Here is a 72089-nt window from a genome sequence, read left to right as displayed (position 1 = left end):
TTTCTTCTGCATGTGATACCCAAATAATTTCTGCATGCATTGCTTTCTGTTGGCAGAATTGACTCTTCCTTCTATCCCTGGATTGTTTAGTATAATTTCAATAATTTGGCATTTCATTTACAGGTTAGATTTTCGTGGATGAGACAGCATTATAAAACGTGTAAGAAGTATCAGGATGAATATGGTGTTTCTTCTATTATTCCAAACTTACAGATTTCCCAGGATTCAACAGGGAACAGGTAATCTGGGTGTTTTATGTGTAACAGTGCATCTTATTCTCCCTTACCCCCTAAGGAAAGTATTTTTTTTTCCAGGGCACGCCTTCTTTTTGCAATAATTATTGTCCATATTTTAGTGCTTCAGAAAATGACAGTTTTTCCAGGTCCTTTTCTTTACTCTTAGCAAACAGAAGAAAACCTTTCTGCCCGGTCGTTTGGAATGTCTTCTAGGGACTCTCTAAAAAGTGTATAGTATTTGCAGCTTACTTTGATTGCCTTGACAGCTTTTGAGTGGTTTACTTTGTAACAAATTTCATAATATTTAGACCCAGGGAAGTTTCCTTCGCTTTTTATTCCCCAACCCCCCCTTCCTAAGTCTGTTTTAGTAGGTATCCTGTCTCAAAACATTATTGTGCAAGCTTTTGCTTTCTGATTGAATTTATTTTGAACTGATCTCTTCTGAAATGTATAAGGAACTCCAGTATGTTACACACCATACAATACAAATGCCACTTACTGTTTGTTTTTCAGGCAGTAAAGCTAAAGAACTTTTGCTTTCATACCTGCTCACTGATGTGTTTAGTTTGGTTGAGGATTTTTGCTTATTTCTGAAGACCTTTTTTTACATATTAGATTCATAGAACTTTATTATATATATGGCCTGTCCTTTATTTACTTTCTTTTGACATCTGTTTTCTCTTTTTAGCAGTCTGAACTTCTCTGTGTTTGGTTTTCAACCCATCAGTGTATTGAAAGTGGAACTTTAATAAGCTGTTAGCAGAACTAGTTGCAGCGACGTTCCTGGAAAAATTACAGAGAAGATTCTACTGAGTACTATTGAAAGGCTTTTAAAGAATAATGCAGTTATCAGGCACAGTCAACATGGGTTCACAAAGGGAAAGTCCTGTTTAACTGATTGATTTCCTTCTATGATAAGGTCACCTGCCTAGTGGGTGAAGGGAGGGCAGTGGATGAAGTTTTTCTGCATTTTAGTAAGGCTTTTGATACTGTCCCTCATAGCGTCCTTCTGGACAAGCTATCCAACTGCGGGATGTGCAGGTTCGTGGTTCACTGGGTGAAAAACTGACTGAATGGCAGAGCTCAAAGGGTTGTAGTGAATGTGGCTACATCTGCCTGGCGACTGGTCACCAGCCGTCTTCCTCAGGGTTCAGTTCTAGGGCCAGTCCTGTTCAATATATTTATCAATGTTCTGGATGCAGGAGTTGAATGCACCATTAGCAAGTTTGCTGATGATACCAGACTGGGAGGTGCTGATGACTCTCTCAAGGGATGGGTAGCCTTGCAGAGAGATCTAGATAGACTGGAGCTTTGGGCTATGATTAATGAGGTGAAATTTAACAGGTTGAAATGGCAGATTCTGCACCTAGGACAGAGTAATGCCAGACACAAAGTACAAGTTGGGAGAGGGGTGGCTGGAGAGCAGCCCTGCAGGAAGGGATCTGGGGGTGCTAGTCGACAGCCGGCTCAATGTGAGTCAGCAGTGTGCCCGGGCAGCCACGAGGGCAAACTGCATCCTGGGGTGCATCAAACACAGCATAGCCAGCCGGTCAAAAGAGGTGATTGTCCCACTGTATTCAGCCTTGGTGCAACCTCACCCTGAGTACTGTGTCCAGTTCTGGGACCCACAACTGAAGAAGGATGTGAAGGTCCTTGAATGCATCCAGAGTAGGAGGACAACAAAGCTGGTGAAAGGGCTGGAAGGAATGTCCTGTGAAGAGCAGTTGAGGACTTTGGGCTTGTCTAGTTCAGGGAAGAGGAGGCTGAGGGCAGACTTCATTGCTCTCTACAACTTCCTGAGGAGGGGAAGTAGAGAGGGAGGTGCTCATCTCTTCTCCCTGGTACCCAGTGATAGGACACATGGGAATGGTTCAAAGCTGCACCAGGGCAGGTTTAGACTGGACATTAGGAAGCATTTATTTACCAAGAGGGTGGTCAAACACTGGAACAGGCTTTCTAGGGAGATGGTTGATGTCCCAAGCTTGTCAGTGTTTAAGAGGCATTTGGACAATGCCCTTAATAACATGCTTTAACATTTTGTCAGCCCTGGAGCAGTCAGGCAGTTGGACTAGATGATTGGTTTAGGTCTCTTTGAATTGAAATAGTTATTCTATTCTATGTTTCACTGAAGCGTCTGGATATTGTTATATCACTATTTATTGACTATGCCACAGTAGAATACCTGTACTTATAGTACTACAGAAGTATAAAAAATGTACTGTGACCAGATTTGTGACTGTAAATACTCATGTTCTTAGGATGATCAGCATGTCGGAGCAGTTTCTTCTGGCTTAGCTAGAGGTGCACATATGGTCAAATTTACTTTCTAAAATGTTCCTGTCTGTGGGGGTTTACCCCTTACTTTAGGAAAGAGTTTATTTTGTGCACAGTGTAAGAAGATTTATCTTGCTGTAGTTGAAAGTTATAAATTGTTTGTGTAAACACCTGGCAGTTAAATGCCTATTTACCTAGTCCTAAGTCAAAAACCTTAAAAAGTGCTACCTGTCTTACACTCACGTTGTTCATAATGCCTTTTGAGCTGTAATCCCTATTACCACTCTTGTTGACTAAATGTCTGTTGTCTTATATACCACTTTCCTATAAAGTTGTGTAGTATGTCACCATGGTAACTAAACACCGAGACATACCTTCATCCAAATAAAAAAGTTGTGAGAGTTAAGATATATGCCATTTTATGTTTTGCCTTGAAATTCATGGGACTTAATGGATATATATGTATCTTTTTTTCCCTGCTACTGTAAAGCTTCTAAAAAAATTGATAGTAGAGTAAAATAATCACAATTTTCATTGGTGTTTTTTTTTTTTTTTATTCATTTAAAGTAGCAGGAGTGATGCAATATCTGATAATGGCGAGATGGCTAATAATCAAATACTTCAAGGAGAAACAAGGTAGGCTGCTTATTTTTCTATAGTTGCTATTAAAATAGATCCAGATAATCGTAGTGCAAGCTTTTACTAACTTGAAAAAAAACCCCACAAACACCTAGAACAAGTTGTATTAAAAAAATACTCTGTAGTTTCTTCTACGTTTGCATCTATATGTTAGAAATTGGTTTTTTTCCAATACTTTACTGAAGGATTTGAACTAAAAGTTGTTACCACTAAGTAAGAACAGGGTACATTTGCAATTGGAACAAAAGAATTTTCTAAAGTCCAAGTTTCAGAAGAACTCATTTAGGTGCTTTAAATGTGCTTTAAAATGGCAATTTGGAAGTAGCAGTGGGACTCCATTAAATCTGCTATTATGTCAGTGGGGGTCAGGGGTTTTTTGTTGTTATCCAAATGAGGGAAAATAATGACAAGATAACAAATGAATTAAGCTTTCTTTAATACTACATCTAAAACTCTTTTCTGTTTAATACTGCGTATTTCTGTTTACAGTGGACATCCAACCTTCAAATGCCCCCTGTGTCAGGAGGCCAATTTTACCAGACAGCGTTTGCTGGATCACTGTAATAATAGACATCTCTATCAGATAGTTCCAGTAGTAAGTAGAGTTGCTTATGTATGCTTCTTAAGCTACTTTCTTTATAATTACGTGAACAATTTTAAATGTGCAATAGCTAGTCTATATCTGTAAAGATCACCGTAGTCTGAGGAAGACAATACTCTTAATGCAGTGCATTATTTAACTAGAGGAGTGGCTTTCATTTGAAAATATTTCTTGTCCAGCTTCTTGTCAGTTATAAGGCATTTCTCCTTTTTTGAGACTGACGCTTACTCTTCTTCATTTAGTAATTTAGAACTGTTACTATAGAATCCCATTTGTAACCTAACTAGAGTTTCATGTGAAACCTACAGTTACTTGAAAAGTAATCTAAGGTAATTAAAGGGAGTGAAGGAGAAAAATCTATTTGTTTTTCTATTCTTTTCATCTGTATAGGGTGTGTAGTTTTTTATTTTGGCTTAATTGATGGTCTCAATTGTATGAAAATCCTCCCAAACAACAAATAGGATGCAGTAATAATTTTCTTTTCTAAATTTTAAGCAGCAGAAATTGACAAAAGGAGTGCCAGACAGACATGATAATCCCCCACTCTTAAGATAAACAGTTAAGAAATTTGGCAAGGTGAAATGTAATTTTTGAATGTTATGCAGTTGAGGAAAAGAACACTTAGAATTATGATTTTATGTGAACATCTTTACTGTATTGTGGTAGGGGATGAATAATAGACTAGTTATTCCTGTAGAAAGTGTCTTTAATGTATTACCAATAACTTTTTTTTAATTCTTTCTCTTTCCCCTTCCCCTCCAAATTCAGATCTGTCCTATTTGTGTATCTCTTCCTTGGGCAGATAGTAACCAGGTTACTAGAAATCTTGTTAGCCATCTAAATCTAAGACATCGGTTTGACTACGGAGAATTTGTGGTAAGCTTTTTCTTCTTTAATGTGTTGGGGAATAAATGGTAACTTTTTTCTTTAAATAAAAATGCCAAATAAAAAATTTGTACCAAACTTGTTTGTGCTCTGGACATGCTATGTTCCTGCTCTATACAGAACTCAGAAGTAGGCCCGTCTGTTCTTAAGCTTTCTGTTATCAACATGAAGTGCTACCAGGAATAGGTTTTGTCAACAGTTAAGCTCTGCTCCAAACTTGTGACTTAAGTCTTTAGCTTAGTGTTCTCAATCTGAACTATTTGTTCATCCGGAACTGGTTATTACTGCTGCTTCTGGGGGAAATAAAATAGATGCTTCTCTGTTTTATTGACATTTTTGACCTTTTATGTCAGAAATGACTAAATCATAATTCTCAGGACTTAAAGTGCAGCCTGACTAGTGGGTATTGCTGCTACCGCCTCTCTTCCAGTATGTTGTGAGAGAGGCTGCAATGTGAAAAAGAGATGCGTCATTAAATCATTGTTCTTGTTGCCTTCTTTCAGGCACACTTTGAGTAAATGACTTGGGAGTAGATGCAGAACTACATGCACACAGGTTGTCACTGGGTGGATCATAAGTCAAGACAACCAGTTGAATTCTGCATATGGAACCAGAGAGCTGGAGAGTTTATGTTGTAGTTTCTACAGAGTTTGGCAGGCTTTGGGGTACACTGCTTGAGCTTTGTGTGAGACAAGCATAGTATTTGAGGCATAGGCAACCTCACTGGTTAGAGATGGCAAAGGTGATGCATGTTGTTCTTTGTGTTGAGTGGTCTGTGACAAAGGCATGAAGAGCTAGGAGACTGATACAGGGGATTGAATTCTTCAACATCAACACATCTTGCATGTTTGAGGATGTAGAACTGGTGATGGGAATTCTGATTTGGGGAAGCTGCCAGAATCACACTAAAAAGGTGTATTACTCTGGCGTGTGAACAACTTGGAAGATAACTTTTCAAAAGTAGCAGGGTTAACCACCCATCTTTTGTGATACATGTTTGCTTTCTCATTTTAAGCAGTATGTTCGCAACAATCTATGATTGCTGTTGTCTGGGGATCACATTTTGTTTTTATTAATGGAGGATGTTATGGTTGGTTGGAAGCCCTATTATAAGACTTGCGTGACAGAGTCAGCTTTCCTGAGCTGGCTATTCTGTAATGCAATTGTGCCAGGGAGAGAAGATGGACCCTTCTGCTTAATGAGCCTTGTCCCATTCATCTGATTCTTCTCCTGTCTTGTGTATCTCTTGGTATTTGGTTAAATAAAAGATATTGTGCAACATAAACAAGCATCCAGTACACATAAAGATCAAGAGTCTTCCTCTAGGTGCCAATTCTTATGTAGAAATGTGGAAAATTAATGATTAAACTGAGGACTGTGGTACATCTTGAGTATTTGTCCATTTTGATGATGTTTTCATTTTGTTTAGAATCTTCAGCTTGATGAAGAAGCCCAATACCAAAATGCAGTTCAAGAATCCTGTCATGTGAACTTTTAAACTATAGCCCCTCTTCATCTTACTGGTTATCTGAGAGAGAAATTACCTTAATTCTGTTGGTGATCTGAAGTGTATATTAATGAAAATGGTATTCAGTAACCACTTTTCAGGCTTAACTTTTCCATGCTCATAAGGACTTTTCATAAATGATTTTGCTGAAACTCGAACTTCACATCTTTACTGACATCTGTCCCTGTGGAATTAGGGATCTTTTAGGAACTTCTCACTGTTGTCTTGATTTTCTCTAACTTTTACTACTCTGTTAATTACACAATTTATTTTATTAATGTCACATATTTTAATTCACCAAAACCAGTTTTGAAAGTAGTATCTTTAGAAAGACATGCAAAGCTGCTCTGTCGCAGTGTTGAGTTTCTTTAAGTTCAACTGTCATCTGCGAAGATAACTGTGAGATGATAATTTTTTTTTCTCCTCCTGCCCAAGGACAAAGTTTTATTTGATGTAGTGATTTGGTTTTTATCATTACCATGTGAATGAAAACAACAACAGCTTAAGAAATGAAAACATTTGTTTTCTATAGATCAGCAGTGCAGAACAGGTTTTTTTCACCTTTCATTGAGAAAGAATGATGCCATTGCCTAGGAATAGTTACATCTATTTTTCCCGTTTTGGAGCATAAGTGAAATTGGATGCTTCCTTACTAAAGTGATGGGTGAGTTTTCTCTGTGCTCCCACCTCCTAAGGAAGATGGTCCCCCCGTATACTTTCTGAGCAATTCAAGATGACGTGCAAAAAGTGTACTTTTTCAGTACATGACTGTGACCAGCTAGTTTTTCATTTTATTGGAGCTTTTTAAGAGCTTCTGTTGTTGCATTTGGAATTCAAGTTTTGGTCTGTTCTATCTTTCATGGAAGGCTGTGTAACTAGAGAACTAATTGGCTTCAGACCTACCAACACTCAGAAATGAACTTTTTTATTGTGGTAAGACTGTTTAAAACTTGGACATCTCCTGCATCCAAAGGCTTTGAATAAACAGTTGCGAGAAAAACTTGCTCTAATATAGTTACCAACATATTTTAAGAGTTCCTATCCTAGATTTCCACATTCCCAGCAAGACCGTCAATAAAATTGGAGAAAGCAGAGCAATAATACAATTTTGAATTTAAATGCAAAATCCATTTGTAAAATAACTTCAAGGTCTTTTATTTAATACTAATGGGGAGAAGGGGAAGGCAAGCTGCACAGCTTATATTTTGTAGGTTTAAATAGAGACTGTTCTGAATGTATACCTTTTAGGACTGACTCTTCATCCTGTGTTGCCATATACCATTGTCAACTACTGTTCGTAATGGGTATTGTATATGTGGTGGAGAACATCCCCAGTAATTTTCCTAGTCTAGTTGGTGACTTATATGTAACAATATCAGTTGTGCAGCCAAAGTACAATCTGCTTCTTGTGCCCTGGCTCCCATTTGCTCTCCAAATAGAGGTTTTGATTATTATTTGAATACTGGGATATTTCATATTCCAAAACTGGTAAGGTTGAAATGCCTCATTCTGCAATGTAATGGGTTTCCAAAGTGAATCTTAGTTCTAATATGTTGAGTGTTGGAACTAAAACACTATACACTGTAACTTGATATTTCTGTCTTCTGTTTTTTAAGAGTGTAAAACATTACTGAAGGCATAACTGGTTAAAATACAGAGAAAGTTGGCTATTTCAGAAATGTCTAAAGGTTATATCCTTTTTATAACAACTTAACATGTCTTGTATTTTGTTACTGGCTTAATACAGTATTTTGGCAGCCAGCCACACTTTGATCTTGTACTCCAGCTTCTGTGTTTGCCCCCAGTATTCCTGTCTGCCTATTCTTGCTTGTCTGTCAGCTCTAGTGCTTGTGTGACCACATACAGATTTGGAGTGGTTCACTGATCCAACTGAAAAGATTGTTTGGACTTTATACTTCTCTTTTCCTCTATAAAGCCGACTATGAAATAGCACCCTTTGACAGAACAGAATGTCAAGGTAGCCTGATGCTAGAGTTTTAGCTTTTTAAAATAAAAACGCATACCGTGGCAATTTTATTACTGCATACATTTCCTAAGGATTTTAATAGTTATATGTAAGTTTAGTTAACTTTTTTAGATTCAATGAAATATTTATATGATCTGGCAATAAATGCCTACAGCCAATACAGATTCAGAATGCCTCGTGGACACTGGAACTAGCTATTTCTATTACTTGAACATATCTTGAGAATTGCAGATGAAATTACATCTATTTTAAAACTCTGGGAAACAAATTTTTCTATAGCAATAATTAGTTGTCACTTGATGCATAGTTGCTGAGCATTTTAGTCATGTTAAAATGTTGAGAGACTTGAATACACATTTTAAAGCAACAAATGTGTATAAATGCAATATAAAAAAACCTTGCAAAATGTTTATCCTCCTTATTTGCATATGTTAAAATCTGTATTGGCAGGCGCTGCCTTGCTTAAGATTTTATACTTTTAATATAAAGAGATTGCATCCAATACATTCACTAGGTAAGCGTTTAATGAAAATGAAATGATCTATTTAAATATGCTGCTGCTGGTCATGATCTTTCTCACTGAAACTCAGACATGCACAAAAAGCTGTGTATTTGTGATGGGTGATGCTTTTACTCAAAACGTGCAATCTTCACTAGAAGATTGCTGTTTAACAATGTTTTCATGTTCATGTTGCATTGTGTATGGTTTCGATATGGTATATTATGTTTGAATTGTACCTTCTATTTTTTCTCCTATTAAAGTATTTTATTTTCTGTTTGTCTCTTTGTTGCATAATAAAGATGATCAGTCCCCTTGATGCTACTTCTTCCTTTCAGATGCTTTCTAAACTTAAGTACATGGTCAGTTGTATGTCTTCACACTGTAAATTATTATAATGGTGTATATGCTGCTGGAAGTGATGAGTTGTGGCTCATGATCCTCTCATGAGCTGACAAGTTACCTTACATCACATCTCAAGATCTTTCCATGAGCAGTGGCGATGATAGGTTTCTGCCTCCTGTGTTCATATGTTGCTGTCCCATGTGATTCTAATAGAGAAATAACCTAAAGGAGAAAGAATATGTAACACTTGGAGCCAGTAGCAAAACCTTGTTATTTAAAGGTAGGTTTACTAAGAAAAGGTAATGTTTTTCTGAGGAAAGAATTGTCAATAAGTTTGGGCTGGTTGCAGTGCTGCACCAGCGCAGTGGTGTCTAGATGGTTTATCCTTCTGCCCTGTATTTCTGAGCTGAAAAACTCTGGATATTTTCTGTGCCCTTACATTCTAAGGACATACAGATGATAATACAGTTATGAATTGAGTTAGTGTCGTATTTTGAATGCTAGAAATAGAGAAAAATATGTAAATTTACTTTTTATTAGTTTATTGTTCTTTCCCCTTAGAATGTAATTTTCTGAGCTCTAAATGGATTATTGTATCTCGTAAATCTGCTTATAAGCCCTTTGTTAGAGATTCCATTTAATTTTCTTTTACTATAGCAATGCATATTTCATTATTTAGAAAGAATGCAGTCAATGTGTTTACTCCTCATTGGCAGTATGTTGGTTATAGGATACGTGAGCTCTGCAGAACTCTCTGTCCTGCTCCAGTCCTAAGCCAGGGCTTCGTTGCCAGGGAGAGAGAGTGACTTGCACCCAGGTCATCTTCTGACAGGTAGTCAGGGCTAGAAGGTTTTCTGTATTTGGGAAACATTTCTGTTGCCCTCTTTTTAGATGGGGCTTCTGAGTCTGGTGAGATTTGAACACGTGAGTGTCTGTAAGGACTCTGCTATAAAAAAAGTACACCTAGTGTATTTTTTATATCTTTCGTTTTATAGAATCATAGCATTGTCTAGGTTGGAAGCGACCTTTGAAATCATCAAGTTCAACCATTAACCTAACACTGCCAAAACCACCTCTAAACCATGTCCCCTAAGCACTGTGTCTACCTGTCTTTTAAATACCTCCAGGGATGGTGATTCTGCAGCTTCCCTGGGCAGCCTGTTCCAATGTTATGCTGAAACAGACACACTAATTCATGGATGCTCTTAAGAGTTGTGCATGTTGCTATGTCTTGTAAATGCTGTGCCATTTGTGAAATGGCTGCAGAAGCTGGCAACCAAGGTTGTTTTATTCACGGCAAGCAGAGCTACAAGAACATACAACAGAAGCATCTTCAGGGTTCTTTTAGAATTTGAGAAACTAGCAATGAGAGGGTACAAACACTGCCTAGTCTTTTCTCAGTACAGTGTGCATTTAAACTTGCTCTAGATACCAGTTTTCTTTTGTATTCTGTTGTGGGTATGTTTGAAAACATGTAGGAGACAAAATTCAGGGCCTCTACTATGAGAAGGCTTTTCAATAATGTTAAAAATGCCACTTCCCAGTGAATTACCAGGCTCTTGCTAGGGTCAAAGCATGGACTTTTTTTCCCTCATAAGTAAAGTAGGTCTGTACCATTTCTTACTCTCCTTGAACTGTAGGTCTGCTTTGGGAAGGACGAGTTTTCACCTCTTTATTTTCCAGCCTTATTCTATCACACACACACATACACACACACACACACCCCTGTCATATATCTCTGTATAGTGGATATGATCAGGAAAGAGCCAGGAAAGTAAATTTTATGTTTATTCCCCCACCACCCCCCAAGCTGTTATGAAATAAAAAAAATAAAATAAAAGAGGAAAAAGCCATCACTACCAAATGCATTTTGTGGAAAGTATCTAAGTCTATTTTAAATCTTTGCCTTCAATCCTCTGTATACATTTAGGATGTGTTCCTCAGCTCCATGAAGCTGCAGGTCATTTGCCAGGGCTTAGTGACAGAATACTGTTTTTATGAACTTACTTGAGCTTCTGAGCATGCTTAGTTGCTGAAAAAAGTGCTCCTTACTATTACTTTATATTCTTTCTCTACTGTGTTTCTGTCTCTCTTTTTTCTTCTTTTTTTTTTTTCCCTACAGCAATTCCCATAAGTTTCCCCTGTCTGTTTCCCTCCCAGTCCCCTTTCTGTCTTTTAAAGTAATCAGCAACTAAATAGCTACGATTATATTACTTAGCTACTAAGTATTGTCTCATATTCTGTATGTTTTATAAGCTCCTCTGGCTGCACCCTCAATATCTTGGGGCTGATGTGAGCCTCAGGGATAAATAGAGTAATTAAGAAACTTTGCATCAATAATTTGCAGAGTTTGCCTGTCGTGTTTACTTCTGTGGCTTGGAGGAGTTTATATTTCTCAGAATGTGTTTGCAATTTGAAAGAATCTGAATGTCTTACCAGTCAGAGTTTTGGTTTTTGTTGTAGGGGTTTTTTTTTGGGGGGGGAGGAGTTGCTTGTTTGTGTTTTTTGTTGGTTTTTTTTTTTTTTTTTTAATGCTAGAAGCATTAAATTGGTGCGTTTCTTTGAGGGGAGGGTATTTTTTGGATTGGAGAAATCAGGAGGATGTTTAAAATCAAAAACGTCTCAGGCAGACCTGCTCACAGTAATAGGCACTCATTTTCTAGAAATCCTTGCATTAGGTTCTCTGTTTTTGCAGGTATGGACAGAAGACAGTAGGAAGATGGTAACTTTCTCGCCAGGATAATGATTGTGGCAGTGGTGTCACAGAAGGTGTAGTTTATGTGCCACCTCAATTGTGAGACTGTTCAAACTTCAGTAGTTTGGCTTAGGAATTTTTCTTTCATAATTCAAACCACAAGAGGGCACTGAACATTTTTGCGTCATCTCTGAATGAGCATAGTAATTCACTAAGTAGTTGTACTCTGAGATACTTTTAGATATGGGATTTCTATTTGTTACATTTCATAAAATGTAGCATCCTTTATATGTTTTAGAGGTTATGAGACTGACTGGGGTCATTCCAATCTACAGAAACCGTCTTTCTAATTTACTTTAAAACCTCAAACTTACAGATTTACTTGAGAGATTTATCATCTGTGGCAAGTAAGCTGTGTTCCCCTAGAACTCCACTCTGGGAAGAACGGAGTTACCCCAATGCGTGAATGAACGTAACATGTAACATGTTCATGCAAACTCCGTGTACTTGCAAGACCTCTCTTTCCCCAAACGTGTTCTTAAAAGGTCGCCTTCAAAACTAAAGCGTTGTAGTGCGCGTACGAATCACACGGGGGCATCTGAGGACTGTTGGATTCTGTGCTAACGAGCCATAGGGCTATTGCTGATTTTTGACTTTTTGCTTTCTGAAACTGCACCCATGCCAACGTCCTCGCTAATTACATCTCCCAGCTGCTGCGGTGAGCAGGTCTGCCTGGTGCCAAGTACAGGTATGCTTCATTATCCCTTCATATTACTGAAGTCTTTTAAGTTGTTCTTTGGCTGGACGCGCAATAGTTTGGGGTTGCTACAGGTCTCTGGAATGGAGAGAAATCCCCCCAGCTAAGGCTCATGCTCTGTTGTCTCAGAGAGAACTGGGTATCCCTGGAGTATGTTTCTGTAGTTGTGTGATACTCAGTGACCAGCTACAGCCGCTTTAGTAGCTGCCTACCCATCACAATTTGTTTCACACTGTAATCTGATTCATATTTATCATAAAATATGCTTGTGTAAAAACATGTTGGACATGATTCAGATTCCAGTGAAACGGGGAGAGGTGTAATCCTGTATGAGTAATTATTTAATTTGTGAAACACTCTTTTCTCACACAAAAGAAAAGGTAATGGTTAAAGTACATGTCTGAAGTGGCAGTGGGCAGTAAGGGGTGTGATGTTATACACCCTAGCTTCTGCTGTTTGCTTTTTAATTTACCTGTAGCTAAGCACTGGGAAGAAACTTGAGGTCTGCTTCATTTTCTTGATAACTCTTAATTAAAGCAAACGTGTCTTGTTTGCTCCTCTGCAAGAAGATGGAACGCTTGTATTTGATATCTGTTTTAATTTTCACTTTTTTTACATTATATTCCATATGATGCCTGCTAGGTTTGTAAACACTGGAGTTTCCTGGCATGAAATACTTAGGTGTGCAATTCGAAACTTTTTGGATTTGATTGAGGGTCTCTTATCTTGCAGGTTTATCTGACAGCCCTTATCTTCATTGGTGCTTTTGCCTCATCGCCATGGAGATACTAATGTAATGTTATCCCCATTTGGGAGATTAACTTAAAAAGTGAAACTAATTTGTGCAAGGTAATGCAGGAAGTTTGAGACAGGGCAAGGAACAATCTGCTGAGGATAACACATAATTTGAATATCCTCCTACTCTTTAACATTTGGCCTATAAGCACTGCTAAGTGAGGTACATAATGCTCTACAAGCCAGCACTTTTTGAGATTATTTGCTGAATTCATATCACTTGAAGCTGACATTGAAACTCATGATCAAGTCAAGTTACACCCAAATGTCAACAAGCAACCATGAATCACTGTTGTTCACTGAGCAGTACACTGATAACAAAAGTATAAAGTGTCTGTAATGAAATACACAAGATCAACAAACCTATTCAAATATGAAACTACCTACAAAAAAAAGCTAGAAAATCTTTTTCTGTATAGGGCTATTTTTAATTGTTTTTATGGTTCTCTGTAGTTAGCTGACATTGCATTTTGAAATTAAGTTCCTTTGGCTTTTAAAAAGAGCATTCTTCCTCTCCTGTACTTATTTTTTCCAATCTCTCTGCCCCCATTTGTGTCTTTTCCCAGAATACTATCTGCAGACGTAACTTTACGAAGAAGACTGAAGCAGGCGATGTTCCCCATCTGCATTGGGCAATGCCTGAGGGATCTTCCTACTGCAACAAGGCAGTGGGATAATAAGTGGTGTGGTATTATTACCTGTGCTGCAGCAGTGCCCACTGGCCACGGTGCTACTGGGGAGGCACAAAGAGACGGTGCCTGTCCAAGAGAACACGCTGTGCTCCGTGGTGCTCCCCACCTGTCTGGTGCTGGTGAAGTGAACTCAAGCAGGGGATCCAAGCGGTCACTGCAATAGATCTGCAGCAAGCTCTGCATCAAGTTCTGATGTCTTTCCTTTTCGCTGCTTCCACTAGCAGCATGGGAGTATGTAGGACTATGGGGAAAGAACTGTAATTGACTGGCAAAAGCTCAGATTTTGCAGGTGTCTCTTACAGTTACTCAGGGCTCATTAGATAGCTTAGCACCCATAAAAGTTGTGAAACATGTTAAAGGCAAAGAATTGCAAGAAAGTAAAAAGCAATCAACGAGCTAAAGACCTGCTCCTTCTGCTTTGTGTTTAATGTTTTTACTTTTCCTCAAATACAGAGCTTGTAGTTGGGACAGTGATGCACTCTATCTGCAGATCAACATGGTAATGGAAATAACATCCTTGAATTCCACAGGTCCCTAACTGTATCAATAAGGGACACGCATTACTTTTGGCTGTTATATGCCAAGTAATTGTAGCATGAAGACAAGATCTGAGACTGCTGTTGTTTCTGTACATCTAAAAATGCCCACCATCTATTCAAATAACTTGCACTGTCCTTTATTAATTCATCTCCAGCAATACTCAGTTATTTCTTACTGTGGGCCTCAGTCTTAGAAGTATGATATGGCTACAGTGCTTTTCATCTGCAAAGAAAAATGCAAGGAGTCAGGTGGTAAAACCCTTAGGAAAAATAAGGGGTAAGCATATTGCCTGAACTTAGATAGTAAGTCAGGGATAAAGCAAGATGTTTGTCATTGTAGAGAATGTGGTCACAAAAGTAGATAAGGTATGTAGAAACAATCTCCCATGATTAGATAGGAAAAAAAAACTTCCTTAAGACTGCCCGTCTATTTATTACTTTCTCCTCAACATGTATTAAGAAACCATTTAGCTACTTCATGGGTGACGCTGAAATTTATGCCAAGAATTTCTGCCTTAAAAGTCCTGACATTCTGATGTTCATATATTCTTTAATTTTCTATTGCATCTTGGTTTATTATACTGGGTAACTGGTCGAGGTGTCAAAACTCTGAGTTTAATTAATTAAAAAGCAGCATGAAATGGAGGAAAAATGTGTATAGAGACTGTATTTTACAATGCAGGGTTAGCATATAACTTTGATGCCTTCTCTGTTTGGTGTTACTGCATGCTGATTCCAACACCTTCGAGTGTTTTCTTTGAGTAACTCACTTCTTAGCCAGTCCTGAGAGCAGTGCTGGTCTTGACACAAAGGTTCATACAGCCCTTCTTTGTGACAGGAAAGTCATCCTCCTATCTCCTATTGTGAAGAGATTGGTGTGAGGTCTCAGTGCTGGTTGATGCATCTTAAAAGTAGGTATGTGGAAACAGTGAGCAGATTGTCCTGATATTTGCATGTAAAAGCACCAAAGAAGTAGAAAAACAGGCTTTTAGGCTTTCTTCCAACACCAAGTAGTAAGACCAAAAAATGTGCTGTTTCTTTGAGTTCATCATAGTCCACCATCTCAATAAAACACTTGTAAGGTACTGTGATCAAGGTGCAGCTACCATAGCCTTTTAGTGTATTTTTTAAGCAAGTATCATCATCATTATTTGCCCTTACCATGCTTTAGTTCACATCACAGAGCAGTTTTGGAGTGCCCAAATTGAGTTCCTTTGATTTGAAGCTAAACCAGAGTATGTTCTTCAGATCCCCACCTAATGCAATCCAGTTGCTGCCACTGACATTCAGTCCTTGGGATCAAATTGGAGCCAGTCTTAAGTAAAACCCTTTGATATGTGTACAGCATAGATGCTGGGTGCTTACCACCACGTGTTTCAATGTATGGATCTGTTCCAGTTGGTTTGAAGTACTTGTTACTGTGGACATAACCAATCTAACCTAGAGAGGCTCCAAAAAGAGAACTACCATAATCTCCCAGCAGCTGAAGGTGACGGCATGCCGAGTTCAAGGACTGCTGAACTTGCAGAAGAAATCTTGACAAAAGAGCTTTTCAACCTCCCAGATATCACTGACTTGAGAACAGTTGACACCATTGCTATTGGTGGGTAGAGGATTACAATACTTATTGTTACTTTTGTAGAAAAAACCTAATGTTATAAGAACAACAATATCTACAACTGCTGCTTCTCAATGGATCAGCAATGAAATAAGTGTGGATCTGAGCAGCTAGAAACTGCTCTGGTGTCCTCGTTACTTAGGAACAACCTGTTCTTATCAGCTTTCTTATTAGGTGTGATACTTGAAACAGTATGACAAATGTTATTACTTTTGACATAATAATTTTATAGAATCATAGAATCGGTTAGGCTGGAAAAGACCTTTAAGATCATCAAGTCCAACCATCAACCAAGCACTGCCAAGTCCACCACTAAACCATGTCCCTAAGCTCCTCATCTACACGTCTTTTAAATAGCTTCAGGGATGGCAATTCTACCACTTCCCCGGGCAGCCTGTTCCAATTTTGACAACACTTTCAGTGAAGAAATTTTTTCTAATACCCAATCTGAATCTCCCCTAGTGCAACTTGAGGCTGTTTCTTCTTGTCCTATTGCTTGTTACTTGGGAGAAAAGACCAACTCCCACTTCTCTACAATCTCCTTTCAGGTACTTGTAGAGTGATAAGGTCTCCCCTCCCCTTTGTGGCTGCTATGTCCAAGATGGCCTCCAATCATCATATCATCCACAAGTCCTTCTCTGTTCACAAACAACAGGTCCAGTGGGTCACCTTCCCTAGTTGGCTCCCTCAACCGATGTGTCAGGAAGTTATCTTCCACACACTCCAAGAACCTCCTAGACTGTTTCCTCTCAGCTGTATTGTATTCCCAGCAGATATCTGGTAAGTTGAAGTCTCCCACAAGAACAAGGGCTAGTGATGGTGAGACTTCTCTCAGCTTCTTATAGAATATTTTGTCTGCCTCTTCATCTTACCCCAAAGCACTCAACCCTATTGTCACCATCATTAAGCTCTAGACAATCAAAATGCTCCCTATCCCACTGCCTCTCCTTCTTTGCCTGTCTCTTCTGAAGAGTTTATAGCCATCCATTGCAGCACTCCAGTTGTGTAAGTCAGCCCACCATGTTTCTGTGACGACAACTATATCAGTTTTCCTTCTGCACAATGACTTCCAGCTCCTTCTGTTTGTTGCCCATGCTGTGTGCACTGGTGTAGATGAACTTCAGTTTGGGAGTCTGTATTTACAATGCAAAATCTAAATGCAATTTTTATTTTTTGTGGTGTTCTAACCAGGTAGTTGGTCTGGGAAAGGAAAAAGCAAAAGGTTAGTCGAATCTTATCATACAATTACCACAAGTACCTTCAGTTTAACCATAAGAAGAAACTGTGGCAATATCAGCACTCTCTGGCAGCTAGTAAGTGGAACGGAGTACTGAAGTTGGAAGAAACTAAGACTCCAAAGAGTAACAGACAGTGGTGATAGTCCAATGGTACTGATATTTAAAAAAATAAAATTTATGGAATTTTGAAATAATCCAGAAGAAAACCATTATTTGAGTTAGTGACAAATGCAGTGTTTCACATATATCAACAATAGAAATGGCACTGCCTTTTCTAAAAGCAAAATACTGAAGTTATTTTGCTGACAATTTTTTTTTTTATGTGCACACATTTCCCATTTTCACTTTCTGTCAAAAAAACCCCATATTTATTAATATATTAATGTCTTACCTGCCAAGAGTTTTGCTAGCTTTCAGTGGTTCAAAAGGTCTTAGTGCCAGCTTTATTCACTGAGTCAGAAGATGACTGAGGTGGGAAGGCACCTCTGGAGATCGCCTAGTCCAATCCCCCTGCTAGCAGCAGGGTCACCTGCAGCAGGTTGCTCAGGGCTGTGTCTGGTTGGGTTCTGACTGTCTCCAAGGATGGAGACGCCACAACTTCTTTAGGCGGTTTGTTCCGGTGCTTAAAAATCCTTATAATAAAAAAAAAAAAAGGTTTTCTTATATTTAAATGGAATTTCCTGTATTTCGTTGTGTCCATTTCCTCTGTATTTCCATTTTCTTGTGTCCATTTCATCCTGGATTTCACTTTGTGTCCAATACTTCTTCTCATGGCAGTGCTTAAAAATAGCTAAACTATATGTAAGTTATTGTAATATAATAATGATGGACTTTGCTTACTGAACAAGAAAAAGGTAGACAAGTTAATAGTTAATGAAAGGACAAAGGTTTTGATTTATGGTATTTACTGTCTTAAATACCAAATTGGTCTGAAATTCTGTCCATGCATCTGCTGACTGGATAACAACATGGGCTGCTTTTCTGTGTCTGCACTCCTAATTTGGCTTCTTCTTCAGGTGGTCTGGAGTCAGGTAAGAAAACAAAGAATGCATATTCTTTATATGATCGAGTAAGCGATGCAGCTTAAGATGAGTTTGAGAGGAAGAGACTTAAGTATGTCACTTTTGCAAAACAAGAATTCTGTTGTCATCTGCATGGAAGAGAGAGAAAGATTTCTGTTTCCTTGGGGTCTTAGTGCTGCTATTTTTAATAGGCCTGGCTATGCATGGGAAGAGCTTGTCTTGCATTTCCCATCTAAGCAAATGTCCACTACTATTCAAAGTAATGTTACCAGAACAGCAAGCCTGGGGTTAGAACCAAGATAAGTATTAAAATTTATTTTGCCAGTCCATATTTGAATGGAAATATGATTTTTTTGTTTTCTGTAACACAATATATTTGATATTGAAATCTATGCCTTTGTAGCCACTGGATGTGCTTTTTAACGACTCCAATCCAACTGAGCTATTTAATGCCAAAAAGTAACAATTGAGATTTTGCATTTCGTTTATTTTGTAGTCAAATGTAGTATTTTGCTCATCTTGTGATAATTTATTGTAGAGGCCAGGAATTTTGGTGATACACAATATAGTTATTTTGGAGAACAAAACCCAGCAGGTTGTTGAAAGTTCATTTCAGCTCCTCATAGCTTCAGGGTAATCTACAGAGTAGTTATTACTTACTGTGACATTATTTAAGTGGAATAACATTATCTATTTTAAGTTATGCAGCTTAACCGTTTGATTCTATGAATCCAGCTCCAATATCTCTCTGTGGCCATTGCATCCACTTCCTCTCCACGAACACATGCTCATACATTTCTCTAAGTCAAGAACTCAACCTCATGTCCCCAACTTTCCCACAGTCTTCCTCTCTCCCCCACTACCCCAACCCCACACTTCCCTTGTATTTCCACTGCCAGTCATGACTACCTGTTCCTCTGTGTCCAACCTTTTGGAAACACAAGTCTCAGCCTTGTTTAGATTTTTCTACAGGCTTTGGTAAAGCATGTAGTAGGTGTTGCAGGGTGCTGCTAACATCTACAAGCTCTTACACATCGAACTGGCTCCTAATAATCAGGTCCTGTGGAAAGAGGGGCGTCTGATTACCAGGGTTAATTATTTAATTTCTATATGCCTTATAGCCAGGAAGAGCTTCTTTTGTATTTCTGGATGCAGATACTAAAAGTTATATAGTCCGGAGAAAACACTGATAGTTAGGGTGTCTCATCTAAACTGGTTGACTATACTCCTGAACTGAAGTTCATGGTGAGACAGGGAAATTTTTACGGGTTGACTTACTGCATCCTTGAATAGATGTCCAAGCTAGGTGAGGTGGATCATCTTCTAGAGATGCCAGGGCATCATGGTGGTACCATGCATATTTTGGGGATGGATAAATTATGTACACAATTGCCCATTTGTTTCTCTACTGATTACTGAGTGAGTCTACTTACCTATTTTTTCCATGACTAAAATGGGTCAGCTGTTTCCCACTCGTTCAAGACACACTTGAATTAATTGCTAGTTAAACATGCTCACAAGCCAGGGTTTGACCAACCTTTAATCTCACTTAATTCACATAAACCATGTTGTTTGCCAAAGTTAGGGGCTAATACTACAAATGTTCAGAATTTTGTGTGTGTGTAGATTTAAAAGTAGCATTGGTTAAACTAAATTTTAGATTCCTCCTTGGTACACCGCAGGTAATATAACCTTCCTCTGTACGGGACTATGAAATGTGAATCTGTTCTTTGTTTACAACCTTTCAGACTAGAAATGCATCATATAGGTCTCAGTTGTCAGGCTGGTATTGAGACAGAAGCTGTTGCTACTCAAACGAATAATGATTATACACAGAGATACTCCTTTTTAAACTGAGTATTTTGCTATTGAGATTCACAGGACTAAAGACCTAGTTTTGTTGAGAAGGAAGTGGAAAGGAGTGGTGAAAGGGATTCCTACAGTATAAAATATTCAGCGGCAGTTTTCAGACACTGAGGACCAGCCTGGATTTCAGTTGATCGCTGGATTTGGTATTCTTCAGCCATGGACTCACATTTTGGTTTACACAGCAAAAGTAGTGCTGGACTTAACTGCATTGATTTCAGTTTGTGAGCTTTCCCTGCAGATAGAGGAGCTTTTCCATGAGCAAGCCAGATTTTACCTTTAGCAGAATTATGTTTTCTGATTAGTAGATACGAGAACATTGTAGTTTACAATTATTGGAGCAGTAGAAGCATTCTACTCTCCATTAATGATTATAAGGGGATTCAACACATATAGGTGTGATTTTTCTCCCCCATCAACAATCTTTAACAGAAAAGATGATAATATGATTTTAATTTTTGAATATTGCAAGCTTTACTTGTCATTTTTTTCTTCCACATTAGCTAGAAATCTGTGTAAGAGTGGGAGTTTAAAAGCAAATGAAGTCTTCAAAATGTGTGTTACACACTTTGCCCGTGTACTTTCAGCTTGTTTTACTAGCTACACTTTCAGTTCCAAACTGGAATACGTGGACTGGATACTGTCTTATGCATATCCAGTGATAAAGAAATGTAATGAGAGGATATATCTGCAATAGAACTTCAGAATGTAAGAGGAGTCTATTGACATTTCAGATTCATGCATGATTTTTCTGGAAAAGATATTTTGGGTTATTAAACTGTATCTGTATACAGTTATATGTTTAATCTTTTTTCTGAAGTCCCCATCCTTATTTATCATGTATCAGTGTAAACCTGAATAATACCAGTTAACTCAGTGAAATGTGAGACCAAAATCAATCCTTCAGCATTTGCCTCTGCCCAACTCTGGAAACAGTTTTTCAATGGACTCTGTCACTTTTCTACAGTGACACTATGTTTTTATGAGGTGGGCATGTTAAAATGTACCAAATTTTGAAACAGTCTAAGACTGCGATGTACTGAAACAGGGCTGTTCCAGGAGAAATTGAGTCAGGAAACAGATTCTACTTAATGTTTTTTGTAACTAACACTTCAAGGTCAAAATCCTGCTTTTAGGCTGTGCAAGGACATATGTGGGTGGTAGCTTTCATTAAGAAAATTAAGAAGAAGTTGCTGTCGATTAAAAACTTTGCCTGTTTATATAACATTTAGATATTAAGCATTTGATTCTGCCAGCTCATACCAATTAGGCATTATCTCTCTTAAACCTATAAATTATAGGTTTAACTTGGTTAGGCAAAAAATTAGTTTCCCCTCTTAGGCAATCAGAATAAGTGATCAAAATCTGACAAAAGCTGTGAAGCAATAGTTTGAATTGATTTTAGTTCAGGTGAATCAAAATGATAAAATGAGATTTCAGGGTTTTGTGTTTACAATATGTTTTTCTGGCATTTGCTGGTTTTCACAAGACAGTCATTTCAGATTGAAAATGAATCTTTCATTAAAAAGCTGACATAGGACATTCTGACAATTTCAAAGCTTTCTTTCTGAACCTTTTCCAAATGAAGAAATTTCATGGAAGGTTTTTTTTTTTTCTGCATTTGGTTAAAGTTTTTATATGAACACCATCAGTTTTAGGCCCCACAGTTATGTTTGCCCTCAAAATTGTTCCCATCATTATGTGCCAAACCTCAGGTCTAGAAGAACATGTGCATTTAAATCTCTTGAATATTCTGGCCATACTATTTTCTTATCCATCATACAGATGGTAGAAATTACCAAAATTAATATTCTTGTGGAATGCATGGACTTGTTTTTTGCCATTTTTCAACATTCTGATCTTGTACTCTTCATTGCTTTTAATGGAGGTGGCAGGTGCATATCACACTTGGGCATGTTATGGCAAGGAAAAGTGTGCAACGTATATCTTATCACGGTCTTGCTCCAGTATGGAACTTGGACTTTGCACATTGCAGAAATGGCCTTTGAGTTGGTATTGCCGAGGTAAACGGATCCCATGTAAGGCATTGAACTGGCGCTGAGGTACCCCGTCCTTCAAAGACTTGCTGCGTGACGCCAGACAACTCATTCTATTCCCCCATCTTCAGCTTTATGGTGGAAAATCAAGCATGGCTTCCATAGGCTCTATGCAGCATGTGACTAGCAGTAATACTCGATTTAATAGAAATAATAGGCTCTTTTTTCTCCTTTGTGAAAGACCATTAGGCACTGCCTGAGTTGCGAGGGAAAAATGGTTGTGAAAACTCCACAGAAGCAGTACTGTGAGACTTACTTGTTGAGCAACCTGAAGCGGAAAGGACACAAAACCAGCAGATAAACACATAAACATTTCCAGTCAAATGAGAAGATAGTGTGTCCAGTCAATCCAATACAAAGCCATGCGCTAAGTGCTGTCAGTTGAGCTTAAATCTCATCTCTAATACTGTTGAGAGAGTAACGCGAGCTGCATTTCATTATGTGCCTTTCTAATAATATCTTTTTTTCTTCCCCCTCCCCAGCCTGCTCCGGAGACAACTGGTGAGTTCTGTTTAGAGATCTATTTGTATGCGCGGGAGGCAGTCAACAAAAACAGCTGCTCATAAACATCGCTAGGACAGACACAGATTTATAATTACTGTTATTGTTATTGCATTAATTTTCACACTTCATAAAGATAACAGCAAGGGCTAATGTCCTACCTCACTTGTCTTTTTCTTTTTCAGAAATAGATGTGGATGGAGGAATTGATCAAGACATCTTTGACATCAATGAAGGTTTTTTAAAATTCAGTTTCTCTTTTAATTTTTTTTTTGTTGTTATTTTCATTGTGGTAGCCACAGATCAATACAATAACTGAATGTTAATCTCCTCTTCCCCTTAGCTTTAGGACTAGACCTTTTTGAGGGAGACATCAAACTTGACGGGGTGAGTTCAAATATCAAATATAAAACCAGAAACGTGTCATTGACTTATGCAATGTAAATTATCACTGGCATGGAAATGATTGATGCATCCTGCTCCTACTAACAGTAAATGCTTTTTATGTAACAATAAACTGAAAATGTTTGGGAATAGATTTCTACCAAATGTCATACACAATGAAAGAGTCAGGTGCATTTGCAGAAACATTATCCAGAATAAGGTCAGTTTAGCCATTAGATCAATATTATTAGCTTCTTGTTTCCTTTACTGTGGTTTTTGTATTTGTACTTTTAAGAGATTCAGCAGCACTGATTACATTCAGACAGGTTTATATAAAAGATTCTTAATTTATCAGAGCAATACTTATTATAAGCCAATTATATTTACAGACCACTGCTGCAAAACTTTCATCATGTAAGTAGATTCACTAAAACCAATGGAAAAATGAGATCTGTAATACCACATTTTAAAGCATCTGTCCAGTATCCCTATCTGATCAATTAAAAAAAAGTATTACGTAGCAAGTTACATCTCCTATTAGAAACCCCAAAAGTGTCTTGTACCCCTGTAAGTCAGTAGTGTTTTACTCTCTCTTTTGGTGAACTGCTTTGTCTTGGGCATATCAGTGAAAAGCAAGGAAATCACTTGCTAAAGGCACAGGAACGAAGCCTTGCATTGTGGTAAATTACAGAATTACTAATTTCTGTGTAGTTTCAGACTTTACATCTTAATACTTCCCACAGGAGCTGAAGCTCTCCTCACACATGCATCAAAATCTCAGGTTATTTGTACAGAGAAAATGTTGCAGAAGTTGGATGCACTGGTACAAGGGAGTGAAGGGATTTCAGACACAATCCTTAGACCTCAGAGTGACCTTCCAAGAGTTTTTGAGTTCTTTGATTTCTTATATGTCTTACATGAACTTGTAGGAGACATGCTTTGCTTTAGCACTATTGTAATCCCTGATCTTAAACTACTGAAACTGCGTACTTACTTTCTTTCTTATATTCAGGAACGAAACTCCATCATTGGTGACAACTATCGGTGGCCCCACGTTATCCCCTACGTCCTTGATGATAGCCTGGGTACAGTATTTGCCTTTGACTTTGTCTGTGTGTCATGTTGACTGAAATAGCAAATACAGGTTGATAAAGATACTGTGGCACGCGTTCCTCTCCTGAGTCTCGAGTGGGCCATTTCCCACAGCAGGATTGGGACAGGCTATGCACAAGCAGGGTGTATCGTCTTGGTGTTGGTGCTGGCTCTCACCTACTTTCTTGGATGGTTCTTATCCTGCCTCTGCTGTGGCCCAGCAGATTGATTTGGTCTTAAGAGAATATGTCTGAGACGTTAAACTGTATCAAGCAGAAGGAAAAACAGGGACCGAAGGTCTTTTTAAAGCAAGAAGGCTTACCTGGCCATTTACATCATCTACAGCACCGAAGGCAAATTGGCGTTCTGGCAGGCAATGCAGTTTGCATTGCTGAGTTCCCTGTTATGTGGCCAGGGACAGGTCATAGCTTGTCTCCATCCCTTCGAATCCACCCGGCTGTGGCTCTGCATGGCAGAGGCAAGCGGTGAGACAGGGAGCTTGAGTTCTTACTGTATAGTGCATGGGGAGATTGTGCCCTTAGTACATAATGTGGGGAAAAAAAAAAAAATCACCCACTCCCAGTTTAGATTCAAATCTAAACCTCTGAAGGGGTTGAAACCCTGCAAGTCACTTAGAAGAGGTAACTCAGACATAATGTTAATGGTTCTGGAGAGGCTCTGAGAGAGATCTGTAGCCTGCGGTCTGTACTAGGTGAAATGCGATGTCTTTGTTCCCTGTTTATTTAATACTTGCTCACATAAATCTCAGCAAAGTAAATGAAAGAATTTGCAAAATTAAGAACCATGCACTATCATGTGTTATATACTCATCATGTTCTATTTTATACGGAAGTACCACAGAAAAATTACACAGAAACAAAACAAGAGGAAGATATAATGTCACAACAGACTACTTTATGGGTTTTTAGGTCCCTGCACAGGTCTTACTTCAGCAAAAAAGCCAGTTTATTTTAATCAAAGATTGCTGGAGCAAGACCACCCTTAGGACCTGCTCCATACAGCTAATAGTACAAACCTAGTGGCTCAGTACTGACAAGAACTCTGTTTGCTTTGCAGAAATGAATGCAAAGGGGCTCATCCTCAAGGCATTTGAACAGTATCGACTGAAAACCTGCATTGACTTCAAACCTTGGGAAGGGGAGAAGAATTACATATCTGTCTTCAAAGGAAGTGGGTAAGAGGAGTAATGTAAAATAACTCTCATACTACTTGGCTACAGGCTGCTTTCATGGCCAGTATTCACTCTAAAACTCATATACGTGATTATAATTTTGTATTTTTGCTGTGTATCTTTTTCCAGTCTTTTTTTTTAATTGGAAGAAGTACTTCTGTAAGATGTAGCTTTCTTGGCATAGTAAAAGATATCAGAAACAAGCCAATTGTTTTCTTGATTGATCTTTGGATATATGGAGTGTTACTTTCAAATGGTCATTCTTAGTAAACCTTAGTTTTTAGAATAAAAACCAAAAAAACAGTGGAAATACAGTAATTCTAACTGTGGGACAATGAATTTGTTTGACTATAACAAACGGAACTGCTTTTGAACAATGTCACACCAGCATTCAGATATAGCAGCGATATTTTAAAATACTGCACGGCACTGAGATATTTTATAGAGTTTTCAATTTATTTACCTCTTCTGATAAATAATTATGCTATTCAATCTTAAATTTTGCAAAATAAGACTCCAGTAAAGAAGTCAAAATTGCCCCAGCTGCTTCCTTTTCTAAGACAGTCCCTCTGTCAAAACAGTGCAACAAGAACAAATGTATTCTCCACTCTATACTGAACCATTTCTCAGTTAGAAAAGATCAAGGAAAGCTTGATAGCCTGGTGAGGAAATTTACTTTCAGAAAATCATTTCCTGATATGAGAATGCATTCATAAATGGGAAAAGATTTTCTGATAATAGAAATGTTTCCCTTTCCCTTTGGCTTCTTCTGAGATATTTGTAGCAGATAATTGTTTCAAATTTTCTTCGGTCCCTGGCTCTTTATATTTTCTACTGTTCATGCTGTGCACATGACATTGAAACTCAACCCTAAAAGATGTATAAGTGGAGGCTCAGGGAGCAATGCATTTTCCTGTGCTAATGACTCTTCAGCTTTTTGAGCCAAATGGAAAACTCATGTAGCTAAATTTTTTAGTCCTGCATCACATAAAGTATGCATTGAATTTGCTAATAATTGTACCTGAAAAAGAACCACAATGCCTATGGCAAGTAAGAGGCCTCTGCACAATGTTTCATTTATATGTCTATTAAAAATAGATGAGTGATGGTGATGAAGAAGACAAGCCACTCTAGTGGGATAACATATCTTGCCCTCACTGCCTACTGTGTTCCTTGCCCTGAAATGTTTCTATCGTCTCATCTGACACATCTGTAAAACAATTAATGCTCAGCAGTGCTTTTTAAAAGATTGGAGCTAAATGCTGCCTCCTGAAAATGGCTGTCCAGTTTCAGTGAGCTACCTCGGGGCTGTCTAAAGAAATTATCAGGACTGACCCTGCATTAACTGCCTTTCATTTCACTCCTCCTCTCAGGATAAGGTGAAACGTGGGTAAACCAACCCATTTCCACTCTGTCATTCCTAACTATTATTTTTTTCCAATTAGCTAAGACTCCTCTAACTGCAGACTAAAGACCTCAGTCCAGAGAGTTCAGTGCAGACAGGAGCACAAAGTCCCTGGCAACACCAGCTGGATTCATAAAGTTTTATCACATCTAGAAAAAGCTGATAAATCATCTTTGCCTTTCGGATCCTGGCTTGCATGCATAAAACAGCCAGAGGAAGGTGAGGGAACTTTGTGTCAAAAGGATTTGTACTAGGCCATAAAGTTCCTGTCTGGATTATGCTTTTGTATTCAAGTGAAGTCAGCCACAGAAGAAGCCAGCTGCCATTTTGTTGTGTGAACTGTCCTTTGTAAAAATACGTTTGCAGTCTCTGAGGTACATACACAGTGTCATCAACCCCCACGCAAGCAGCCCTCTCCGTGTCCACATTCTTTATCTACCATTCACCAAGCCTTGGCTACTGCCTGCATTATATTTACAGATATATGTATATATTTATACTGCTAAGTGAGTAGAGGTACATGTAAGGTTTTCTAGCACACAGCCTTTCACCTCATCCTCTGTTCAGGTCTATGCATCTGCAGCAGAGATTAGACTGTGGATTTGCTTAAAGACCTTTTCTTGACTCCAGCCTGTGTGCTAAGCAAAATACATGAGGGATGCTTGTGAATTATGGAAATGCAGGAACATCAGATGTGGCAGGTGCCTGCAAAGCTCACAGAAGAGCCTGGGATGGCATCCTGCAATGGATGTGCAATTTCTCCCTACTCTTCTCATGAAGAGCAGGACTTGTTCAGCAAAAAAAACTTGCACGGTGTGAAAGTCAAATGATTAGCAGATGAGGGAGGATCAACCCCATCTCTAGTATTTTCACATGGGACGTCAGGTTTTCATGGAGATCTCCTAGGAGTTCACTTCAGCTCTTTGCCACTGTGGCACACGGCAAAGGGAACACATGCAGTGATGGATTGATACGTATCCCTAGCTAACCAGCTTGGTGCTGGGAAGTCAAAGTGTCTGTGTGCTGACACTGGTGAGCTGTGATACTATGGGAAGCTATTTACTAGCAGGACATTAGGATAAAAATGTGCCTGAAATAAGTGTTGGCTCTCAGGGAACAGAGTTTCTAGATGGCATCATTGCTACTGATGGCACGTGTCTTCCAAAAAGAAGGTTGGTGGGATTAGTCAGAGCAGGTACTTCTCTGTTCCTCTAGCCTCTGACAGAGCAACTAGCAATGCAGAAAGTATTGAAGCAGGGGAGATACGGCTCTCACACGTTTGGAGAAACTAGGACTTTCCCCTTATTTTCTCCCCTCCTAAAGACATTGCTAACATGGGGCTCCAGGTGCCCATTGCTCCGGAGTGCCCTGTCCCACTCACCTAGTTTTATTCTCAGTGCCGGGTAACACAGACCAAGCATTGACTCCTTCTGTGACTGCAGAACGATGGTGTCGTAGGCATTTGGCAGACTGAAGGCAAGGAAGAAGCTGCATCCCCTGGCATTTGGATGCTAATTTTGCCAAGTGTCTTGGATGTGCCTGTAGCCCACTGTGCTCTGCAGAGCAGCTGTGAAGCCAGAATCAACTGCTTTGGTATGAGGTGGACCCAGAGCCATGATGGACTTCTTAGACTTCTGCACAACCAGAAAAAGCTGCATAGTCAATAAGAGGCCTTGTTCAAGGGAAGCCCATGAAATAGTGGATGCCACATGTGCTCCTTCCCAGGTCTCATGCTGTGGTTTTAATGAGTAATCAATAGCCAAGACCTGTGCTGCTTTGTGGAAAGAGAAATACTGGGGAATATGTTGAGCTAATAAGTTACAGGGTTCGAAAGCGCATGGTGTGCTGGTGTTTTTAAATTTCTGGGGTAATAGGACTGCAAATCCTATGGCATATTTTGCACCCTACTAATTTTATGGACTTCATTGGGTAAGTGTTGATTTATTTGCTGCATAAAATATCAATTTAAATGTAACTCTCTGTGCTCGCTAGTTTGTGGACATGGGGTGCCATTTTATTGGCTTGTGCAGATAGCTTACCCAATTTTTTTATTCTTTAGTAAAAACTTCCAGAACAGCTGTGGTTTTGCTCTTCTTTGTGAGTGTGTCAGCAGCAAGTGCTCTAGTGCAGCAGCTCACAAATAAGTAGAAAGAAAAGAGCTTGTGAAAACCACTGTCAAATCTGCCCACCTTTCAGAAGGTAAACCTGGTTTACCTTACCATAGGGACAGGCTCAAAGTGCAGTCACAGTCACATACTGTGGTCCAGCTAAAAATTGTTCATTCACAGCAACTTGATTGCTCTAAATCATGTGTCCATAGTCTTTGATGTTTACCAGGTACCAATGAAATCCTCATCAGTCTTCTTCAGTCACAAATAGCTCAACATTTTTCTGCTAAAGAAAACCCATTAAAAACAATAGAGCCAGAGTGAGGGAACTGCTTGTTCATCGAAACAGGGCTAAATGTGAGAGGAAAGGATCGGGTAAGGAACAGATCAATGAAAAAGTGCTCTCTGTAGCAAAATGTATCTTCAAAACTCAGGCTAAAAATATACCTGTTGAACAGACTGATTCCAAAGTTCCCGTGCAATGGGGATGGTATGTGTCTCACAGAGCTCTCGCTCGTTTTATTTTAACTCTAGGTGCTGGTCCTCAGTGGGAAACCGCCAAGAGGGGTTGCAGCAGCTCTCCATCGGAGCCAACTGTGACAAGATCGGGACGATCCAGCACGAGTTCATGCACGCCCTGGGATTCTGGCATGAGCAGTCAAGGTCTGACCGGGACGACTATGTGTCCATCATCTGGGACAGGATTCAGGCTGGTCAGTCATACCCTGGCTTTTCCTTTCAGACTCTGGTGTTAGGGGGTTTAGCAGTGGAACATCCCTTCCGGCCACCCTTTGATGGCCACACTATTCTCTCACCTGGACTTAGTTTTCAAAGCCAGCATATCAATAAATTAAATAGCAATTTAATTTATTGCTATTGGCACAGAAAGCCTCGTTTGTTGTTGCTGTGGTTATTCCTTGTGCCACAGCTGTTCCCGGAGACCTCACTAGAGATCTGAGTCCTGGTGGGCTACACGTTGTACAGCAGAGGAACAGAAAAGAATAAATTAGTTTATTTAAATGAATACCATAAAAGCACTGTTACTCTGGGAGCCCTTAGCAAAACAAAAGTAATTGAAAAAAAAAGAATCCCACTCTGAAAAGCCCAATGTGACCAAAGACAGTAGAAAATCTCCAGTGAAAACACTGGTTGTCTTCTTCCTCCCTGGATGCTACACCCGGTGCAGGCAGCAGAGCTGAGACAGCAGAGAGCACAGAGAGGGTGTACAGAGAGGAGAGACCCCCTTCAGGGTCCGCATCACACGAGCGGTTACTTCAGCGATGCAGCTTGTGAGTGTAAGTGTTGGCGTGTTTGGCAGAAGCCTGAGAGCTGGCACAGGGGCCATCGGGACTCTGCTCCGTCTCTGCCTCTTCAGCTTGCCGTTGCCCTCTGTGACTTTCAAAACCAAAAGTCATATACACAGACTGGATGCTTTCCTAACACAGGTACACACAGAAGACTGTAAAAAAACAGATACTGATTAAATCTAATGCATTCTTATTTAGTCGTGATCAATAGTCAGGTGCATATGCAAGTATATATTACAGAAAATTAGTTGGACTCTGTTATTTGATTTCCATTATATTTTGCTGACTTTTTAATGACAAGTTGTGCTATTGTTAGCTATTTGAAACTGCTGCAGCTTTTTTGCACTGACCAGAATAAAGTTACTGTATTCTGGTTAATTTAAAAAATTTAAAACTTTACCTTCCATTGGGTAGTGAGCAATGGTTCTTTGCTTATACTCCAGAAAATATCTGTAAAGTTAAATGCTGGAAGCTTATCTGATGACAACTCTGATGTGTTTATTGCGAGCTAAAATGACCAGCAATTAAACATCAGAGGATACCGATTAGAATGAGGGAGGCATTACAGTTGCAAATTGCATTGATTTGAGTGTGGACACAGCATTTCCACTTTTGGGTATCACAAGGCCACCAAAGTTTTTACAGGTAGTTTCACTGGGAAAAGATTTCTGGTAGCAAAAAGCTTTCCTTCATCCAGCAGAAGTCATCATGTTATGTTCCAGTGGTTGAAAGAGGAAAGTAAATAACACTAGACTAGAAATAAAATAGTTTTACAGAGTAAGTACAAGTAAACAACTACAAAAAAACCCCCCTTGGGAATCTGGTGGATTCTTTGTCACTTTAAGTCTGTACATCAAAACTAGGTCCTCTTGGGCATCAAACAATCTTTCCTTTTATTTTTCCCATTTAGGTAAAGATCATAATTTCAACAAATATGATGATAAAACGTCAGACTCCCTGAATGTTCCCTATGACTATACTTCTGTGATGCATTATAGCCAAAATGCATTCAGGAATGGAACCGAACCCACCATCGTCACTAACATACCAGAGTTCATGGATGTTATAGGACAGCGGATGGATTTCAGTGATTATGATCTCCAGAAACTGAACCGGCTGTACAATTGCTGTAAGTTTCTCCATTTCTTTTATTTTTTTTTTTTTTTTTTTGCTTCTAGCATTTGAAAGAAATGAGGGTGATACATATATGCTGGATTCATCCGGGCACAAGTGAAAGAGATGTTAATATATTTGGAGAAGTGAATTGTGTTAAAAACACCAGAAATAATGGTACTGCTTGAAATAACGTAGCCCTCCTGCAGAAACACTGCTGTGTAGCAGAGTTTTCTGTGCAATTTTATCTGACCTTTAGTTAAAAACCAGCTTCACGCAGCAGCTGATTTTTGTTCATCCCTTGGGTGGCTGTTTAAAATGTGTGGTTCTGCACAAAGCTTTTCATTTTTTTCCGCCATTATTCTACAGCTGTTGCTCAGACAGTGTAGAGAAATGAGTATGTTTCTGCTGTGGCTATCGTACCTACTCTGCTCTCCCGCAATCTGTGAGACAGAGTGTGTGTTCATGCAAATAGGGTACAGATGCCGTTTGGAAGAAAATGGGAGCTTTTTAGATTTTTATTTTTAGTTTCAAACGCAGTCTCTTACAAAAGTGGCCAAAAGAGTTACTTTGCTCAGGTGGGATTTATTTTAGAAAGTTGAGTGAAAGTAAGAGACAGAGAAATACAGATAAATCTATTACTAAACTGGAATATAATTCTGTAATTGCGACTGCATCAAATGTGTCCTTGCACTCAAATGAAAACTTTTACTTCGCTGCCTCAGTATCCCAAGTAGTAAGTATTGGTTTAGAATTATATTTTAAGCTTCATTCTACAGATACCTTAATTAATTATCAAACTGTTTTATTAGAACAGTGCCTTTTTGAGCATACAATTCTGATGAAAATATTTCTGTTCATGTAGGTCTAACCTGAACATACACTTACATGCAGCCTTATCTACCAGCATTTGGCACACAGTCAATTAGGTCTTACAGAAGTGCCTACAGCTAAGGATGTAGGATCCCCTACAACAGTGGATGGGGTCCTTCTTCCTCTTCATTAATCTTATATATTTTCCATCATTCTTGTGCATTACATAAATACTTCATGACATTTTAACTTTATTCTCAACCCATAGGCATATTCCCCAAGTGAAATAAGCCCCAGTCATGTTGAAATTAGTGACAAAACTGCCACCACCCTCAGTGCAATCAGGATCTGCCCTGCTCCCCACTCTGTCCCTTGGCTTTGTATAGTGTGTATGATATTTACAGAGCCATGAGAGGTCTTCAGGTCACCCACCATTTGCCTACCTGGCCCTTGTGCCAGGGAGGACGGCTGCTTCACAGGTCCCAGCTCTCGCCCATCCAGCCATGAGACTGATCCTTTCGGGTTAGAGAAAGGGAACGCCAAACATGGTTTGGGTGGCAGATATCCTCCCAGAGGGATCAAAAGATTAATTGAACATGATTTAAGGAAAAGTTTAAGCCGAATTTCTACTGAAGGCCTGTGTGGTTAGGAAATTGCATTAAAAATGAGAAGCTTTGTTCTCAAATTGAAAAAGAAACCCAACCCACAGCATAAGAAATCCTGACTGATATTTTAGTGCTGTTCTGCTATCTTCTTCAGGACTGTCTTTCAGGCCATATGATAACGGAAGATTTTAGTCTGCTTTCCCATTCTAACATATTACTTGACAGAACTGATGATGAGGTTTCCCTCAGCCACTGGCAGTTAGGACTCGCCACTCATCGCCCACATATTTTCTTCCAAGTCCGCCCTTTCATTACATACCAACAAAGTCTCTGTCTTTTGGTGCGGGGGGACTTCAAAACCTCCCTCAAGCAGTGCCCCCTTCCCCTATCTCACTAATTAATCTAGAATCACATTGTAAGCTATTGAGTCTTGCTTTACTCTCATCCTGCCATTCAGGCCGCCACTCCATGCCTCCCGGCATTTTCTAATTAAGGTAGTTAGGCTATTGCTTTCCTGTTCAGTCAAATTGATTTCATATTTTGTTTCATATTTTGATTTCAAAGAGTTGTTTCATCTAATAATTCTCCATTTTTGTTTACCTTCTTGCTGACACCCTGGCTGGGTTCTTTTTCTTTCTCCAGCAGTCAATATAACCTTTACTATGAATATCTTTTCTTAGTTTTTACAATATCATACCAATACTGTATCTTAAAAGTTATCAGTCATACAAAACTTCTGATATCCTTGCAACCTCTCGAGGGTTGTTAGCTTTCTATGAGGACAGTACAAAACAACTCAGCAGTACAACTGATTTGGCAGCAGTTCATACTCAAGTGCTTCCCTGAGCTACAGCTGAAGGAAAGCATTTGGCGTGCCAGTGAGGTTGATTTTTCCTGATACTCAAGGTCTTTTTTGCGGTGCAGTGAAACCTTTAAACCTGCCACAATATTCTATACATTGTTTGAAAAGCAATAATCATGAAGCATTTTATTAACTTAGTTCTTTTCAAATCAAGGCCAGTGTTACACAGGGCTCAGACATGGTAGAATGAGAAACGAATCTAAGAATAGGGATAAATCTGGACTGTGTCTTCTCTCACCTGTGCAGGGTTTGCTTTAGACAGAGAAAACATTTCATATGTGTTTTCCCTTTCCTATTCAGCTGCACAGTCTTCCTTCACTTGATTTTTCACTTTTTATAGGCAAGACACCTTAAAAAATTGTATGAGATATCCACTGGTCCCAAATGTACCTATACCAAACGTTTTTTTCAATTCAGCATCTTGAAAATCAGGGTTTGCTTATTGCAGTGAAATAACTTCTGCTGTATTATATTTCAAAATCAGCTTTCCAGCTGATACATTAGTGAACTTTTATCAAAATCTGTGGCCGTGTGTGGGATGGCCCAAAGAAGGCAGAGGAATGCATGGGAAGTCTCAGGACCTTTTGGCTGTGTGAAGGTTGGTGGGATCGGGCTGATATTAGTGTTCCTTTTATAAATAAAAAATGTGATATGATAATTAGCAGGCACTCCCATGTGCTTGCTAAGTGCCCAGAGTGGTCCTGATGACATCTTATTAATGTCAGTGTTAATTGCCCAATGCTTTGAGTTCCTGAACATTATACCTGTGAACATTGATGGTATTTGAAGCCGCTGATTATTTGGTGTTTGCATTTAGTCTTTTTCTGCTCTTGGCTTTGGATATTCAGAATTAAAAAGTATACCATGTAATAGAGATTCACAACTTTTCTTTTTTTTTATATTATAGCCTCCTCCTTAAGTTTCATGGACACATGCAGTTTTGAACTTGAAAATATATGTGGCATGATTCAAAGTTCAGATGACAACAGTGATTGGCAGCGTTTGTCTCGGGTTCCTGCTGGGCCAAATACTGATCACACTAATATGGGAGAATGCAAAGGTATGAGAAAAGACTGTTCTTATCTCTCTGAGAAATATTTTCTGCAGAGGCGTGTGAGTTGACTTCGATCTTGGCCCTGCTCTCTGTTTATTTGTTGACAAATTACCGTTTATTTTTTAACTAAGCAACATACTTAAGGACATCATGTGATACATTCCATTTTCTGCTTGTTTAAGAAGATTGAATGTCCTTATCTCTTTTGATCTGTTTTCTAGTCTTAGTGTCACATCCTGACATGAGAACTATATAAAATGTTCTGACCTATGGTTCAGGCACAGCAGAAAGATTGCTGCTTTTCTGAATAATTGTTCAGTGAGTCTTTGGAAAGGATAGGATTTAGAAATTATGTGTATTATCAGGGCTCAGGTGAACAACTACTTGAGAATATAGCCAGTTGTTTCCTAACCCATCAGAGGAAACTTCATGAGTTCAGGAGCTTAAACCATTCCTCCAAAGACAGTCAACTGTGAATTACTGGCTCTGGGTAAAGAGTAAAAGCCCATGCTTTTGATTACAAATTGCTAGAGACAGGCAAATGAGGAAAAAAAGTTGCAAGAAAGAACAGTTCTGCCTCTGGAGAATGTGAACAGGTAATAGTCCTCAATCTGAGGATTTGTACAGGGTCTAGCTTACCCTGACCCTGACTCGACCATGTCTTCTATTGGTATTACAATACAATGTAAAGAATACAAGTACACCAGGAAAATTGTTTTCTCTCTCCTCTACTGTTCATTTGTCATTGACTTTTGACAGATTCTGGCTACTTCATGCATTTCAACACCAGCGCTGGAGCAGAGGGAAGCAGAGCTATCCTGGAGAGCCGAATTCTGTACCCCAAAAGGGGCTTTCAGTGCTTACAATTCTATTTCTATAACAGCGGTCATGAAAGCGACCGGCTGTATGTTGGGGTCAGGGAGTATACTTCAGCCCATCCAAATGGTACTTTGAGACTTATTGAAGAGATAAAAGGTATGGAATAAAAATGCATTTTGGTTTAATCTATACTCAAGATCCTTTTCAAAGTACTGGGGGAAAATATTGTAGCAAAGTGACTCATCTCCTAGCATATTATTCTTTGGCTTCTTTAACTATGTAATTGATTCTCTACTGGTGAAATTATACTTGATGGATCCTCAGTCAGCCATTTTCCTATAATATAATCAATTACCACAAATTACAAACTCTTGCATTATCAAGATAATTTTCTCACCAAAATAGCTAAGATTCCAGGAGCAGTCATTTTAACTGTTCTAGAATTGCTGGTGTCAATAGCAACAGATGAAGTTGGTCATTAGAGTAAATTACAATGAGTAAGAAGTAATAATAAATAAATGGAAAGTATAAGTGCCCTGGAATGCCTAACATACCAGTTTAAAAAAGATAAATAAAATTTAGTTTACTTTTTAAACAAGGTTTGAAATGACTTAACTGAAATATATGGGCAGCAGATCATGATTTGTGTTGTAGTTTGAAGAAAATTAAGTTCTTGTGGTTTTAGGAGCCAACGGCCGACAGAATGAGCAACGGAGGTCAGTTAATGGGCAAGAGCTCTTTAAGCTAGAATTGCCAAAGTCACCTTATGATTAAATTACTTTCTCAAATATTTAACTATTACTTGATCTCCGTTACAGATGCAACTAGTTCAATCTTCTGGTTACATAAAGGTCTCGGCAAGTTCTCTTATTAAATAGGTATCAAGTCCACTCTTCTGCCTCTTTTTCTCCCTTTAGGCTCAGCTGCTGCTGGTGCCTGTTTTCCTTTTCTTTTTTCCACTCTTTTCTTCACCCTAATGCTTTGGTCATCCCTATGTGCCATCAGGAATCCTTAATATAAGTGTCAGGACTGCTAAGGCAGGTGTAGATTTCAGATCAGTCTCAGCCTTGCCTACTCTTTCAAGCTTCTACTTTGAAGCCAAGATTAATTTCTCCACACTTTTTCATGTATATTAGATCCCATCTACCATTTCTGCTTTCTCAAGTCCATAATTTCCTTTTCAGTCTCTGATCTCATGTCTATGACCAAATGGGCACCCTACTTTGACAATCTCTGGTACAACTTTCAGAAATGGTTTAAGATCGTTTTCTCCCCCCAAGCTGTTTCAGTTCTCTCATGCGAGGTTACCCTCACCAACACAGGCAACAAACTGGAAAAAACAGTGACACTACCACCCTTTCCAGCCATGGTCTGACACCCTGGCTGAGCTGCTCATGGCTTTGCACTGAACCGCCACGCTCGAGGGCCTGAGGGACAAGCCCTGAACCCTCTCTGGTGGTCTGTGGCAGCTGTGGCTGCATTCAGCTGGAAGCAGGGGAGGCTGTGGGGGTGGGACATTTTACAGCACAGTAGCTGATCTTCTCATTGAACATGAGTCAGAAACCCCAGTCTTCCGTATAATCTGTGCAGTTCAAAAAAACTTTAGTATATGCAGAAGGCAAATTAATGGAAAACAGCGGGGTGCTTTTGTTCTTGTTACTGGGTTTACTTTTTCTCCTACTAATATAATGGTATTGAAAAAAGGCAAGAAATTAAGACTCATATCTGAGATCCATTGTGTTGCATTTAGAATTGTTAGGAACGTGAAACATGAGCTCTGTACCTGAGGTTGGCACTGCTTTTTCCGTAAATACAGCGGAAAGTCTGGTCTTCTGTGCAGGTGAACATAAACCAGGCAGCAAAAGTAATTGTTTTGCTGCACACACTATTAACAAAGGATGTCCTACTTTCACTTGCCTTACAAGACCCCTGTGTGGAGATCTTTCCCTTTGTACACACTGCTCTTGGAGTCAAGTGGAATTTGCCACTGCAGGCACTTTTGGGTGCAGCATCAGACACGCAGTGAGGTTTTTATCACATTAAGTAGTTTTTGCAAATGACTGGCTTTAATTTGAGCTTCGTACCATTGACCATTTGGTGGGTGAATTGTGCTTCTGCATAGGCAAACTTCCGACAAGCCATTTAAATATACAAAACCAATTGAATGAACAAATCTTGTAGTTCTAGGATCTCAGAATTCTCAGTAGCATTTGTTGTTGAGATATGTTGTTATTCAGTTATTTAAATATAATTTCCTCTGAATTTTTTTCATTTTACACAGGTGACAGCCATCTTTGGGCATTTAATTATCACTATATTTATACTAATTTAGTGCAACGTTCTTAAAAAATATAAAAGAAAAAGTAGTCCTAAAAAACATGAACAATGTTTTCACTCAAATGAAGGAACTGCTATGCATATTAAATCTGTTGAAAAACAGAATTGAGAAAATGGGATCTTGCACTGAAAATGTAGCTTCTGCAGGAGATATATTCCATCACGTTGGTGCCAGCGTAACTGAGAAACTCTTACCTAGTATTGGTATAGGGTCTGCAGACCTGTGCAGTGTTTGACCGTACTGCTTACTCAGAAATCCCTACCCTTTTTTTTTCAGGTTCACCTGAGACTTACTGGCAGCTCCATCACGTTTCTTTGCATGTCACAAGTAAATTCCGGGTTGTGTTTCAAGGCGTGAGAGGAAGTGCCTTATCGAATGGAGGCCTCTCTATTGATGACATCAATTTGTCAGAAACTCAGTGTCCCCACCACGTCTGGCATATCAGAAATTTCACACATCTCCTCGACACAAGTCCAGCAGGGACAGCAGGAAGAATATACAGTCCACCTTTTTACTCTAGTAAAGGATATGCTTTTCAGGTCAGCTTGTATGTAAACGGTACCACTGATAACCCATTTAATTTGGCAATGTACTTGCACTTGATTTCTGGAGCAAATGATGATCAGTTGCAATGGCCCTGTGCATGGCAACAAGGTACCATGATTCTCCTTGATCAGCATCCTGATATTCGTCATCGGATGTCAAACCAAAGAAGTATAACAACCGACCCTCTGAAATTATCAGGTTAGTTAAAATCAGATGAGCTATCCGGTACATTTAAAACACAGCCAAAAGATAAAGAGTCAATTTTTCTCTTTGTGTAAATTAGTGTGGGGTTTTTTTAGCTTCTGGAATGTTTCATCTGATTGCAGCAACAATATAATTGATCCACAGACAGGAAAAAACATACAAGTAGGTTAGGCTGGGACCCTGGATTTCAAAGTTGGTTTGCATAAGAAATAGGGGGATGATCCACTACTAAAATTTCTTTCATATGCTCTGTGAAGATGCATTTATATCTGCTTGAATGAGAATGGAAGTTTTCCAGAAGGCTTGAAAAGACAAATACTGAATTAACAATACACAGAGTTCATACCAGATAAAAGTGCAGCTATTAAACAAAACCCCTCCCTCCTTGTAAAAGGTACAGTGGTGTCAGCGCAAACCTCCAGATGGTCAAAGTACTGATTCATATTACATAATCTGTACTTGTTCAAGGCATAAGAAGATAAGGAGCAATTGTCCACAATAACTTGGAAAGGAGGCAGTTGAGGTAAAGATGTAACTCTGAGAAATGGTAGGAATCTCTATAGAGAGAGATATTAAAGAAAACCCCTGTATTCATCATTAGATGAAGACTGGATTTAAGCCAAAACGTCTTTCTGCATCGATATAAGAGTTTTGCCAAAAGAAACCACCTCCACCACTGAATTCGTTTCCTGGGCTTTCAGACCGCAACATTAGTCCAGAAAGGAAGGCAAAAAAATGTCTAATCCACAGTATTATTTTTAAAATTTTATGATTTACATTCATTTTTCTACGACACTGTCTACATGAAAACAATGCGGGTAATCTAGAAAGACTAAATGTCCTCCCCTGTAAATGAAAGATGCATCACACCAGGTCCTCCATAGATGGTTGCCTTTTTTCCCATGCTCTCTGCTGTTACGGTCATAGTGCTCAGCCCTTTTCCTTCCCTGACCCTGTGGGCATGCAGTTGGTTTGCACTCTTCTCTTCTCCTTTTGGAACAGGCTGCCCAGGGAAGTGGTGGAGTCACCATCCCTGGAGGTACTTAAAAGATGGGTAGACATGGTGCCTAAGGACATTGTTTAGTGGTGGTTTGGGCAGTGTTGGGTTGATAATTGTACTTGATGGTCTTAAAGGCCCCTTCCAACCTAGACAATTCTGTGATTCTATTCTCCCTTGTTTGTTCAGATATTGCTAATAGCCCCAGATTCCCAAGGGAAGCCTTCTAACTCCTATCCTTTCTCTAACCAGCAGAGGTGTTGGAGCAGGCAGTTTCTTCTCCCTCTGTCAGATACTTTTATCTTTGAGATTTAGAACAAGATTTGATGGAGGGGATATCAGCAGCCTGTGACCATTCAGGTTGTTCAAGTACCCTCCGCCCTACATCCACATCAAGAGATGCTTTTTTTTGAGAAGCACTGAATTAATTAGTTTTACAGATGACTCATGTGCTACTTGTCTTCTTGCCCACTACACTTTAAAAGAACTAAAAAGGAAATACAACAGGTTTTCAACTAGCTGTCCAATAACCTCATCTCCATCAGGTTCTTTTCTCCATACCTCAGGCTAAACCCAGCCTTTGGAGATCTCCGTTGTGTAGTGCATCTCATCAGTGTGCAATCTCAGGCAAAACAAGCTGCAAATATTGTAGGCAGGTTCAGCATTGCTCCTACTCCATGAGTTTAAGGTAATTTATTGTCTTCTCCACATTCACGATATCCATGAGCAACCAAGCAGAAGCAGGCACAGTAGGACACAGACTGTCTTGATTGTTGAAAGAGGCCTCAGCACTACTTTGCAGCAGCGATTATCTGAGAAGGAAGGGACCTTATTGAGAAAGAAATCCAGAGTGGTCCCACACTCACATTCAGTTAATTTATTTTTTTTTCCCAGATTCCTCATCAACTTATTTTTGGGATAGGCCAGATAAAGTGGGATCTGTAGCATTTTTTCCCAATGGAACTACATTCAGAAGAGGTCCAGGAAGTGGAACGAGTGCATTCTTAACTCATGAGAGACTTAGAAGCCGCAACTTTATTAAAGAAGATGGTGTTTATATTCTTTTAACAATGGAAGGTATGTAAACATAGCTGATATTCTTGATGCTACAGTAAACATGGAGCGTCACATACTTACGAAGTCACTAGTGCTGTAGATATAAATATACATTATGTACTTTGCAAATGAACAGGTTTGGGACTATGCGTGTATCTAAAGTCAAATCATATGTTTGGATAAATTTGTGGATAAGTACGTGCACGGTATAATTCCTTTATCTCATATGAAGGTGTATAAAATGATGCTAATCGTGTGAAAATTATTTTGAATAGAGTACTTTGAATAAAATTATGTGTTTCTGAAGAAATCTAGAGGACATTTCCAAAATAATTCATGCTCTTGAAAGGTAAAAAAGACTATTTATCCATTATAGCTGTGGACAGGATCTTTGCTCTTCACTATTAGAACTTATCATTAGAATAAGAGGAAAAATTACATGAAATAAAGACCTTATTTCTTGTGTTTTTATCATGCAGATATATCACATCTGCTATCAACTCAGCCAAGTGTTTCACCCACCTTTGTTGTGAATACGACCGGTGCCAACACCATCAAACCTACCTCTAACACCACCGCTGCCACCACAACAGCCTCTGTCACCCTGCCCGAAAAGCCAGCAACAGAGGTTCCCAGTTACTGCCCAGACAACCCTTGTGAAAATGATGGTGTCTGCGTTATTGTAAATAGAGCACCAGTGTGCAGGTAAATGCCTTTATTCACTCTGAAATGCAATCTTAGGATGAGTAATGAAAGTTTCTAGTAGACTAAAGGAAGAAAGAAAAGATAGACTATAGCTGATTAAGGCAAAAATTTCCAACTGCTACTGCGAGACTAAACTTACGACCAGTTTGGGCAACAAAGCTCCTAACCTCAGCATTTGACCATTTTGAAGTACTCCGCTTGACTTCCCTGTAAATTATGTTTTAAATGTATTTAGCGTTTTCAGTAATGTCGTAGTCCAATGTTATACAATGGACTGTACCTCTCCTTAGGAGTCCCTGCAGCAAAATTTATAAGAGTTAAATATAAATGCAGTTGAAACAAAATAGCATTTATATCAGTAGAAAAGATGATTAATACTTCACAGGCAGGAATCAGCAAGACATTCTTTTAGAATTTAATTCAGAAATATTGTGTAGTGTAAATTATGACCATGAATTTTCAAAGTGTAGTTGCTTGCCTTTGAAACCAGAGGTGAAGGCTGAGGACTGAAAAGATTGTTTGCCCTGCAGGAAAATTAATAAGAACTTTTATTTAATTCTCTGTTGGATACATTTATGTAACCCACCCAGCTGATCAGCATTGTTCCAGCTCTCAAACAAGCTCTAGGGCTGAAGATAGTAACCTTATGTGATGCTGTGCCAGGGCAGGTAGACCAGGGGAGCGCTGTGAGGCAAACGTCTAAAGGCCAAAAGCAACAAGAGTCAGGATGACTCATTAAGTGTTATATCTCCTCATTTAGAAACCTTTCAAAAAACAATTCTTGTGCAACCCATCGGAAGCGGGTCACAAATATGAGTAAATGTCAAGAAGCTGTTCCAAGAAGACACAAAAAATTTATGCTTAACGTTATGCCTGATTTTGAAATTATGGAAAGAAAACATTTATTTGCTGAAATCTCTGAACTATTTGAGGCTCTTGTGCGTACGTGACCTACTTTCTGTCCTAGAGAAGTATGCGACCAGCAGTCAGTTTCAGCTCCAATTTTCTATTGGGAAACAAGGGGGGATGTGATACATAACTCTGTTTAAGCTGGGTCACCTGAAGTCCCCCAACAGTCAGTATCTTTGCAGTACACTGCAAATGGACTCGTTTTCAGGGTTGAATGTATCGTTCTGAATAAATGGCTTAGGAACTAGAAAAACAATAACATTAAGAACAGCCAGGGTTAGAAAGATAGGGTACACTCAACAGTACTGCACGTATGTTTTCTTTCAGTTAGATCATGGAGACCCTCATATGCTCACTATAAAATATTTTGGAGCCAATAGTGATGCTGGATAAGGTGAAGGAATCAAAGCCTGCAGGTTGTTTTTAGTCCTAAAACCAGATGACAGCTAGGACGTTAATATCCTTTTTTACCTTCTTCTTGCGGGGGGTGTGTGCAGAGGCAGCTTATACCAGTTCTTTAAATTTGAAAATAAGCACCTTCTGGCAGTGAGAAGGTCTGATCAGAATGTACCACATCTACTAGTGGAGAAGTACTGAGCAGGGAAAGGGGAATGTGGTGGGACTATCTCCAGCCAGCTCAGTCCTAGAACTGGGGAATTCCTCCACTGGAGCTTTGGTACAGCAGCTATCTAGTCAGAGATGCCTTGAGAGTCCAGCCTGTGGTCTCCACCGTTTATCTCACAGGTTTGAATTGCTGCATAGGGTGAGCTCAGAATTAAAAAAGCAAAGAACACCTGAGGAAACAGGTGGATGAAGTTTTCTGCAAGGTGGTAAATGTGGTTTGACTGGATAAAAATAGCAGTGTAAATCTTCTGGACCACTTGCTTACTCAACTTCTTTAAAGGGTTTTTAAAATGGATTCAGTGAAGAAGGTAGAAGGTCTTTGTGTAAAAGCTGAGCATGACAAAAGGCAGAACTGCATAAGATAAGAGACTAATTAGTATTAGTGGAAGCAAATATTACATGACAGTGGTCCTAGTGACAGATACCGGTTTCATGGAGCAGAAACTGAGTTTTCTGTCAACAGATGTGCTATAGACTTCAAGGAGAAGGAAGCAGAGAAGTGAACTGAGTGATCCAGAGGGCATCTCTACTGGTAGCAAAAGATGACCATTCTGTAGCAGCAGCTCTATCGATCAGTTGTGGCCAAGCATTAAGCAGTCAAAACGATCAGGATGGTGCTTGGTTTTTCTGCAAAGGCTGTCTCTGAAGACATGACCTGTAAAACAGCAGGAAGCTGAAAGAAGCACATGCAGATGTGTAAGGACACAAGAAAACTTTAAAATAGAAATCCATTTTAAGTTAACTTCATTATGCTTTGGGATATAGAAACAGTACATCAGAGACGCCGTTTATTTTAAGTAGTCGTTTTCATGGCTTTAACTTTAGGTGATATCACGTGTTTGTTCTTCTACTTTCTAGATGTCCAGCAGGTGACGACTGGTGGTACATGGGAAAAAAGTGTGAAAGGAAAGGCTCAACTCATGAAAATACTGTAATAGCTGTCTCTTCAACCATAGCTGTATTTGTTGTAATGCTTATTGTCACTATCACAACCGCAGTGTGCCTTAAAAAGAAATACAGCCAAGGAAAGAAAAATAGTGAGAGTCCGAATCTAGACGTAAGTATTTTTCCTTTTTCAACAATGAGAGAGATATATATGTATTTACTAAAAATAAACAATCCAGTAAAAGTAAATTGGAAGATGTCACATTTTTGAAGTCTGAAGACTCCAGCTTAGGAATTAAAGAGCTCCATTAAGTGCTACTAATTTACCAAACACCAAAAAGCCACTTAATTCAAAGCTTGTTCTCCTCCTCCACCCCCACCATTCTTACTGCCCTGATGGCAGCCTACATTGAGTAGGAGAGTGTGAACAAAGGGGCTTATTTTCAGTTTGTAACTAAACCATGTCTTCCACTTCATGGACTTGTACTTCCCCTATTACTGCATTTTCTACTAAAGATCTCCCCTTAAAACACCTGGGTATACTGCTAAAAACCCAACCCAAAATACCAAAACAAAAAGTAAATGTAAAAATCTGTTTCCCTATTCAATGACCATTTTTTACAGAAGAAACAAAGTCACCATGGAAATTGTGTCTTGACACAGGAGGTGACCACCTGAATGACTGGATCAGAAAGGTCAGGGCAGGTTTTGACAGCGAGTTTCATAAAGTCCCAGCCATCTGGACTCTTAGCTTAAACAGAGTCTTAGTCTTGGAAATTGTAAGAATTACATACCTTAGAGGGACTCATAAAATACAGGAGAAATTTTGTAAGCAAGCTGAAGACAATTGGCCTCTTAGAGAGGAGACTTCCATTTTGAATTTTGTCCCAATATTCTTTATGCGATGTCTTGTTGAGGTGCAGTACCTCTGTAAAATGCCAGATACTTTACTCTGTTACTTTATGACCTTCCAATAAATTATTTTGGCTTTTTTGTAAGATGTTTTGGTTTGTTTTTTTCATTTAGAATGAAACAAGCTTCTGAAGATAATGCAAATAAGCATCAAAGACACAAGATGAACATCACTGGAAAACCACAACTACGTCATCATTCTTTCTGTTACTTTTATCTCAACCATCATGATAAAGGTTTGTAAAGTCTGGAAAATAATTTGTCATCTGGATAAAATACTGTGCTAAAGTCAGTGAAGTGTCTGACAGTGTTGTGTACCACCACACAATGGAGAAAGATGGAAATATGTTGTATGCCGTGCCTGCCCTGTCATTTAAGTCTACCTGAACACGAAGAAAACATGTAAAACTGTATCCTGAATTTCAACCAACACAGTGATGTCTGGGTTTGCTATCTTATCATGATATAGATGTCTAAAATAAAAGGGAGCTGGACCCTGTAATCACAGGGTACCCAGCGGTTCTGAGTCCTGCAACAGCTGTCAGCCAGCAGCATGAAGGTATGTGGAATGTGGGAACATCTGGGTCATTAAGTTATTTGGTTGTGATCTACTCACCATAAAAGAAATAACATGTAATGAGGAAGGTGATAAATTAACCACACAGACACATGAACATTAATGAGGAAGTCACAACAGAGACAATAATGAGGACCCAGAATGCTTCAGCTGCTGATTGATGGGCCATTAAAGGAATTATTCAGACAGAGTCTTCGAGAATGTCAACCTGAACAACAATTTTTAACAGATAGGAAGGAGGAAACACGATTAACATGAATATTATGGGATACTTGAGGCTGCTTGGGATATGGGCTATCAGAAGAAGGTTGTGGGCTTATGTAAAAATGACTATGAGATGTTTAGGGAAAGGGCCAAAGGATCCAAAGGAAAGCAGAAGGATCACAGTGGATCGGAGGGGCACTAGTGTGGGAAAATGGTGCCAGCAACTGGAGAGGCTGACTGGCCTCTCCTCTGCAATGGAGATTTGAGTGACACAGTCTTAGGATCTGTGCATTTAGGTATGAGCACATGAAGGGACTGGCATGGGCTGTCTAGCTGGTGAGTTGGAGGAAACATTTCCACATCTGGAAGACTCGGTCTGAGGCAATGGTTGGGTAAAGGAGCCCCAGGTCCAGGCATGCATATTGGGCAGACTGAGAGCTCTGTGCTAATATTCAAGGGATCTGTGACTATGGGATGAGTGTGTGAGCGTATGCATTTGTTTCACTAGCAAGCATCACGTTGCTCTATCTGGCAAGTAGGAGGTGACCGGTATACCAGTTAAAAGACCCCAGGTCCAGGCATGGATATTAAACAGTTTTAGAGGCTGTGCTAACGTTCAAGGGGGCTGTGAACGTGAGTGTGCTTATGGACGTGGAGAATGAGGGCATACATGTTTTCACCAGAGAACCTCCATTCTGATTGTCTGGAGGGGAGGAAGAAGTCAGAACTGTTGGCACTTGTGTGAGTTTGGGTAGTGTTATAGGTGGCTGCTGCTACCCACGCTGCTCTCTGTGTGTGTGTGCAGCAGTCTGTGCAGTCAGCCACATTAGGGACCTCTGTGTGTCTGTGAGTGTCCCTTGGATACACACTCAACCTTGCTACAGGCCAGACCTGCACGCAGGAAGAGCAGCAGCTGCATCCCAGGGACTGGGATGGAGACATCCCCTGGGACCACTCCTGGCTGGGCACGTTGGCTGAGAGGAGGGATCCTGGGTCTGCTGACTTTGGTGGCTCCCTTAACAGCCTTGACAAGTAGGGCTACAATTCAGTGGGGTTTAGAGAATAGAGTAGGTGTGGAAATAGGAGAAGGACCAAAGAACCAGAGGAAGCAAAATGTTCTTCCCTGAGGACGCCTTGCAGAGGAAGATGGAAGTCACCATGGGCACAGATCATCACATTTGCAGTGTTTCGGAAGGGGCTGCAAGAGACAGTAGTGCCAGTAATAAAAATGTCAGGTCACACCAGATGGTTGGTAGACTTGTATGTGAATATGTTCACATTTAAAGGTCAGCAGCAACTTTGATTCCCTGGAATGGATGTTGATGATCACAACATTTGTCGTGCAATTTACCCTAACTCTGGGCAAGAGCAGTTCAAATGTGTGGAAATTTGATGAGGGAACTGGTCTTCCTCTGAATACTACTGCACAGCACAAAGCAACAAATGTGTATGCTTCTGTACCGACATTACATATGTAGTCCTCCTCTGATTAATATTCTCTGAAATGTAGTTATATTTAAAGCTTTCATAGCTGGTTTTATTAGCTTTTGTTGGAGCCCAAAGATTCATGAAAACAGCCAGACAAAATTAACAAAGATTTGTAAGAGCTAACAAACATCCTGGATAGGAAGATACCCTACTATAGATGTCTTAAAATAACTTTCCTATTTTGACATGTCTTGATCAGCAGTTTTCATGCAAATAATCCTCCCAATGCGCCTTCAATTAAGATATGCACATAGATTTACATGGAGTTAAGAAGACACGAATGAGACTGTTCATAAATTCAACCCTGGCTGAAATACTTAGATCACATGAAATGGCATAAATACCAACTCAATTGTAAACTCATATGTGCTTTCACTAGAAGAAAGCTTAATATGTAGAGTAATATATTACAACACATTGTGCAAGATACAAATTCCATAGGGTATAGACTGAAATGGTAAACTTCTATGGGAAAAAAAAACAACCCTCAAGCTTCTGCTTACTCATTTCAGACAAGAATCAGTGAGAAGCACAATTTAAAAGTGAATCTCCTAGTCAGTGAGTAAGAACAACTCACTTTTCAGTGATGTGCAGGTTCCACAGAGCCAAAAGAGACTGGTGTTTTATTAATATGGTTTACTGACCTAAAAATACTCAAGAGGAAAATACTTTTTTTTTTTTTCAATTTTCAATGCAGAAAATTTACTCAGGAAGTCCAACATCAGATTCAATATTGCACTTCATTGTATATCACAAAATTTATACTACTAGCTCAAGTTCCTGAACAAATACATTTTTCTTACAAAAGCTGTGCCACAACTAACTTACAGTGATGGTATTTTTTCCGTGAATAAAGGAGGTGAGAGATTAAAAATACATATGTGGTTCAGGAAATGAAACATTTCAACTGGAGTTTTCTTATTTATGAGTAGATGGTTTACTTGGATTTGTAATTTAACTGGGTTGAAGTTGCCATGTCTTGGTAATGGTCACCTCTTGTAAAAACAGCAATGAAGATTCACCAGGCCAGGCCCTACTGCTTTCCTCAGCAGCCGACTTCCCTGCTTTACAAAGATTTTTCTATGTGGTTACTAGCACTGTGTCTATTATTTTTAATGAAACAGCTTAATTTTGGAGACATACATTTGACACTTTTATAGGTAATATGGATATTAATCACAAATCAGATACTGCGGTGGTCAGTTGGAGAGCCATACATGGGGTTGCAGCGCTTCACAGAAAGACTGGGTGTTCACTTTACTTTCCTAAAGCAGACTTGTTCACTGAAAGTTTTACTAAAAATCCTTAATGTATGCTTCTCCGTATGAAATCACTGAGATACTAATACGATAGTAAAACCCGCCAGTGTAAAATCTGCACAGGGTTCCACTTCTCTTTCCCGTGTTTCTCACGTTGTGGTGATTCAGGTTAAAATTTGCAGCAAGGCTTTGCTCTGCCTGCGTCCCTGGAGCCACGCAGGCCAGGCACGCTCCACTGCCTGCAGATCAGGACTAGTGTAAAAAGCCTATTCTTGGGTTCCCACATGCAGAACAAGGGCTTGAGGTGTGGAAGTTGACTCCTCAGGTTAACGGCCCTGTTCCTGTCCTTCGTTCAAGCATGGGTCTCTGCTGGTCCGGTGGCTGTCCCCCCAGCAAAGACCCTGGCTTAAGTGAGTGTTGCCTTTTCTGCTCCTCCTGTTCTGGGCTCTGGACTAGCTGTACAGCTGGGCCCAGCAGAGTATGTGCACATTGTCTTTAGAGCTGTGCGCATGACTCATTCCCCACTGCGGAGTCTATCGGGAGTCACAGCATGGGCTTAAAAATAAAATAAAATAACCCCAACGTTCAAGTCAGTGGCTCAGGTTTGGAGTAACAAAAAAAAAAAAAAGGAAAAAAAAAAAAGAAAAAAAGATAGGTAGGTTGTTATTCTAGCTACTTATCTGTCTTTCTTCAAGAATCTCAGCATTGCAGAAAATCTTTTAGGCATGCCACCTAATATCTATGCTAAACAGTATATACAGCCTCATATTCCTGAGATAGGCAAACTAGACCAATTTCATTGCTATTTGCATCACACGGCTCAGCTCGCTCGGTCTAGCTTTTGCACAAGTAGCAAATAACTGAATCATAATGTCTAATAGTCTGGCTGGCACTGTATTGTCTAAATGCAAAAAGGGGACTGATCCTAGACACCAGCTCTCTTATTTCAGCCAAGCATGTCAGGTGTCTCCTACCACCCACGCCAGGCAGGCTCCGTTCCAGGGTGCAGGGCAGGAGTCATGAATTGTCACTTTTTTTAGGTGTAGATCAGAACAGAGAAGTGGTATTTCTTTCTTTTTTTTTTTTTTTTTTTTTTTTCACAGCTCTCCTTTTCCACTGTTACTAAAGCTCAGGGGCTTTTGCTGAGATGCAGATGCCACATGTCAGTTAAAGTACCTTTGATTCTCGTAAATGGGATCTTAATTCTCCCATCAGCTTGTGTTTTCAAGCTGTCTTCAAGTGCTGGTAGTACAGAGATTCATGTCTCCAAAGAAGGTGATAACCACCAAATAAATGGCATTTTCTGAACAGTCATGCAGTCAATTACTGTTTCTTAAATCTAGAGTTATTGCTTAGAGACTTGTGTAGTATTTGATCCAGTAATGGCAAAATACCTGTATTTTGCTCAGATTGTGCTATGAAATTATGAAGAAATTAAATATATGGTTGATCTCAGTTTCCAACTTCTTTCATAAATTCTAGTTTATTGCAAAAGTCAACTCTAAAGTTAAGTTTTAATAATTCATTTTGTGCAAGAAGATTATTAATATTTTGCAGCAGACAGAGTCCATGTGGCTGCTGTCCTTGTCCTCTCCCCTTTCTGAGCATCAACAGAATGAACTGGGGGAAAAAAAAAGACCACAGCAATTCAGATTGATCACCGCCCCTACTCCCAAATTAATAATTTTCTGGAGTGTATATTGATCGGTCCCTTTTGTATTAAATTTCTTCAGAACCATCACCATTGTCACTTTTTTTTTTTGAAATGCCCCCCCCCCCCCCCCAGGTCAAAGTTCATTACTCAGAACATGTACACTATAACTGGTATCATAAAGCTTGCAGACAGGTTTCCATTCCAGTTTTCATCTTCATTTGCTCACAAATTCCTAAAGTCCTTCCACTTAAGATGAAACGGTCCATGCTTGATCTCTGCCTTTGACTTCACCTACTGTGAAAACACAACAGCGTCAAAGAAGTTTAACCTGAATGTCTGGAACTTAAAAGAACAAAATCAAACTTCATTGTTTCCCATGGCTGCAATGCTTAATCATACAATAACCATGATTGCTCTTCCAGAGCAATACTCATGGGAAAAAAAGATTGCATGCTTTTTATCAGTTTGAATCTTATCTCTAAACAATTCGATGGAACATTTTGATTAACTTCTTAATGATAGCATTTCTGCTTAGTGGTTACTAATATGTAACTAGAGCCAGCCACCTTGTTCTGCTGGAACTCCGTGTATGTGCATTTGCCCTTGATTTTTTTTCTTTTTAACACCATCTGGATCCATGCAGTCTATGCTACAAAAAGCCAGATCAAATCTTGTGAGCAGCACGTCTCCGCCTTCATCTGTGATTGATTGCTTTTTTTTCCTCCATACTTCTCATCATGTTGTGAACGCTTGGCTTTGGAGGCAGCTTTCACTCTTGTAAATGATGTTTGCTAGTTCAGAACAGAGCTTTATGAATTACATAAAATAACATTGCAACTTCAGTTGAGTTTGTTAAGTAAGCTATTAGTTTATTAAGTGTGGTAGTTATTAAGTTGTTTAATAAACTGCAGTATATTAACTGTGGTGGGAGCCTCTGTTGCCACTAGAAGAGTCAGGTTTCATTAAGGCTGCTGCTGTCATGCCTTCGTCACCAGAAAAGATTTGTCAGGGTAAGCTGAAAGTGAGGAGAGAAACAGAAAATGAAAGTATTTATCATCTCCTCTGGTTAAGGAAGAACATCTGCAGGCAAGCAGGACAACTGCAGGTTTGCTTTGGCCAAAAGAATAATGATCATGCTTAAATGTTAGTGTGTGTGACTGGGAGGAATAGGGAAAAAAAAGCTTCTGGGATAAGAAAACATTAATTTCTTTAAGGGAAAAAAAAAGAAAATTAAATTGAGACAGTGAATACCCACTATGGGCCACTGCACAATAGTCTACAGGCCATGTCTCCCAAGCAGATCGATGCTCTTTTGCAACACGAAGCCTGAACAATTCCTCCTGCTCAGCAGCCCACCTCTTTGCTCTGCTTTTCGTAAGTTCCCACCTCACAGCAAGATCGATCGCCACTACTTGTGTCCTTTCTAAACCTATTTCCATTAGCTTACAGCAATGCACACTATGGACCTCTGGCTGCCCCAACAGCAGTCTTGCAAAGCCATTTTGGGCAGCTCTCATGCTTGGAGAGGTCTGGGAAAACGGCAGCCAGGCTGATGTGAAGTCTGCGCTGGCACAGGAATCACACAAAACGTGCTTTGTCGCTGAAAGCTGGAAGCCTGAAGAAAAACTTGGAAGTATAACCCCTTCCATGGCCTCTGCTGGGGACAAAGCCAGTGGTGGTACCCAGTGGTGCCGGCTCTGCTGTTCCTATGGAGAGCTCATCTGTGCATAGGCTGCTGCCGGGGGCAGTAAGAGTCGTTCTTCCCTTGGAGGATTTGCTGGAGGAACTCTTAGAGATCGGTGCTTTGTTTCACAGAGCCACTGAAGACCAGATGTAAATATTGGCCATTCTCCCTTGGGAGGGAAGTCCCTGTCCCACACTCAGTCCCCCTTGCCAGGAAACACCGGGGATGCCCCATTCCGGCTCTCTGCCCCATGCTGCCTTTCCTGGCTGGGTCCCCTTGCGGTCACACGGTGGGAGTGACTGCGTAGCCATTTGGTTGACATCAAACCTCCCTACTGGCTGCACCCCTGTCCACAAAAGACCTGCAGAGCACTGGCTGGCAACCGCCTTCCCCCCGCAAGAGTGAATCTTGAGTGTTGGAAGAAATTTGAATTTCTGAGAAATACAAATAGCCACAGACACATTTATTTTGAATGTGGTCCCAGCAACCTCAAAGGTATTTCTGAAATGAAATGTGGAGTAAGGAGGAAGATAGATTTATTTACTCTGTTTTTCCCCAGAGGTTTATTTACCTTTTTTCCCCTGGGGTTCAAGTGAGCAAGCTGCTTTGCCCTTTGTGCTAGGCAAGTCATAGAAATGCTTTCATTTACGCCATAATCATGCCCGAGTGCCTCGATTAGGTGGTGCCACCTTCCTAAAAGCAAATTATCTTGCCTTCCACTTGCCTTGGTTTATATCCATATTGCACAAAGTACTTCACAGGCATATCAGATCGCTCTCAGATGGGCTGTGGTTGGGCTTACTTGCATATTTTCTTTCTGTCTTGTTTCCCACAGCACCTCCATCATCTGGTGGAATAGGACTGGGTGGGCTAAAGATGATTTTTTTTTTTTCCATTCCACAAATATTCTTCAGCTGTAAAACACTTTCCCATCTCTTATTAGGTGGCATCAAGATGATTTTAAAGCTTTGTTACCAAAAAAAAAACCAACCCTGGGCCGGAGTGCAGGATCTCGGGTACATGGGCGCTTGCTGATGCTCACGGGGGCACGCAGCACGCAGCCGGGCGCACGGGGCCCGCTGCGCGATGGAAGGGTTTTAGAGCTCGAAAGATGGAAAGATCAGTGTCTTTGGAACTGCACGGCTGAGCATCAGTTTCTTAATCAGCAGTTACAGCTGCTGTCAACTGCCTTCCCGGTGACCCCCTGCTGATGGTGGAAGCCGTTTAGGGAATATTTTGCAATACAAAGATCACCTCTTAAAGGGGAAAGCAGAGTACTTCACCATCTTTCGGCTGTAGGGCTAAAGCCCTTTGCACACTGGTTTTTGAGTGCTGGAAAAAAATAAGTAGCCTAATAAGCAGTAGAGAAATCATGACCTTTCTTACTACCATTTTATTCAGTATATATGTGAACGATTAATTTGTGATGAATAACTTGTACAGTATCTGTGAGTGCATGACTTCCCTTAGTTTATTAAACAGGAGTGCAGTAGACATCCTCTCCCTCCCCACCACTTCTGGCTTTTGTCACAAAGGGGGTGATGAAAGTATTTGAAATTTAAGTACCTACTGGTGATGTTAGAATATTTTTTGCACATCCCTCTCAAGAGTCACTGTGTAAGACGTAGCCATGCACTCCTAAGGGTTGGGATCATCTCAGGTGGAGCCACACATTAGCAGGATTACCCTTGCCAAAGGTCTTTTCCCAGCTGCAGTAGGGCTTATTAGTCATTAAACCTCAAACTTCAGTCGTGTTTAACAACACGGCAACCCCATGCAAATACAGAGGTGTGCAGTACAAAATTTGTATGGAAGAGGAAATGTTGTGGGTCCCAGCAGCCAGAGCGCCAACCCCTCTCCATGGATGTGCAAAAGAAATGAGGGCAGGAGGAGCATTATGGTCACCCCCTTCATATCCAGGGACTGCAGGATGCAGGCCCAGACCTCTGAGTTGGGTGTTAAGGATGGTCATTATATATTTGCTGATGATGTCAGGGGCTAATTGCTCCAGTAAACTAGAATCTTGGTACTTTCAAGCTCTGGCAGGAATGAACTTGAAAGAGATAAATGTTCTTGCACTTACAAAGTATTTTTACAATTAATTGCCCAAATACTCCTGGGAAATGGGAAATCAGTTTCCTCAACTTATTGGAAAGGCAGTTAAATCAGGACTATTAGGAGGCTTAAGTAAAAGCACAGAGTAAATCGCTGTCAAATCAGACTGAGAAAAGGCAACCCACCAGTACCTGCTTGTCGGTCTGATGTTTTGCTGCCCCAATGGTGCCGTTTATTCCAGAGGTCACAAGCAGGGACATGGCACTTGGTGGAAGCAAACCCAAGACCTCTGGTAGCACTGCTCTGCCACGGCCACAGTCATTGCCAAGACGTTTCTTCTTCCTTGGCCCCCAAAACCCAACAGCCATTGGCTTCACTGTTGGCAGAAAGACCTCAGTAGCCGAATGAAGGTGGTGGGAGCAGGAGAGGCAGGAATCCCTGCTGGTGGGTCAGGGGATGCTAATCCTGATATTGCTAACTCCAGGGGGGCCTGGGGCTGTGGCCTCAAGACACACAGTTTGCCAGGCTTACAAGGGCCGTTACAGCCAGCTTTTACAAGCTACCACTTGATCTTTGTAGGAAGTATTTTTTATTCAGTGCTCTTTCCCAGTAAAAGGCGGAAGATGCCTCTGACGGTGTTGCAAGTATGTTGTGAGTGTGTTGAGATGGATATTGAGAAGTGGTAAAGTTTTTCCTCTTTTCAAGTGATGAAGATCAAAACTTCCAAAGTTTAAAACATTCACTTAAATCTTGTAAGTACCTTGAAACATCATCTGTGCATTTTTTTTTTTTTTGGCAACCTTGCAGCCTTTTGTTTCGTATGTTATTCAGAAACACAGCTTCCATGTAAATGTCATGAGATGTAATGTTCAAATTCAGTTTAACAGGAGAAAATTGTGAGCAAATCAAATCAACGCTGTTTGTTATTCCAGGTACAGGAGTCTGCCATGCTTCACCAGCAACTCCAAAAGCACAGGTTCAGGCAATTGAAAGAAGACAAAGCATTACAGAGACACGTGCTTGAGCCTTCAAGTTCCCAGAACTTATGGACTCTGGTAAGAAATCCTCCATGTTTTAGAATTTTAGGGTTTTTTTTTCTTTTTTTTTCCCCAGAATTTCCCCTCCAGAATGCTCGTGAGTTTTAGCAAACTTGGAAATCTTGCACCACTGATTAGCTTCTACATTGCTTTAGATAGTTGTAAGGTTACATCAACAGTATTGGTGTATAAGAAGAATTGCAATTTCTCATTTCAGCCTCAAATTAAAAAGAAAAGAAAGAGAACCTGGCATTTCTAAGGTCAGGAGTGTAAATTTTTATAAATATAAATCTGTGTCTCTCTATATAGATATAAATAAAGGAACCACATACCTAACACCCCTCCAGACATTAATGCAACATAGGTAGGTAGCAAAGATATCCTCAGAAATCCTGCAGTTTCAATAAATCATATAGAAATGCTCAAACTATACTTTCCTATTAGAGTTCTTCCTTCAGAATCCTCCCAGAAGAAATATTTTTTCCTTCTTTTTTTTTTTTTGAATTTAAGATGTCATTCCAAATTTCAAAGAAGTATACCTGTATCCACCCTAGCTTTGCATTTTATTAAGGGACCAGCTTTTGGCTTTATTAAAGCTTTAATAGACAGTCCTTTGGATTGCAAATCCCAGCAGATCCATTAGCATGTTATTGAGTGTCATTATACAACTGCTTTGAATTTTTGTGGCTCCACATGTGCTACATTTGGATACACAGCAAGGTAATTCAGGTGCTGGGCAAGCGCTTTTGGCAAAGGGCTGTTGGATAACAGATCCCATCTCTACTGACATGGTTAAAACACCAGTAGCGTGGTGTGGATGAAGCGTTGTTTCAGTAATGTCAATAAGTCAGTGTGCAACTTGCCCTCTTCAGGAGAGAAAGGACACGCTCACCCAGAAAGTTTTGAAAAGGATTGTTGTTTTAGGTTAACCCATTTTTAAAGCAAGTTATTGAATATTTGATTGAAACTCTGTAGAGAAATAAAGAGCTTGATTTATTCAAGGAAGCTGACACTTCTGCCAGGAGCTGTTATGTAGCAGGTTAGCATTGTCAGGCTAATGTAACTTAATTACGGGTACTGAAAACAAAACATTTAGAAATGAAGTCACAACTGAGCAGCCACTGTGCCTACAAGTGACAGAAGTAGAATAGTTCCATCAACTTGAGCGATAAACTGAAGCCCATTCGTGAAATCAGTGGGTGTCTCGCCTGAATGAGCAGTGCAGGATTAGAGTCGATTGCGCATCATGCCAGCACTAGTCAGAAACATAGAACAGATGTCAAGTAAATAGAGAAGTGTGGGACAAAACAGAAATAATTGTAAAAATGTGCCCAAGGATAAAATAAATTGATCCTAAGACACTAACAAACATTCTTGTATAAGACGAAATGAGTCTTTGCACTGGGTTGGCTTTTATTTTCTTGCTAATATTGTATAACAGAACTACACTGGCATGATAGGAGGGGGGATAATAAAATAACTTATCAATGCACTATTAACTCTACATGCTCTTACCTAATAATAAGATATTGATGTCTCCTTTAATGCGTGTCCCATTGTTGAGAACTTTCTCATTACCCTGCAGTAGCATACACAAAATGGCTTTTTTAATATACTCATGGCCATGAACGTTTGGTGCTAAAGACTTGCTTAAATGGTCAAAGATATCCTATTTAAGAAACAGCAAACACTTACATTGCACATTACCAACATTAGAAGGGAATCTCATTATCCATTAGCCAGTATTAGTGCAATTTATAACTTACTTTAGTTTGAGCCTTGCAGAATTTCTTGATCTTTGCCACATCATCAGCTGAGAATATGGGTGCTATGTCTTTGCTCATCAGTTTGATATTATTAGCCAGCATTATTTTCCCCGGGTATTTTCCTCCAGATGCAGAGAAAAGTCATGAGATTAACTATTAAATAGATGAACTATTAAATACAAACCGGGCCATTGTTTTCATGACATAAAAAGCTGCTTAGGAAAGAGAAAGTGCAAGTGGAACCAAATTCAAAGAAATTATTAGATTTATCCATTTTGTTATGGCTTAGAGAGTGAAATCCACAACAAAAGGGGATTTAATGAAGTTCCAACATGAGAATTCAAAAGAACTATAACTACGTTGTACAGCTGTATAGCGCCGGGGATTTAATTTCTTCCTTGGCCTGCAATGCGAATGGGTGGGATTTCTGCATGGTGCGGAGCAGGAGACATCTTCTCCGAGAATGTACTCTGGTGTTAAGACTTCCTTTGAGGGAAAGAGAGAGGACATCTCAGTTGTTGCTTTGTTTCAAAAGGCTTGTCAGACACTTGGGCTTCTTCTAAACACCAATCAGACAAGCCTTGCAAACCCCATAGGGCGAGAGAAAGACACCTTATTGCTCTCTACAATTACCTCAAAGGAGGTTGTAGAGAGGTGAGCGTTGGTCTCTTCTCACGAGTTACAACCGATAGGACAAGAGGAAATGGCGTCAAGTTGTGCCAGAGGAGGTTTAGGTTAGACATTAGGAAAAACTTCTACACTGAAAAGGTTATCAAAAACTGGAACAGGCTGCCCAGGGAAGTGGCTGAATTGTCATCTTTGGAGGTATTTAGAAGATGTCTTAGATATGGTGCTCAGGGACATGGTTTAGAAGTGGGCCTCGTAGAGTTAGATAATGGTTGGACTTGATCTTAATGTTTTTTTCCAGCCATAACAATTCTATGGTTCTATGAAAGCCATCATCTCAGAAACTTATGTTTTAAAGCAGAAAGCAGGGAAACAGCACCTTAACTTCCACTTCATGAACTCACCAATCTTTTGTAAGTTTACAGGCTTTGCAGGGACGTGCTGGTGAGACAGCTGACGCTTCAGAAGGGCCATGAGAAAACGCTTTGGGGAGGGGAGACTGCAATTGATATAAACAATCTAGAGAAAGAAGTGAAGGCAGTCCGAGACCCACATGTGAGCAACGTGAAACCCACCCTCCCCCAGGGCACGGCTGTGCCTCCCAGGTAAAAGGACTTGAATGGAAACTAAATAAAAACTAATTCAATTCCAGCCCAGGCTGCCTCTGGAGGCTCCTAACAAGCCTCTGTGTTTGCCAAGACTGCCTCTGCCACCACGGTCAGGCCCAGCTCACCCGGCTGCCTGCTTTGGCCCTGCCCTGGTGGGCACCAATCTGGGGATCCACCACAGCTGCCCACGCCGAGGGCTCATGGAGGAGCAGGGAGACAGCTCAGGGGGCATTCTGCTGCCACTGGGGAGGGTCTGGGGCCAGGTAATGGGAGGAAATTTGGCAAAGGGGAAAGGGAGATGGGTGGAAAGGGTTGTTCTCAGGTGGTGCGGCAGACGTTCCTGCTGGGCACGGGGAGCAGCAGGTCACAGCCACCACAGGCTGTTTCTGGCTCTAAAAAAACCGGGATCTTTCTGAGTGAATCCTTAGGGAAATCCTACCAAGTTTTTTATACTCAGTACAGAAGAAAATTGCGATCGAATTCACAGCACTCGCAACCAGGCTGACGAGAATTTTTTAACCAATCCCTCCAATTTGATATCCTGTTCATCCCAAGCCAGTGCTGACGGATTGATGCCATGGCCGGCTGCAAGGCCGACTGGCAGTGACCTGGGGAGGGGGTGTTGGGCAAAGCGACCTTGATGCAAAGAGATTTTTATGACCGCCTGTTCCTCCTGCGCACCGTCCGAAATAAATTAATCTTTCTGTACATAGCTTTTGTGTGATATTTGTAATATTGTAAGCAGAAGCGCTTGCTCTTGGATATTTGGATATTTCCCTACTGAGGAGGAGGATGGATGGCAACTCCAGCAGCTATGGTCCCACCGAGGTACAGTGAGGAAGGAACCATGCCATGGCACCTAAGTAGCCTGTATTACTGTTCCAGTGCCTGCATTACCCTGAGCTGGAGCCAACACCTTGAGGTAATTAAGGACACCAGGACCTGAAGATGATGCCCACCCGGTGATGCCTGCTTTGCACTGACCGAGGGGTGCCGGCTCCCCACTGCAGCCACATGCCTGGGACCAGCACAGGCAGTGGGCACCCAACGAGACCAGTGCCACCAGCAGAGCAGGGGGAAAATGCTGTATTGACGCTTGCCGTTAATACTTACTGATTAAGAAAACCCAACAACCGATGCATATTACTTTTTATACAGCTGAGACACAAAACACAGACCAAGTTGCAACAAAGCTTAAATCCAAAATAATTACATTTTGTCACAATTCCTTCCACACAGCCCAAGCTACCAAGGAAGCAAGCTGCCAGAGTCTGGGGAGAGACACGATTTGCTCCACAGCTCCCTTCAACCCCAGCGCGAAAATTTCCAAATGTTTGAAACAGGGAGCAACTAAATCTTTTAATGCTCTCTGAAAAGCAATCAGCTCACCGAACGCATCATTCAGCAGCCTCCAATATAAAATAATTAAACCATGAAAAGCTGCTGCAGTAATCTTACTTTAAAATCCTAAATTCCTTTACATTTTGAGGATCTGATGGCATTGACTCCAGTCAGACACAGACAGACAGGGCAGAGACCGCAAGAGCTTCTCACAGCTCAGCTGAAGACACCTCTTCCACTCCTTGAGCAGAGGCAGCTTAACTTTATAAAGATTTGTTGTTGCAGCAAAACTATCCAGGAGATACAGCTAAATCCAAATTCATTTCATTTCCAGCCAAATTATATTTTGATGCAGGTCACTAGAAGCTAATCTTTCATCTCTGTTTTTCATATGTGAAAATGAAAATGAAAAAAAAAAAGGATTTCAGATTAAGCAGCGTTTATCATACTAAATAGAATTAAATCAAATGGAAAATTGCATAAAGAAACTCAGCTAAAACAATCAAATTAAAATGGCCCTCTACCTGTGTGAATGTAATCTTTGATTTTCTCAGAAGAGAAGAAAACCTTATTATTAAGCAAACTTAAAAGGGAGCCTGGATTACCCTTTTGCCATTTCCCCACACTCGAAGTGTCAGTCTGTCTTCACGAACAGATTTTGCTTCCTGTCTGTCAGGCAAGTTCACTTGCTTGTTCTCACATGCTGGAAAAACTTGTGTTTTCGGTATTGCAGAAGCACTTAAGCTGTACAGTAAGCAGCAGACAAGTAGCGGATGATTTTTTATTCATGCGTTTTTTTGTTAGTTACATGCATATATACACAGACACCCAGGTGCATGCACACACCTGCACTCAGTAATATAACACAGCTTTAGCAAAAAAACAAGCTAACCAGAGGCCAGCCTGCTTTTAACAACCTTTTATTGATGCTCTGACTTTTAAAGAGCTCCCATCTGAAATGGCTTATGGTGAGTATTAAAAATGAAGAAACAGCAAAGCCTTCTGGAAGACACGTATTTAAAATTATCTGAAATATTTTAGCATAATTGAAGGAATTATAGTCCTTTTTTTTCTCAAAAAAAACCCCAAGTCTTCCATTACATCAATTAAAAATGCATTTATGGCAAAATGCAGAGCAATAAGCAGTGCTTTTATGGAGAATGGCTCTCTGGGAAGAATTTTTCTGATATATAACACAGGAGTGAGAGACTCAATAATACCTTGGGTCAAATTTTGCTGATGAATATAATCTTAGTTTCTTGGCTGAAATCCCCTCCAGCTTCTAAAAATCCTATTTCATTTCAGGGCGAATTTTGCCTGAGAAATAAATGCAGAAAGCCATGCAGTAAGGTTGGTTTCACACAGAACTTGAGAAATGCTGATGTTTAGGTTCCAAGACAACATTTACTTTGTTCCTTGTTATTTGGGCATGTTTCCTTTAGATCCTCATGAACGAGTGGGTTCAAACTGCATCCCTTGAGAATTGAGAGTTTGTTTTTTTTTTTTTATCCCAGTCAGAAACAAGCATCCCCTAATTCGAGGTGCTCCACAGGTTGTTGCATGAATCCCAGGCTCTGTGACTACTAACAGAAAGTTGCAACACCTTGGAAAAGCGTGCAACAACGAAAATACCAGGGGCAGAGTCATGTATGGTTTACAAATGCAACAGTGCTCATACTGTTTTAGTGGTGGCGCTGGGGTCTTTAAATGCATTTGTTTCTAAAATCTTGATTTCTGCTTAGTGCTTCCGAATAAAACCCAACACAAGTTGCAGGTAAAAATTTGCATTTGAGCATGAAACTCTGAGATTCATTAATGAAGACAGTGACTTTTAAATACAAAATACCACTTCTGTCTCTGAAAGCCCCTGAGATGTAAATCATTGGAGATGGAGAAAGCAGTGCCAAGAAATATCCCAGTGTGTCCTGTTCCCATTCCCTTGCCACGCTCTTTGCTCGGGGCTGTTGTGAGGGAGGCGATACTGGGTTGCAACCTTGGGCTGAGCCGCTGCATCTCTTTTTCTGTATGTTGGTCCTTTGTGTTTGGAGATGAAAGGCGCAGTGCGACAGAGAGGCCTCTCCTCTCTCCTTCAGAAACTGCCTTCTCATCTCTGGTTTTCCACAGTTCAAAAGTAAGACTTTGAAAAAGATTTCAAAGCTGCATCTTGTATATGGAAATTCATGGCTCCAGGCAGGTTCATGATCAGCCCTGAGATTTCAAGCTTAAGAGTAAGAACCTGCAGCCTAAAATATAACTCATTTTACTTGTGCTTTGCCCTTCTCTTTCTTTTTCTGTTGAAAGTCATCAGTAAGAATAAGATGACACCAATTTTCATGGATCATCGATACAGTTTTACTTCAGGTAGATATTTCAATTTTCTTGTAAAAACACCATGTTAAGAAAATATGAACACAAGCCATTCGGATAAGCAACAAAAATCAAATTCCAGCAGGTAGTTATCAAATGTTAGTGACATTATACATGCTTAGGACACTGAACTCTGAACAACTAGACAGTGGCTGAAGAAATCTTAGTAGTACCCAGAGTGAGGAAATAACCAAACCACTTTCAGGGCAGTAGAGGCAGAAATATGCCATACACTGGGCTTGGGGACGGGTTCACCTTACACTTGAAGACCCAGGGAAGAAGAATGAAAGAAACTCCATCAACTTTGTGGTCCTCAAAACAGTTCCCACTGCTCAACAGCAGCGGGGTATTTTATGACAGTCAGTTAGTGCTTTTGTAAGTCGATATGACCCTACCCGATTCCTTCAGGGTTTGCAGGTGTGGTGAAAGCCAAAACCAAGTTCATCTGCAATGGAAGCTCAGAGGTTAAAGCTTTTGGAGCAGGAGGGGTGCAGACAGCAGGAACAGGGCAGGAAAAGGATGGGCTGTTTTGCCTGGATGTACTAGTAGGGCTCTGTGTGGGACCAGAGGCAGCCACCCACCCCCTGTAACCACCCCATCACCCATGGTGAGAGGCACCCAGTCAGGCTCTGGAGGACGAAAGGTAGCAAAGGCGGGTGACAAAATGTCACCCTGAGTTGCGCTGGGTTGGGTTTGTAGGTCATGCTGGGAAACCTGGGTTTATACTGTTTGTTGCTTTTTTAATTAGTGGGCTTTTTATCCTTGGCCTGCTGCACTCCTGCTGGAGGCTCAGTTTCCAAATCCTAGTTTTTAGCATTGCACAAGAAGCTCAGATTGAATTCTATAAAGCAAAAAAAGAACATTGGAGACCCTGTGACATGACACTTCTTTTTTTCAGTAAACCAGCTGCAGTAGAGAAGAATAAAAAAAAACAGAAGAAGAAACAATGTTTGCCCTTACTTTTTTTTTTTTTTTAAAGTCAGAAAGGAAGGGCTATTGGAAAGCTTACTTAGATAGGTAAGAGGAAAATGTTTAACTATCACTGCCTTTCATTACAGGAAGCAGAAGACAAAACCTTTTGAGAAATTAATAGTAAGGCAAAAGTAACCACAGACCTATGTGGGACAGATGTAGACAGAGGGCTGTTCCCATCTCTACTGCAGTTTCATTGATTTGTTTGTAAAAGGAGAAACTTCAGGGCCATGAAAATGGTCAAAGGGCTGGAACACCTTTCCCATGAAGAAAGGCTGAAAGAATTGGTGTTGTTCAGCCTGGAGGAGAGAAGGCTCCAGGGAGACCTTCTTGTATCCTTTCAGTATATAAAGGGGACTTATAAGAAAGATCAAGAGAGGCTTTTTACCAAGGCGTGTAGTGACAGGACAAGGGCAATGGTTTTAAACTGAAAGAGGGTAGGTTTAGATGGGGTATATAGAAGACATTTTTTATGGTGAGGGTGGTGGAACACTGGCATAAGTTGCTCAGAGAAGCTGTGGAGGTCCTGTCATCAGAAGTATTCAAGGTCAGGTTGGATGGGGCTTTGAGCAACCTGATCTAGTGAAGGATGTCCCTGCCTATGGCAGGGGGGGTGGACTAGATGTTCTTTAAGGTCCCTTCTAACTGAAACCATTCTATCATTCTATGAAATACTAATCCAGTATGATTTTCCAGTCTTTTTGAAGGATAAAAATGCCCATTGTCTTCAGGAGGAAACTGGTGGACTGGTTACCAGGATGGCCTGTGCTTCATTCTTCAGGAGCAAAGGCTGTCTAGGATTAGCTTTTAGGATGGTTTCTAGCTGCCATACATTTCTCCCACTTTCAGAGCTGCAGTTAAATAAATAAGATTAGCCAAGATATATGCAGCTCTTCAGGGCTCTGCCAGACCTCCTGCCAATTCTTACAGCGTTGACCCATTAGAGCTTCCTCCTGCTTTCTGTTTGCACTAATCCACTGGAAACCCAGCCCTGGAGACCTGCTTCACTGACCCCCATATTCATTAAGAATAATTGTTAATGCTGTATAATGGAAAAGCAGCAGTGCGATTAAAACAGCTCCTTCTTGTGACAGAGCTTTTATGGGATTGGCAGAGAGACCTCATGAGGATCCCTGAGCCCATCTATCACACGGCCACTGTCACCTTTCGGTGGCTGTGTGCCAGTCTGACACTGTGTGGCATGTACAAGTACTGCAGCAGCCACTGCCACACAAAGCAAGATGACAGATCCCTCTGCTTTGTCATCAGCTCCTTAGACATGGTACCTTAAGTATGCTGTCTCCTTCCTGCCCATTTTCTTTCCTTTTATTCTTCTGCCTTCTACCCCAGATGTGTTTGGCACCAGATTCCTTTTGTCCCGCCCGGGAGTCAAGGGCATTTTGAGGTCTCATTGAGCAATAAAGATAGATTTGGGTCGTATTTCAATGTTCACATTGTGGCAGCCAGGTTATCCATCTTGAGCTTTCCACCTTTGGAATCTGATGGTGAGAATGGGGAGAAGACGCCTTCTTCTCAAAGCCACTCTACATCAGCTCTTTCTTGTGCTGAGTGAAAATGCTTTACCCTGGGAAAGGAGAAATGCTGGATCCAGGCAACTGAATAAAAATATAAATACTGTCAACTTTCAGTAAAAATTGGTTTTCACTGAGCGTGGTCACCACAGGCAAGAGAAGAAAAAAAATAATCTATATACAGAATACAATTAATCTTGAGTTTTTGTGCAACCCCCAGAGCTGCCATTCCAACAGCTGCCCATAGGGGCAGACAGTGGTTAGCAAGGGGTGCCAAGGGAACTCCTAAAAATCACGATGCTGTGGGAGTAAAGCTGCTAGGGAGATGGCCCAGTGGCCCTGAGGGCCTGGGCAAAATCACCGAGCCCAAGCAGCCCTGTTTTTCCGTTCATTCTGCACTGGCAAATCCCATCATCTGCTCACAGCATGGAACAAAGGGAGAATGGGAGAACTTCACCCAGGTTTGCAGCTTTTGGTCACCCTGTGCACAGGAGAAAGTGGCTGCATATGACATGCGCATCTGATTACATAAAGCATGTTTGTACCTGGGCAACAGAGCGTGGTGTAGAGCGCCCCAAGGTAGCGACGACCTGAGCTAGCACAGTCTACTGCAACTAAGGACTTCAGTGATTAGTCACCGGCATTGTGAGACATCAGGCTCTCTCAATATCCTGAATCACATCGCAACTCGACTCAAGGACAGGAGCCCCAGCAAGAGGGAGAACAGTGTACATACACACCTAACAGATCTAGGCGAGGTCTAATTATCGAACCAAGAGGAGCAGCATGTCCACCGGCGTTAAGCTTGCACTTCCCAAAGAGAAGTGAGCTGTGTATTCAGGTCCTTCCCCTGCCTGTATTCCTTATTCACATTTGCAGGTAGCCATGGTGACTACAGTCAGGCAGGAGATTTATGTCAGGCTCGATGACTGCTATGCCACGTGCAAACAGAAAACGCCTGCCTTAGAACAGCACTTTCCTGACAGGGAGATGGCCACTTTTTGACTTGGGCTATAGCCCTTCCCTTCCCCTTCCTGCATGCTTTCCCGTAGACCCTTTTGCCCAGCTGGGATCCAACCAACCAGAACATTCATAAAATTGAGTATTTTCTCCCTCTTTGGAGAGCGGAGCGGAGATGTGCCCTAGCCAGCCCTGCTCATGGTGAATGCGATTTTTCTTAACTTCTGAAAGTGATTCTGCTTCTCCCTCTCCCCCAACCCACATGATGCACATCCTGCCTCCAGACACACTTCTCCCCTCTCCCAGATGTGAGGGTTGGAGGCAAGTAAACCCCATCTGTCTCAAATCCAGTGGCAACTGCTGTGGCAGATTCTACCCTGCTTTATTTCTCATAACCATATGAGTCCCCCCCGTAAAACCCTCCACAACTACGGTTGTGGTGGACCAAACTTTCTTTTGGTCCAGTGTCAGTGAACAAAGTTTCAGCCCAAGGGGAATTTGGCCCAACAGCACCTTACCTCCATGACATATGGGTGAGTTGTAGAGCAGACATTTTCCCCTATTGCCCATATTGGAGGAAACGTGAACAGGCAATCTAGAGAACAACATTGTTTTGTCTCTAATTTTTTCCCCACCCAATAAATGCTTCAGCAACTTTTCGCAAAGCAGAAATACTTGCACATGGTCTTTGCACTTGAAAGCATATCCAAGTTATAATTGAACACATTTCTCTAAAACAAAGATAATCGGCTGAGGGCTCGGGAAAATAATGTTTTAGGTGAATGTCTGCTGGAGACAGGAAAGCTGTCTGGCAACAAATTCTTTGGGGAACACACAGCTCGATGCTCTTGCTGAAGGGGATCAAGTGAAATTACAAGACAGGGAAAAGTAATGTGTCTTGAGAGGTTAAATGCAAAAGCCTGATTGCTTCTCTCAATTATCCCAATCTTACTTTGTGAATTCACTATTTGAGAGGTGCTTATTTCTGAATTATACTGAGATGGGCAAGAGGATAAGTCAGTGAAATTACTAAATGAAAACCAACCACTTTACACAATACATGCAACCCAACTGATTTAATACAACAAATTCTGTACACATTTGAAATATCATGAAAATAGTGTCTTTAATATACAGTTTATATACTTACAATACGCGGTTTAAATTTGTTCATATACATTACAGGGATATTTATTTGCACCTGGTTTAAATAATAATCTGCCTTCAGCCTTTTACACAAAAGCCCAAAACAGCACAGAATTCCACAAAAACCATGCTTCGTTTCATAACGGAAATGTACTAAGCCAAAGTTTTGGGGCTTTCTCATTTTTTTCCCAAGTGTTACTTTTTGACCTACCCAAAGTGAATCTAAAGAGCTAAGAACTAACAGACATTTTTAATATAATTCAGAAGATTGTCCAAGTCAAGAGAATCACTCTGCAGATTTTCACGCTGAAAATTTGGTTATTATGCGCAGAAATGGTAAAGTCTGAACAACTCACGGACTATTAGGAGTTTAAGACATAACAAATGAAGAGTCATTTATTGCTAGGTCTCAACAAGGGGCCTGCATTTCCCTACTGCTCTGCCGTCCCTAATACCGCGAATAAATACCCTCACTTGGATTAGGATTTCGTTCGTACCTTCTAGCTCATACACGGGAAAGCTGCAATTTCAGAGCAGCAAAAAGAGGAGCCAGGAGAGCTGGGCTAAGCCCTTGTCCTTCCACGTAGGGTTGGTGTTCAGGTAGCGTGGTGTATCCCCTGCCTGGCCTGCAGGCAGGACTTTGTGGACCTGCGTTGCAGGCAGGCACCCCGCTGGGTAGCATGGAAGTAACTGGTGCCAGCACACTTTATTTAGCGGGGAGACAATCAAGGAGTTGATTCAAGAAGAAAACATAGGAGAAAACACTTCAAGTATTTATAGACAGATTTGAAACATGTTGGGTTTGAGCTGGCATCACTACTTACGCTGTTTCTCTTGAAGCTGTTGTTGTGGAATAAAGTCAATTAAAGTGGCAAGTAAAATTGTTGTATTGGAAAAAACCCTGTGTAATATACAGTTACTTCAAATCTTGCTTCTAGCTGCAAAGAATGCTTCAAAATACATTTTCATTCTAATTTTAGATGGACCAAAATGTTTTCTGTCTCTAAGTTTCAAGCCGTAGGCAATTTTTACAATACGGCAAGAATAAGAACGCAAATATGCACTTTGAGTTGATTTCAATACAGCTTTGGTTAGCCAGCCAGGCAGCAATTCAAAGAATCTTAATCCTAGGCACAATGAGCGTTTAAAGGAAACCAGCATTTCCTCTCAAGTTTCCTCCCCATCCCTCCCCTGGCCAATTGCGTGTCCATCTCCAGAAAAACCCGCGTACCAGAATCCAGCTTTTGCCACTGAAGGCAGCATCAATCCTTGCGCTGCCACATGACTGTTGCATAGAAATGACGTGTTTCCTGGTGCAGGACAAAGAGACAGCTCCATACAGAGTGACACGCCAGATTTTTTTGCTACCAAAGAAAGGCTACATCTCTGTTAGTAGAAAAAATGGGTGAAAGCCTGCTCTTAGGCCCCAAGGACAACCAACACGGCTCACATGAACATGGTTGCACTCTACTACACTCCAAAACCAGACTGGTTTCCCCTATTGCTGATCTCTGAGCTGTGCTTGGAGCTGTCTGGGATCACCCATTGCACAGGCTGGTTGGGTTGCACCAAACCAAGCAAGACCCCATATCAACAGTTCAGCAACAAGGGACTCCCATGAGAGGGTGCCTCTGCCCCAGCGCTGCCCAGTTTGCAAGTCCTATCAAAGTGCTGTCTCTTCCTATGGACATCAGCTGGTAAAAAGTTCATATCACAGGAATATTTCCCAGAGCTTTCAGACACTTCCTAATCACAGTGGGAACATCAAGTTACCCTCCACCTCGAAGTACAATAAGCAGTGCAGCATTTCGTAACCTTTTACACATTTAAGTCTCCAGCTTGTACACCCCATCCTTCTAAAGAGACTGTGCAGCTTTCTGCTAAGGCCTGAAGGACTCCTCTGCTCCTGCCTCATTTCAAAAGTGCCACCAACCCTTTGTTGCCATGGACTTTCTGTGAGATCAACGCGTTCACGTTGGTCTGCCTTGTTCAGACTGCCCTCTACAGTGCCAGAGATGGTCCTGACCCCCTAACACCATGACAACAAAGCTCAAGAGGAAAGCAAATAAATTAGATCCCATGGGCATCACTGTTGCCACAGCCTGGCTACCTACACAGCTGTGGAGAGGCAGAGCTACCATACTCCAGCTTCCCGGTTTGCTCATCCCTCTCCTGATTTCACCAAGAGAGGACACTTCAGTGCAGCTTGGGCATCACAGCAGGTGGCTCGGCATCGCAGTCACATAATTCACACAACACAAAGGTTAGGAACACCTAAATAGCTAAAAAAGGCTTGGAAAATTCAGGTGATGAGCTGCTAAAAAGGTCAAATGCTAACATATTATGCATAAAAATAAGTAAGCGGTGCCAAGCCAGAACAAAACAACTGGAAGGACATCAATAGCAAGTTTGCAATTAGCGGTTTTAGCTGTACTTTTGCACACAGGATCTGCTTCTGAAATCATTGCACATTTCTGGGCCTTTCAACAGGACAGTTGTATTTTGGTCTACGCATACGTGATGTTAATGCAGCAAACTCATGAATGCAAATTCCAGCAGGCTGCTTGCCAGAAAACCCATTCCAAGCAGGTAAGCAGAGATAACAGAACAGGTATTCACCCGTAGTAAGACAACACTATTTTCTCGGGGATGTCAATATCCTGGGGGCATTCAAAATATTTAATGTTAATATTACCATGACTACCATCTTATTTCTTTTTTTTTTGAGAGAGAGAGATACATTTTACTTATTTTACCTGGAATTAACAAGCCAAGCAAAACAAAGGGAAGTGCCTGACATTTAAAAATCGACCCTTTCAAAATTGAATGCTCATTTGACATAGTGAAAGTTAAAATGCAATTGACTTCAACTTGCACATGCCTACCAACAAGCATACACACCTGAACAGTACTTGAATCTGATTTAGTCTTACTTGCAGCTAAAATATTTTAGGATGCTAATTAAAACATATCTGAAGAAAACTATTGATCTGTTGCTAAAAGTCAATACATTAAGAAAAAGAGTGGGATTATGAACTCTTGGGGTTTTTCTATTGGGATATTTTTTTGGCTCACTGCTTTCTAGTACCCACATCAATTGGGCTTTGCCCTCTGGTTGGAAACTGGTGGTTTGCATTATTGCAAGACAAATGATGCATCTTGGCTTTGTCATGGAGCCATGACATGAAATTTGCCTGGGCAACAGAAAACTCCATTTGCAAATACATTTTTTTCAATGAGTCGATATGACTGAGAAAACAGGCAAAAGCAGCCTCTCATTTTTGTCCCTCCTCTGTATTTCCTCTTGATGGTCCCACTACATGCCCTACAATGGAAAAAGAGAGATTTTTTTTGTATTCTAAAAAGGTAAGAAAGGCAGGTGATGGTGTCACCCTGGCAGTGCTCTGCTCAGCAGCAAGTGAAGGTGAAGCTGCTCCAGCATCCCTGGCTCTGACCACCTGAAGATCCTGGGCAAGCACAGCTGCTGAGGACAGACACCACAGAGTTTCCTGAATCCTTGCATTCAGTACTGCAGAAGCGGAGGATCCTGGGGTTATTTAGACACATTTTGGAAAGCTCTGCCAAGCACAGGAAATCAGCAACAGACTAGCAAAAGTTAATCCTATTTCTAGCTTTTTGAGCAGTTAAATTTGAAAGGTCTCCAGGGGCAGCCTAATGACCCCTTCCCATCTCCGTGCTCCCTTTTGACTGCTACTTCCATGCGACATCTATCGCAGTGAGTTTTTGCAGCTGGCCAGCTGAATTAGCACATCTTACGATGCTACGGTCTCTCCCACTTTGACATCCACATCCTCCTGCATCCACTGCAAACAAGTCAGGTGAACTTAAAACACCACAAGCGTTTCCCAAGGCATGGCCCAAACCCTCACGTGGCCCCTTCTTACCAGCATGCAATGTGCTGTTTCTGTTCCCACCTCGCTAATGCTTTATTTCAAAGGCATCCTACAGGAGTTCTATCACCTTCCCCCACAGATCCGACCGCAGGAATAGGATAGCACATCAAGTGCATTTTCAGATGGTGCTAACAGCAGCAGAGGAAATATAAGGGGTTGCCTTTTGCCAGAGCAAGGGGGCTGTGCTAGCAGGCTACTGCAGCAGGCGGGATCTGCCGAGAGAAGGGTCTGTGCACTGAACTGCCTTTCCCATGAGAAAGCTGCACAACTAGAAATCATGCTACTTACTCCAGCCATCCGACTACAAAAGCAACTTTTGAAATCTACAGGTCATAAACTTTTAATTGGCCAGGGCAGAGTGGCTCAGTAGGAAAATCCCCCTTCTCCCTCCCCTCTGGGCAATGAGCTGAGCAAGACTCTTGTTTTAAAAACATTTAACTCTTTTTGCCCAAAGTCACAGGGAAAGTGTATCTACATTACAGGTAGTCAGGAAGGTATTGTTAATAAAAATATGCTGCAAGAATATGTATTAGTGGCACTTCACAGCAATTCTTAACATTTTCAGATGTAGTGTCAAAATGATGTTTTTGTATATCTGGACATGCTTCTTGTTAACAGAAATGGAAGAAAGTCACAGCATGTTGCCAAATATTATTTGAACACAAATAATCCCGTAAGAAATAAATTTTTTTTGCAGTTAACACAAAACTGTAAACTAGATTGGTGTGTGTCTTTCAGCATCAAATTGTTCAGTAATAAATACGACTAAGTCTTAACAGACTACAGAGTAAAAGTTCCCTTAGTGTCCAGTTTTTAGCAGCTGTTGAACGTTCAGGGATGCACAAGGCACACCTCTGCAGATTCTCTACTTTTATTATTGACATACCAAAAAAAAATAATCCATCCACCACTCAAAAATGTTTATCTGCATAGTAAGAATTTTTCTACTACTATTTACAGGAAGGGCATTTAGTGCAAAAAACAGGAAGTGATGTATCAGCTGAAGTGCATCGAGCACATCTCGTACAGTTTCACTAATAACTAGTTGGCATCACATCTTGGGCCGCCAGCCATTAATGAACTGTAGTATTTTCTTAACCTGCAATTTGCTTAGCTTAAAGTCTTCTGACAGGATTTCTTCTGTAAGCTGAACCAGTAAATTGCCATCAATCTTCTCTGTAACAAAAAATGATATGACATCTTCTGACAGACCAATAAACCTCAGCGATTTAGACACTTCCTCTATTGAGAGTCCAGAAAGGTCCGTGGGTGGCTGCCAGGGAGAGCCATCCCCACAAGATCTTGGTGCTAACTGGAGGTGGAGGGGAGATGAGAAGGGGTAAGACACAGAGAACGTATCCTGCATGCCCTTTTTAACGAGATACTGATCTTCCAAGAGGTCTGGAGAACTAGTTTTTGACTCCTCCTCAGCACCATCTATTTTCAGCGGCAAGGGACATGTGTCTGTAACTGTCTTCTCTTCACTTGACTTCGGTGCCCGAGGAGGTAAGGCAGGACACGAATGGCTCTGCTTTGTGTTGCTGACTCCCAGAGTTTTCTCATCAGTGCAGTCTAGAGAGTAACTTGCTGACTTTGGACAGCTAGAGATGGTGTTTGTGAACTCTGCTGGGGTCAGCGGGGAGTACCCCGCTGGGAGCTCACACCCATCAAAGTCAAAAGTCAAAGGTGCTGGACAGTTTCTCTTTGGCGTACCTGGAGTCTTCTGTCTGGGGTAACTGTAGCTCCTGCTTGGATCGAGCAGGAAATCACTTCTATTCAGGCCTTCAGTAGTTCCTGAAAAATGGTTTGGCCAAGATAGCCTTGAAGGCAGAGCTTCAGTTGAGGGGCTTCCCAAAGGTATCGTGCTCTCAGGCTCTTTGGATTCGGTTTTCATCATGTTACAAGGGTAGCAGGAGACAGGTGCGCTCTCAGTTGGGTTGGTGTTGTCAGTCTCTGTGACATTGCTTAAGGAACAAAGCAGAAAGGATGCCATTAGTATGAAAAAATGTGGCATTTGAATAAATTAATAAATCATCTGACAGAGTCAGAGGGTGGCTGTCACAAGGAAAGAATCTTCTTTCCTCTGGCAGAACTTTTCTGATTTGAAATAACAACGCGTTTGAATAATGCACTGACAGTTCCTTCTACAAGCCTGACAAGATGCTGATATACCCAAAAGCCTCACATGTTGTTTTTTCAAGCTCGTAAAAAAGTA

At 40.6% G+C, this 72089-nt stretch overlaps 3 protein-coding genes across 3 annotated transcripts in view; 2 read left to right on the top strand and 1 right to left on the bottom strand.

Annotated features, from left to right (window-relative positions):
• Positions 1–6170, top strand: part of RNF138 (ring finger protein 138, E3 ubiquitin protein ligase) — a 7737-nt gene extending 1567 nt beyond the window's left edge. Inside the window, exons 2-6 of the mRNA XM_009885971.1 lie at positions 124–239; positions 3078–3146; positions 3639–3744; positions 4519–4626; positions 6065–6170. Of these exons, the coding sequence (XP_009884273.1) occupies positions 124–239; positions 3078–3146; positions 3639–3744; positions 4519–4626; positions 6065–6133 (468 nt within the window). The 3' untranslated portion in view covers positions 6134–6170. The remainder of the gene's footprint in view (positions 1–123; positions 240–3077; positions 3147–3638; positions 3745–4518; positions 4627–6064) is intronic.
• Positions 6171–18275: 12105 nt separating this feature from the next.
• Positions 18276–64859, top strand: MEP1B (meprin A, beta). Its single transcript, XM_009885978.1, has 15 exons — positions 18276–18338; positions 22735–22753; positions 22939–22989; positions 23097–23140; positions 24150–24222; positions 25307–25424; positions 29469–29647; positions 31152–31370; positions 34542–34694; positions 35448–35663; positions 38122–38589; positions 40487–40669; positions 41128–41353; positions 43745–43943; positions 64734–64859. Exons 1-15 carry the CDS (start codon positions 18276–18278, stop codon positions 64857–64859), a joined length of 2337 nt encoding a protein of 778 aa, XP_009884280.1.
• Positions 64860–70824: 5965 nt separating this feature from the next.
• The window catches only part of GAREM (GRB2 associated, regulator of MAPK1), a 79494-nt gene continuing 78229 nt past the window's right edge, over positions 70825–72089 (bottom strand). The window contains exon 6 of the mRNA XM_009885977.1: positions 70825–71838. Within this exon, the coding sequence (XP_009884279.1) occupies positions 70926–71838 (913 nt within the window). The 3' untranslated portion in view covers positions 70825–70925. The remainder of the gene's footprint in view (positions 71839–72089) is intronic.

This window comes from Charadrius vociferus, unplaced genomic scaffold, assembly GCF_000708025.1.
Source record: "Charadrius vociferus isolate BGI_N301 unplaced genomic scaffold, ASM70802v2 scaffold75, whole genome shotgun sequence".
NCBI classification, from domain to species: Eukaryota; Metazoa; Chordata; class Aves; order Charadriiformes; family Charadriidae; genus Charadrius; species Charadrius vociferus.
Note: the sequence above shows the minus strand (reverse complement) of the source record. Positions and strands in the feature narration are given on the sequence as shown.

Bases quoted from the DNA above. Each gene is read 5' to 3' on its own strand.
- MEP1B (XM_009885978.1), top strand. From the start codon at position 18,276: ATGGGCTGCTTTTCTGTGTCTGCACTCCTAATTTGGCTTCTTCTTCAG. The intron at 23,141-24,149 runs GTGAGTTCAAAT...TCTTATATTCAG, and splicing joins GAGACATCAAACTTGACGGG to GAACGAAACTCCATCATTGG. The intron at 35,664-38,121 runs GTATGGAATAAA...TTTTTTTTTCAG, and splicing joins ACTTATTGAAGAGATAAAAG to GTTCACCTGAGACTTACTGG.